Source organism: Homarus americanus, unplaced genomic scaffold, assembly GCF_018991925.1.
Source record: "Homarus americanus isolate GMGI-L3 unplaced genomic scaffold, GMGI_Hamer_2.0 scaffold11022, whole genome shotgun sequence".
NCBI classification, from domain to species: Eukaryota; Metazoa; Arthropoda; class Malacostraca; order Decapoda; family Nephropidae; genus Homarus; species Homarus americanus.
This window is the reverse complement of record NW_024737068.1, coordinates 4,564,355-4,625,302: the sequence shown is the minus strand read 5'-3', so window position 1 is coordinate 4,625,302 and position 60,948 is coordinate 4,564,355. Positions and strand designations below refer to the sequence as shown.

Sequence of the window (60,948 nt, the reverse complement as noted above, 5' to 3'; positions counted from 1 at the left end):
TTCTACCCAATGCATATGCACACATTATCATGGCAATCGTAAGACCTGTTAATTTGTGCACTATTAATAAATTTGCATAGATCAGTCATGCCGCCCTCAGCAATACAAACAAAAACATGAAAAGACAGTCGACCTAACTCAGCAATGACCTGGGTCGACAGGATTCAGAATATAACGAGATTGTGGTGGCAGTTGCCAATCAGTTAGAATTATAAAAATATATAAAAAGTTATTTGAACGGGCCTTTCATATAATTCTACGAACGCTGACTGTTAACACCAGAATTCAGAAGTTGATGCCTACAATGCCACCTCATTAATTCAAGGCACTCAAGAAAAATGGGAGAAATAAGGTAAAATGTTGATGAGGAATTCAATAAGTAGTTCACAAAGGCCCAATCCATCAGTCAGAAGATAGCTAACACTGATATTAACTGCCCAAGAAATGCACAAAGACAGCAGCAAAGACCTAATGTCCCAGCATCCTCTTTTGAAGACTATTACCAAGTTAGTTCTGCTCTTCCTATCCCAGATGAGCTTTTGAATGAACTTCAGGAAAGATTTCAAGATTGTCAGCATTCCGCTACAAGAGAAAACCTAAGATTTTGCCCAAACTACTACTGATCATTTTGAGTATTATTGTATCAGTTTCAGAGCATCTTTAACCCAAGAACCTCTAAGAATCTTGCCATCTCATTAGGCAGTCTGGTGTAGAGTGGGAGCAAAGAGAGCTTGATTAGTTTTATCAAAGGGACTGAATATAGTACAGTACTGTATAAGATATTTAAAAGAATTTATGAAACATCATTTTATTGACAAGCTCTGATATACAAGATTTCCAAAAATTATTATACAGTAAACTGGGAACATCAAATAAAATAAAACATTAAGGAATCATCTCAGGAGTTCAATTTTAGTATAATATTGTTTTAAAGCTTAATTTAGGTTAGTATTTTCCCAAGTGACCAGAAAAACAAATCCTGCAATATACTAAAATAAATGCTACATTTGGCACATTGATAAATTCTCTTTCAATTAAAAAAATCTGAACACAATATACAGTATATACCATAAAAAAATTAAATACCATAAACAAATACAAAAGTAGAAAAATATATTTGTTAAAACTTATAACAAATGTAACATAAATGAACTGTAGACTATTGGAAACAAACACAAACTATAATTCTTTCTCTAATGGTAACATGGTAAAGTACTACAGTACAGTATATACTTTATTATCTTTTTTCAGGTAAAACACCCATTTATACTGACTCTGATTCTTTCTATAAGCAGCTAAGTTCTGTATACTAGTACTCAATTAATGTAAATCCTCCCTATTAAATACTCATTATTTATAAATACATGTGAAATTCCTTTGCTACACACCACTGTACTGCATAATGATTACACTGATAGTCTCATTCTTATGTCTAAGTCTCTTCCTGGGTGTTGTAAGTTTCTCTACATACTGCATCACTGCTCATAGACTCTGTTGGTCATCAAACACACTTTAAATCTCAATTTAACATGTTCCTCATCTAGTTTTTATTTTTATACTGAGTATTTTTCTTTCTATAATAACATATTGCAGCTTAGCATGGTTTCCAAAACAGCAAGACGTTTATATTCAGAAGAGCATCCAAAGGGAAAATCTGACTGCAAGAAATAATTGTGCTGCACATTACCTGCACTTAATAAGCAAAATAACGCACAAAGACTACAATTGTGTAGTAGTATATGCTCACACATGAAAGGTTTAACTCCTTCCTTATCACATGACCAAGCCGGGATATATATGTATAGCAGCTACTGTATTGGCACAGGTAAAAATAATTACAATAATAATCTTCAATGGAGTTACTATATCTGGGAGTAATGATGAAGTTAACATACAATATGTGACATCAAGTAACCACTGCAATAATAATGTACAAAGGGACTGACAACACTGGGAATAATATGGCTTACAAGAAACTGGAAAATACGTGTCCCAAATGAATCAGCAACATAATAAAAAACACTGATACAGGTATATTCGTTGACTTTAAGCGGATTTCTTCCGTAACACAAGAGAAACGAAAGCTAAAGAAATCCAGATAAACATCAAACAAAGTAATTTATGTAACCTATATACAGTAATCAACAAAACATGTGGTGAAACATTTAAGTGTTTATAATGACCTACATATAAGAAACATTACAATTTGACACTGAGCATTGTACAAGAACACAAACCTGTTTAAAGGTGAGTAAAAGAAAAACAAACATACAGTTTTTATGAGAGCACTCAAAGGGATACAACAAATGACACTACATTTAATACTATGAAAGGGTTGCCACTTAATGTATTACACTTTTCAGTACCTATACACAGAATGAAAAATAAGTTAAGAAATGGTGAAATGATTTACCTGTGGCCACTCTGTATCGATTTCTTTCAGCAAAGCAATGGAGAGTGGCCAGCTGGGTCCTAATTCTGAGAGACCTCAACCTACCCTATTCTAATTGTATAAGTATAAATCTGAGCCCAGTCAAAATGGGGCCAAGCCATAAAGGTTAAGTTAGGTTAGAATGGGGCTTCTTAAGGTTGGGGCCCCTTTGTTGGATGTAATTTTTAAGAAATAAATTGTATTATGTCACAGCATAATCTTGGATCCCTGTACTTTACATAGCATTTACGTTGTTCATTTACTTTTTATATCACTAATAATGTGTCAGATATACAGTAAATGCTACACCCTATACAGTATATAATTATCTCAAAATATTTTATTAATTCTTAATAGGACAGGTAGTTATTACCATTAGCAGTCAGGCATTATTTTGGAATGTTATACATTTTTCTCATGCATAGTCATGAAGTATTACTTAAACACTACAAAATGAGGCCCAAAACCTTACATTTTATAAAAATTTGCGTGAATTATGGACAAGAATAGAAAAAAACCATTTCATCAAGTTTTTCTTGAAACTATTGTTTCGCCCGGTCATCCTTCTTATAGGCAATACTTCATATATTCAGTACAGATAATTCAAATAATATTTACTGTAATGTAATGGAAAATAATCAATTCATGGTTCAATGAATGACATGAAGGAAGGTGTTATACTGCAATGAACACATGAACATCTCAATTCCTTGTTATAGCTACATCAACCTCAATCTCTGGCTTGATGTACTCACAGGAAGCCACAGTGCCTTCATACAGCAGCCCCAGGTCAAGGTCTGTCAAGTTAGCTGGAAAAAAATTAAATAAAATCAGAAGTAAAGAACATGATAAATTAGTGAATATTCAGGTGACTGTAGGTGGTATGTTCTGTAGCCTAAGTGTGCTACAGAACCACTATGAAAAGGTAATGTCCTTTTATAACCTGTTCTTTGGTCAAAACTTCTTTGATATTTGTTTCTATCTATATTGGATCAAATCAAGATCAGTACCCCCAGCTTATTTTACCTGATTATTAAACAACTGAATATGCTCACCTTACTTAACTTAACCTACTCTAACCTAACCTGACCACCCCCCCAGAGGTAGCATTAGGATGGTTAATCTTCTAAGTGAAATAAGCCAAGGGTGTTTCAACTTGAAGTGATTCCAGTACAGTAGTTATTTCATTTACTTACAAATGACATTAAACACACTAAAAATTACTCACCCTTGGCAGTCAACAAATCCAAAAATGTGTCAAAGGGAGAGAGTCGGTCAGTTGTTGGAAAAGCAGTTAATCCTGTGAAAAAGACAAGTTGTACAATATAAGCAATCAAAGTAATAATTAATTGCCAATCTACTTATCATAAGTTTATCATGGTACACTGCAATAAATACTTTCTGATACTGTACCATTATCACTGAAAGTATTGCTAAAATAATTCACAATATGTACATTGTAATGAATAAAATCAACAATATTCTGGTTCCCTTTATTCCTCCTTGAGTTCCCCAACCTACAAATGGAAGTAATAGTATGCAGACACACAAGATAGCAAAGAGGATAAAGCAAGGCAAAGATTCCCCCTGTGGCAGATAACTAAACCAATAAATACTAAAGATCAAGTCATTCATAATTATAACACATCAGCTTTACCTTTATTCTGAAGGTGTTGAGCGTTAATCCTGGCAGACTGTGTTGGTGTCCGAGGTTGACCTGGTCCCTCCCCGGCCAGGATGGAGCCGGCGTGTAGCCTTGACCGCAGGATCAGGGACATCGGGTGTTGCCAGAACTGCAGAGCTCGGAGGCTCCTGACGACAGGCACCGACGATATTATCTCTAACTTTCTCTCCACGTTCTTAGGAGTGTCATCCAGGTCTGACAGGAGAGGAATGATGAGGTAGGAGGGAATTAATGACTCAAGTATTAATTTTTTTTCTATAAAAATACTCGAATACAAAAAAGTTAAAAAACATAGATGTATCTTGGAATTCTAAAACTTCAATAATACGAAAGTAATAATCTATTTTCAAATTCTGTACAATGCATTTTAACAATCAATAATTTTCCTCTAAGAAAGTCATCCTTTATCTATATTAAAAGGAACATACACTATAGGTAGTATCCAAAAATTTATATTATCATGACACTTGATCTGATCTATCCTTGCATTTTTTAACTGTAAAAAAAAAAATAAAATAAAAATGCTTTAATATAGCTATCTTCTTACCATATATAATTTCTCTTAAAACATCCACATTCAGTTGCAGAACCCCACGCCGTACATATTGCATAAATATAATGTGCGGCAGACAGCGATGTGCCAAGTAAGCAAAGAAAGAATTATATCCTTGAGGAAGTGGGTATGCCACAGCTTCTGTTGCTGAATGGTATCGCTCCAATAATGTAAAAAGACGAGTAGCAACAGCATCGTCCAACTGCTCTCTGTAATGATGATTCAGATATAAATATTGAGCATGACTGCATAATCTTTCATAAAATTTCATTGTAACAACTTAAAAAACAAAACAATAGTAGCAGTAGTGACAACATTGCCCAAACAATAGTAAGGGATAAATATGAAGGTTTCATAAATCCTTGAGGGATTTGTGGGGGCAAGTGAGAGAAAACTAAACAGTCTCTGGATGTGACCAGTGGTAGTGTGTGATCAATCATAAATCCATCACACAGCCTAGGCTGGTAAACACTCCCAAGTATCTATTTACATTTGACCTATAACTTGTCCTCAATCATTATGTCTCCTGATTATCTTCAAACATTCAATCTAAAATCAAGGGTATAACCTGATTTTCATTGTTGCTCATCCCAAGTTACCATACATATGTTAGCCAGGTTACACATACACACATGTATGCAAGCATGCATGCACACACACACACACACACATATGCACAGTTTCAAAAACAGTATCCTGTCAACAATGAACCCTTCATGTGACCCATTATCTTGTGTGAAAGCTTCAACAATACATCAGCTTCTGGGTCTCATTATTAGCCAAGCTGCCAAACCTGGTACAGTACACTGTTAAGTATAATAGTATTTCCTGTGTATTATAAACCAAATAACACAATTTGGATGACACAATATACTTTCCAGGTGTACTCCGAAGATCATCTCGGTGCTGGACAAGGAGCATTGTGAGGTACATTAACTAATAATATACTTTATTTTGTATTGAGAGTTCACCTGATTTTAAAAAGCCAATACATAACATCAATTACCTACAAAAACTAATTATTCTCAGGAGTTCTGTTTCCAACCTTGACACACAATTGAGAATCAACTGAATATTATCTCAAACTAACACCACATATTTCCCTTACCCCAAAAATGACTAATGTTTAAGGAAGATAAATCCTAGTTTCTTATGAGCTACTCACACGAACGTAAATCCCTTTTCACTCTTCTCTGATGGAACAAGAGTCTGAGAGGAACACAAGATGGAGCACAAGCGACGAGACACCTGGAATACAAAATAAAACATCTTCTTGGTTAGGCTTCAATCACTTGCAGGTATTAGCGCTTATATTATTATCTGGAAGGAGCAGCTTTAAGGGTACATCATTGTCCAGTAGAGATGCTGTTGAGACCAAGACTAAATGCATTCATAATTTTAACCTTTTTGTATCACCTGCAGATTACCCCCATAAGTGCTAACTTAAAGAGTCACCCCCAGCTTAGCCAACCTGAAGTTTTACCACCCCAAAACTAGTGTAACTAGGGGCTAATCTTTAGATGACCCATAAAGGCTAAAATTGCAAATGGTCTCAATCTCAGTCTTCACTATATCACTGCTATCTAGTATTCAAAACAATGCTAAAACAGCCAGAAGACTCACAAGAACATCCATATTCAATACTGGAGAGAAAAGATTTATCAAAAGTTCACAGCCATATTTGTAGTTTCAATTCATAATGACTTTTATTCTTACATACATTCCCTATCTTTTACATACTCTGCTGCTTCCTGGACATCCACCTCCCTCATTTCTAGTACTTCTTTCATCCTTTCCTCTCAACTTCTTGGTCTTCCATCTCTTTCTTACCATCGACCTCTTAACTTGCACACCCAAGAAGCCTCTGGTCCACACCTTACCTGACTCTCAGTCCCACAACTCCTTGTCTTGTATTTTTTAATCTCAACATCCTCTTCAATTAACATATTACCTGTACTTTCAAAGAGATAATTTCTCTTGGCTGTAATATGCTTCTTTCTCTTTTGCATTTAGAGTCTGCATTAACCCTTTCACTGTGTTGGCCAATTTCGGCGGTATTCCCCAAGTGCCAAAAGTCACTAAAAAATGTAAATCATTACATTAACGTTTTAACTATTTTTTTAATGAAAAAAGCATGAAGAATTCATATTTAACAACTAAAAAGTCATTTAGTAATAATATCTAGGGTAAATTTACGATTCTGTGGGGAAAACACTTTTTTTTTTACTTTTTTTTGTGTTCATAATAATGGGCAATATCATAAGTAGATATATCAGACAGTGTAAACTGCAATGATAAATAGTTTATTTTCCATTAAAGTCACATAATTTTATATTTGTGACCATTATTCATATACTGTACACAGCTACTCCTCGACTTACGTCCTACTTGACTTACGACCACCCGGACATATGACCGCCTCAGTCGTACCAAAATATTGTCAAATTACATACAGATTTTCGAGTCCCGACGTCAGTGATTGCACTGTGTACTGACAAAATTTTTGTTTGTAATTCACTTTAAAATGGCTGGCAAGCTTAAAAGTGAGAGTTTTGTGGTGCTGAGAAGAAAAAGAGACACCCATTTTAGATTTTCTATGTATTATTCATTATTCAAGCATTTTTTTACTTACGACCAATTCGACTTACGACCTGGATTTGGGTCCCTAACTCCGTGATAAGTCGAGGAGCAGCTGCATATTGAAACCCTATATCTTAGGGGCAAATGCGAAAATCACTTGTGCACAGACGAGAATGTTAGTGGGTAAATGAAATAAAAGATTGGAATAGACTAGTTATTCTATTGCACTTGTTATTTATTGGACTAGAACACAATATAAATTAAGATTACAAAGATGAAGTTGATTGTAAGACAAGGAAGTAAACCACCTTTGGGAATATACTGTATATAGGTAAAGAATAAATTCATATATATCCATAAAAACTTGATTTTCCTTTCACATTTTACACGCCTTACTCACTCACGCATTCCAGACATTTCTGAAAGGAAAAGAAAAACATGAAGTATCGGAAAACCCGTCTCAAAATGCCATGTTTGGCTCTCTGGTTATCTGTTTCGCTCTATTTCCTCTTATACTGAATTAAGTTTCCTTTCTCCTCTATTCATTATGCATTACCGCTTTCTAGTACATATTTCATAGAGCACATTTTTAAACTTTTAAAATATCACTATATACCATTATTCTCTCTCTCAAAAAAAAACATGAATAAACAATGTCACATAATTCCATCATAGCATATGCAAGAAATAATTTCACTTCCTAAATTACCTCGTTCATTTCCCTTCTAATTTAATGATTATCAACTCGAAGTGCTAGTATTGAATCTATAGAATAAATACTAACATTATATATATAATATAAACAGTTATTAGTCATAAAAATGGGGAAACTGGACAAAACACAGAGCAGCAATGTTGACTCCTAGTGTTTTGATGGCGGGAACTTCAGCTTGCCCCAGTCGCCGCTAGGTGGCAGCGCTCTACTGGGCCGGAGCATAATTCAAACCCTGAAGGACTGTAGTCGAGTTACTCGTTAAAAGAATTTTTTTTTTACGAATGTGGACTAAAGTCGATTTACGCGGTGGAAGACAAAATAAAAATGCGAATAAAGTCGAGCCACGCGGTGAAAGGGTTAACTAACACAATTACCTCTTATTACATAATTAAGCGTGAACCATTTCCTACATAAAGTATCATATATAAAGAGTCTCTGGTCACTATACATCACGCTAGTTAGTGTTCATATAGATATAAGACTAAGTGTTGTTAGCAATGACTAAATCTTACCTGCAGCTGTGTGCACACATACTTGCTGGCAACTGCGTGTACCCTCATCGGAGACTCATGGGGAAAGTGTTTTAGGCAGTACATACTTAACTCCCGCAGGTTCTGTAATAATTAGACAAATGTGAACTACAGTATTAGTACTCCATCTTTGTCAAGGGCTTATATTCATTCAGGTTCTATAATAAATTGTAACATCAGACTTTAAATATTGCACAACTACAGTACAGTATTAAGATTTTACTTTTTACATTTGTATTAACTTATATAAACTTGTAGTGATATCTCTGTTAGCTGGGACTGAGAGATTTATGGGTAATGGGATGACTTTTTCATCCCAGAATTTTCCGGGTACTGGGAAAAATTTTCTCAAGTCTAAACTAAGCATCTTGCATGAACAGACACTATCGCACATTCCCGGAATGTTTATAGGTGCTTACAGTAATCAAGGAAAGTTTTCCAAGCCTAATAGAGTCTAAATTTTGCATCTCATCTCGCTCGGACAAACATTCTCCCATTAGACTTAGGCCGCAGGCACGAGCAAAAATATTTTTGGCTAGCAAAAAAGTGTTTAACCTTTATTCATGGCATGTTCTAATTGCATCAAAGAAATAAATTTGGTTCCATAATGATGCTGAGTAAATTCTCTACAGGACTGTTTCAATAAATAATGATTAAACAAATTATTTCAACACGATATAATGATGAGGTTTCAATTTTTTTATGAAAATTTTTTGTACATACATAAAAGTCATAAGCTGATGTAATCCCAAGAATTCATAAAAGAAAATATACATAAATGTATTGTTATATACTTACAACAGAGAGAAGATGTTCCAACTTAGATGATGTGGTGTTCTCAGCCTCATTAAAGGGGAGTGGGTCAAACATGAGGTGTGCAAGTGTGAGCCCTAAGGATGTGATGGTCAAACCCCCAACCAGTGGACTGGCAGGAGACACTGGGGTGCTGCCTTGTGACAATGCTTCAGGCTGACAAAACAATTTTCAATAGATTAATATTTGGTGTAATATATATATATATATACACACAGTCAACCCTCGCTTTACGCGGTCCCACTTTACGCGTTTCCACGTTTACGCGGTACCCTGCCGAACACGGAATGCTCACTTCCGCGGTGTGTGTACCCTTTTACGCGGAGAGCGGCGCGAGCAGGGTGCGCACAAGGTCAAAAAGTCATCAAAACATTACCGAGTTCTTCACCCGCCACCCGCCACAGCCGGCCCAAGTCAGTGATAGTGATAATGATAGTGTGGATATGGGCTTTATATGGACTTTGAGGGGATTGACAAAGAGACCCTGCAAGCCTCTGTGGTGGATAGTGATACAATTGATACAAGTGATACAGGTGAGGGCCAATAATCTGCCCTCTGCCTCGGAACCAACCCCCCATCCCCGTGTGCCCAGCCATCTTTTCTACAAATATGTGTTAAAAAACCTAATATTATTGATATTTCTCTTAATTATTATTTGTGTGTGCATGCCATCATAAAATTAAGAAGATATTTTTACTACAATGTAGGTATTGTGTTTGAAATGGAGTTTGGGGGTCGGCCCGGTCTCTATTTCAATTAATCCCATATGTTATGTTGTTCACTTTACGCGGGCCGCGTGGGTTCAATTGACCGCGTAAAGTGAGGGTTCACTGTATACTAAATGGACATTACTGTTCTGATTAATTTACACAAAACACATCTTAGGCCTGCTTAACTTAACTACACATTAAACAGATATCTCGGATCTGCTTAACTTTACTACACTAAACAATTATCTTAGATCTAAATACTTAACACAAAACAAATATCGAGAGATGATTATCACGGTAATTTGAGAATTCACTTCCGAACCTTGTATGTATCAAGTGAGACCATAAGCTTGTCTACTACATCTGTGAGGCTGAAGCGCTGGTGGTGCCTCTTGCTGGTGTGTTCCCACAACTTTGTCCACGTGTCTGACAAGGAGCGCACCACACGCTCCCGCGGGGACAACAACATTATGCACGCATTTTCCAGCAGACAGTAGGAGATGCGTACATTTTCTTCAGCGGGGGATTCCTTATGACATAAGGGATGCAAAACTGTATTATCTTTTAATGCAAAACAGCATACTGTAATAACATGGAAGTGGTTATTAAAGCAAATAATTCGGTTAAAAATTCATAAATTCAAAAGAAAAGATGAAGGTTAAGAATATACAGTAATAGGTTTTGATGAAGCTTGAGGTACCATATTAGAATTGGTGAATAGTAAGATGTTCAGTGTAATGTGAAAGAAGCAAGTGACGAGTCTAGTTTAAGTTTACTTTCTATGGATGTGAACTATGTTTTTCAAGGAAAATATAATTCAAAACCAATACCCAAATATTTTAATAACCTCTGCTGCATTACAAGATTCATTGAGAATTTGTGGATGTGTGGAAAGACACATGAATGAATGCATACTGAGATGGTTGCACATGAAAAATGTATTGAAAGTATGGTAAGCTGAGGGAAATACATATTAGTGCATGTCTATACAATATAGCTAACTAAAAATGTTGTAGATTTTAGTTTGGTTCATACTGTACAGATTAGAAGCTTCATTAATTTTGTTTAGAGATTAGGAAAACTATACATTTTTGGTAACTTTAGGATGTCCTGGACAAAAAAAATAAAAAATAAATAAATAAATAAATAAAAAATACAGGGAATGTTTAACGATCGTTCACTCAGCAATTTTTCAGTTTCGCGATTTTAAATTCTTAACACCCTTTCCCATTTAATGATTGTAAATTTTTGGTTAGTGATCTTCAACTAACTGGAAAAAATTGGGAGGGAATTCAGAAAACTGGGGATTCTGTTCTCCAAGTGTGCATCAATACAATACTCTATTGTGGCTTAGGAATAATGAAAATCTAATACAAGTATAAAACTATAAAATAAGAAAAATGGAGAGTATGTGTGGGAAGTGAACATATGTATTGAGGCAGTGAGCTGTAACTGAAAATACATATTGAACTGGACTATTAATACAAATCACTGTACAGTACTTCCAAATAGGTTAACACATTGTAATAAAGAAATATCTCACAATGTATTCAGTATCAGTAGTGAAGGGAGCAGTGGTGATAGGCAGGAGGGAGAGGAGGTGTCCAGCATCAGAGTCAATATGCTTGTGGACAGCAGCATATGTTTCCCCCACCAGGTACTCCTGAAGCAGTGCTGGAGTGTCCAGGTTGTATGGGTCTTCACACACACTCCACATCAGCTGTAAAGAAATGCTCTGTCAGAATGTTTATACATTGTGTGTTTGTGTGTACAGTATCCCTATACTGTACACCCACCCAAAAATTATTTGGCACCCGTGTCATATTGTATCACGCCGATGGGTGCCGAATAATTTTTTATTGGGTGTACATTGTTTGTATAGCTGTACTATGTACATTGTATACCTGCACTGTCTATGTACATCCAATAAAAAATTATTCAGCACCCTTACGGCGTGATACAATATGACACGGGTGCCAAATAATTTTTTAGTGGGTGTACATATAAGCACCTACCTTCCATATACCTCTATGTTTATTCTGTATAAAGACATTAGTGTACTTGTATAAGTATACCATTCTTACACAATTAATATTAGTCTACCACCATTAATCCAAGATTCTAATCACTAAAATAAGTGAACTGTAGAGTAGTTGGTAAAAAAAAGTTCACATCATATAAAGACAGTTAGTCACTAACCCATGCATATTTAGTTCCACATCAGTAGAAGGTTTGCAGATAACTTACAATATCTAAATGGAAGAATACAGAAATATACATAATGATAATATATAAACTAAAATGTTTAAAGGCAAAAAGAGAACATTTAAATAAAGTGAGGGTAAATAAACTAGGATGAACTCAAATTGTTGTGAAAGTGAGATGTGACTGTAACACTACAGAAGATACAAAATACAGTACAATACAAGAGGTAATGAACGAAATTAAAAAATGTGTAGTGATGTGTTACCCTTGTTCTTATATTACAACTGTACTTCAACAACAAAGGTCTTTAAGCACATAACTAGGATATTGGTAGAAATTTCACTACTCAACCAATAATTAAAGATTATGTGATATAAAACTTTCTGTATTGTTTACCCTTGGATGATGGGGAGAGCAGGAACACAAGGTTAGACAGTACAGGAATTCTAGCAAAGGGAATGATGTGTTACTCTGAGTTAGAAAATAAAGAACAAGAGGTTATGTGAGATAATCAAAGACGTCTTATCCATATCTGACGAAGAAAGTTGAAAAGATAAACCTAAGAGATGAGTGACTGTGGAGGAAGTTATCATGGGTGTATATGAGGTATTGATAATGATGTATAAAAACACCAAAAACTAGGATGTCTGAGAGTATTCACTGAAGCTGGATGACTGAAAGTAAGAATGTGAATACTGTAGATACTTGGGGTCTGGTTAGGGAAGAGATTAAGCAATGTGAATGAATGACAGTAAACGAAGAGAGAGTCTGGATGTGTGTTTATTCATGATTCAGGTGCAGTAGTCTTCATTACAACCAGAAACAGCTTATACAAAAAATATGTACCATCAATTTATCTATTTATCTTTCTCTCACTATACTTAATTCACCACTGAACAGGGTGGTGCAGGTGCAATAAGATCTATAATAAAATTTAACATAAAGTGAATTACAAAAATACACAAATCAAATTAATCCATTCATTCTTAACCTACAGTGAATCAACACTTCCTCAATGTTTCAATCTTTCACATCAATTCACTTTATATATTTACTACATTGGTTTATGAGTAGTACTTAGTTCTGCATTAACTCATCTGCTCTCAAATAACCCATTTCCCATTGTACAGTCTGTTACATCATTCGCCTAACATATTCCAACATATCAAATATATCCCATAAAGGTGTTTGTGTGTCCTTTATTACAATATTGTAGGCTTGAATAAAATATTCCCATTATAACCTCACATATTATCCTCTGAGGTAAAAAAGTACTGTACATTGTTCCATAAACACATGTTACACCAGTCTCTCCTTTTTTCCTATCTACATGATCTTAACTTATGAGGCATTATATCTCTCAGTACCCTGCCACTGACTCTACCCTTATCAGACCTTATACAACATATCCTCATCAGTACACAGTTCAACAAACACACTACCCATCTCTAATGCAGCAAATTCAACCTATCTGCACAATACCACACAAAGGCCGGGTTCAACACAACCCATCTGTCCCTCTGTCCTCTTACTGTGAGAAGTCCACGTGAACCATAATCTGCAATTTTCCTTTTTAACAGTCTTTAGTTTCTTTTCATGATAAATTATTAAGGAAATTAATAAGTGATTATCTAAATGAAAAAGCCAAGTTTCACAGCATAAAGTCATGATTTTAATTATCCTACAATCTATGAGTCCTTATCTTTGTTAAAAATGATTTTCTTCCCCTATAACAGTGACAGTGTATGTTGTTATAGATCACACAATATTATCGCAAAAGTATGTACAGAATTCTATTACTAACATGGCACCTTATATGTTGAGATCAGAGTGAACTATGTAAACTCTTTTCAAAAATTTTAACACTTTGGAGGGAAAACTATCCCTTAGATATTTTATTCTTGCTAATGCCAGACGATTTTAATAAGCTAAGGGAAGCCCTTGCCCGCTAAAGGGGTTAAGGTTTATATTGGTCAAAGCAGAATCTTCTCATGACATTCCAACTTTCAACATCTGATCATAATAACCAACTTACACATCCTCTCACCCCACAACAACTACTTTATAATACTGTACAGCATCATCTAATTTTGTGGTCACTAATACAACCTCTCATCCAGGACCAACTACTGTATACTCTATTTCATCTGATTCTGTGATCACTTATGCCATCACAGTAGAGAGGGATGTGCTACACTACACACTTCTACATCCCACCAGATATTCCTGAAGTAACACAGGAGAGTCCAGTCTCTCGGGGCCACCAAAAACACTCCACACCAACTGATGATGCCACAACATGCAGAGAAACACAAAATAAAAGCATTAAGGTTTTACTGTATAGATATCCTGTAGTTTAGAGAGCCATGAATGTTATAAATAAGGCAATCATCAACTTTAAGACATTAAAATATTTTTCCACGTAAATAATAAATTACAACATGCAGGACCAAACTACTATGTTAATTATTCACAGGAATTAAATAATATTATTATGAGAAATTAGAAAATTAAAAACCTTCTCTGCTAATGACTGATTAATTTAATCCTAATTAAAAGGATTCCTAATGTCACAGGCACATACAGGCAGTCACTGATTTACGGAGGTTAGGTTTACCAATATCTATACTTATTTCACTAACTTACTTCCTTATTCTCTAACACTCACAATATTATTAAGTCTACAAATAAGCTTTCAATGTATCATCATTCTCCTACAATCACCAAATAACTTATTCCTCAAACTCACTGATGACAAGTAGACTTGCATCTACTAAACAGTCACTCAGCCTGTTGTCCAATCTCTCATGTAATATGTGGCAAAATTAAATACAGTACAGGTATAAGAGAATTATTCTGTATTCTTAAATCTCATAAGCTAATTATGTACTGTACAATAAAGGAGTAGATTTAAAGGAGAAAGTGTGGAATTTGAAAGTGAACAAAAGTTTGAAGGTGTGGATATTACCAGCAGCGCATGAGTGTAGTACCAGCTGACTAATGGCAACCTTCAAGTCATGTAAACAAAACAGCGAGAATTTAGGATGATGCAATAACTAATCAGAGGTCGAGCATTTTATATGTTTCTTATTGGCTTATAATCACTGTGTACACCAAGATTTTTTTATTAAAAACTTGTTTGTGGCATCTTAAGACATTTTGGGAATATTTTTTGTCAGAATGTAAATCAGTTTTTATAAAGGGGCTCTGGGGGAAATATGATCCAATTTCCCCAAAATCAATTTACTTTTAACCTCTTTCCACTGATCGGCTTGTTAGCCACTTGGGTGGTTGGTCAACATCTCTGTTACGCACTGTTGGCATGAATGTTTTTTCAGGATTGGTAGCCTTTTGTAAATCAGGGAATGACTGTACTGTACATAGTTGAAAACAAAGAGGGAAAATAAGTATTAATATTTATTTAAATCTGCATGCTTATATAGTCAAAGGTATAATAATAATAAAAAAAAATTGTTTTATGTAACGAGAAAAATGCATGTTGTTGCTGGCACCAAATACGTGTCGCAACTAAACGTACACCATACAAACACAACATAGCACATGCTGGGGGTGGGGGTACATTAAAGCCTAGATGCTGAATCCCCTTCCAAAACTTAAATACCCTGTAGTAAAAAAAATATTAATAATCCTGTACATGTTTTAGTTTTAAATAACTTTAAAAATCTTAAGACTGGTTAAAGAGAACTACATACTAAGCAAAATATAATCAGCTTTGAGAAAAGTAGAGAACTTTGTTAATATTGACTGCAGCTACATAAAACACCCCCTGAGGTCTACCTTTCGTGACAGATCATGGTCTTTATCATGGATGGCTGCCAGGTGTAGGATGGCCAGGCGTGTGCTCAGGGTGGAGGAACTCTTGAACAGTGAGAACAAAGATTCCTTGGTCACACGAACTTCTACCGTCATCTGGTTTATTCCGTCCACGAATGTTATGCAGCGACCTGAGATGACTTTGCCTCCACATATCTGTAAAAATGAAGAATCACCCAATTATTAGACACCCCAGCTTATATCACCTGAAGATTAACCACCCTTGTGCTACCTGGAAGGGTTAGGTTAGGTTTAAGTATGGTGGGTCACCTGAGAATATATACTGTATAGGCAAATACAGTACATTACAGTATAGTACAGTATATGTTTTATTGTTTATATCTAAAGCATTTTCTTTCATAATTTTATCAATCACAATTGCAGCAGAATAATTCATGAATACCTGTTATTCTGTTTTTAAAATACTTTGGGTTTAGAAATACAAAATCACTCGCGCATATAACAAGTGGTTACACATACTTTTTAATCCTCTGGTTAGAGTTAAAAATCTATACAGTCACTCTCTGTGTTTGGTGAGCAGCTCAACAAGTCTGTTTATCTGTTTTTGAGGATGGTGAATGTAGCGCTCCATTGTTCTATTGTGTGGTTATGTTCTGTTTTCATTTTCTCATGGGAATAACTCTAACTTCTGGTACCTGTGGCCTTGTTTCCTCTCATTCCTTTTGGAGAGGTCAACAGATACAGAAACCTCAAGGAAGGGAGGAAATGGTGGAGGGACAGTGGTGAAAGACAAACACAGAGTGACAAGAAAGGCCTACAACATCTAATGGAAATACTACACATAAGCTTCCTCACATTCTTGTCAATAAATAATTGAAATAAGTAAGTACAGTAAAGTGTTATAAAAGATCAATTGCTGTCCATAGTTCTGATGTGTAAAGTTCAGCTGACCCATGAAGACTAAAATTGCGAATGATCTTGTTCATGGTACAGATTTTCCTGCAGGAGGATCCTCTATACTCTATGCTGCTACTGTCAGTTTGTGTGTGTGTTTTGCATTCTGTACATAGGAACCAACGGACTGAAAAGTATTAAATGCTAAAATTAAGAACATAAATTGTTATCTCCTTGTACTGCATCACCCCAACTCCCTGAGCCTATGTATACTTGTACCTACAAAAACTTTAGTACAATTTAGGAACCCTTTGGAATAAATCAATCAGAATCAATGAAATGTTTCTCAAGTGATAAAAGTCTATTATCATAAATAACTTCTAATTCATAACATGTTCATTATTGTATGACAAAATATCTGAATTGCTGGTAATAGGGTAAACACTTAAAACAAAAATATTTCAATTGGTGGTAAAAGTATATGACCAAAAATATATGAAATGGTGTTGCAAAATACATGACAAAAATATGTAAACAAGTGGTGACAAAAAATCTAACCTGGAAGAGCTGAGCATTAGGCAGCAGCTGTGGTGGAGGAGTGGTGACAATATGGTTGTTGGGCATGTGGCTCAGTCCAATGTCCAACATGTGCATACATACTCCTGGCACAATGACCAACAGGTAGTGCTCTGGAACAGGAAATGGCTCACTTTAACACAAAGAATATATGAACTAGTCTGTTCGCACAAAACTTGCAACTGTGGTCTAGGGTCAGTTTGTGGCAAGGCAGCTAATTGGTTGGTGAACAGACATCCAAAATATCCTGACAGAACAGTTCTTCAATATTTAATCTATTGTATTTATATTGATATTTTAAAGGATAATAAATATCCTGTGTTGACCTCTGATAATTTCCATAATTGGTAAAACTAAAATTAACACATGAAACACTGTTAATAAAAATATCATAAAGAGAACACAAACAAGATGAACAAAATTCCGGGATGTAAACTTTGCCATGTGATGTCACTCAGCATAGTGGAAGATGTTGCTGAAATTTTGTACTTTTTTCTTGTTCTCTTCAAGATATTTATGTTACCAGAACATTTCATGTGCTAGTATTTGCTTCCCAAGTATAGAAATTATCAGAGATCAACACAGGATAGTTATTAGCCATTAAAATATCAGAATACAGATACGATAGACTAAATATTGAAGCACTGTCGTGATTCCTTGGGTGACTGTCCACCAACTAATCAGGTGCCTTGCTACAAACTGACTCTAGGCCTCAGTTGAAGAGTCGAGTGAAAAGACAAGTGGTCATGTTGATGTTTATGTATAATACCTACCTGCACTACTGTACACGGTATACCACTGTTGTAGTCGAGACCATTCACAATTTACCCTCTATAGATCACTTGAAGATTACCACACTAAGTGATCACTTGAAATTTTACCCCTTAGCTTAACCCTTAAAGCCCGGGTAACGTTCCTCTACGTCCACCATAGTGACCCCGGATGATGTTCCTCTACATTTTTAATTTTCGCGGCATACCGGTAGTTCGAGTGTCCAGGCAGGACGAAGTACTTTGTATAGGATATTTATTTACTTGACAACTCAACTCGCACATAATCTTTGTGTCAAGTCTAGTGGTCCAGTATTATGATGGATGCACGCCCTTCGACGTCTAGTGACCCACCTCACTCTTCCACACCCTCGACAGTAATGCTATTCGTCAAGAGTTGCTTGATATAAGTGGCTTGATAGAATATTGGGTGACAAAGACAGTGATGCAGACAATGGTTCTCACTCCCCTCCTCACCCCACCAGCCACCCCCTCAGCGAGGTTGTGGGCACCATGGTGGCTGTGGACATAGGGGACCACGTGCACATCAGCCACAACAGTATGCTTGGAGTGATTGCATTAACTGTATGCCTGAAATACCAGTTGTTGACTGTGGATTTGGAAAAAAAAATGCTGGCATGGGGTCTAGCAGGTCTTACACTGCCCAGGGCACAAGGGTTAACCAGCCTAATGTTAAATTACCCTGAAACTATCTGAGGGCCATTCTTCAGGTGATGGTCTCAATTGTGGTATTGACTACATCACTGCTATATACCTACTATATAAGAGGAAACACAGAAAGAACACCTGCAATATACTCATTATATAAGAGGAAACACAGAAAAAACACACACTTACCACCAAAGAGAGAGTAAGTGGGAAGGGCTGAGTGTGCATGTCCCCAAGGAACACCTGGGACAACAGAATGAAGAACACACCCATGATGGAGAAGTGTTACTGAGTACGCCAGATACACGGCACAGCTCTCAGGGTCAGCTGGGGTCTCTGCCAGCCTTGACTGTAAATAGTTATTAACACTTATGACAAATATCCCATTAACAGAAGTATTAAAATGTGCTAAAGATTTTAACTTTGAAAAAAATAAAAATAAAATAGTTCATGGTTTTGTATGCATTTCACCTGCAGTTATACAATACAAATTCCAATTACTGTTCTTCAGTGAAAATTTCCATTTTGTTTTCCTTTAGGAAAACTCCTAAGGTATTTATCTTCTTACTAACATATATCATAGTTTCAGTTTTTAGTTCTGTATACCGATATACAATTAAACATTCAATACATATGGATTGTTATAGGTACAGTACTCTACATTTTGTTATTGTAAGAGTGTACCATCGTACGATATGTTTTCCCATGTTGAGTGGGGGGGCTTGTCCTTGGCAGCGCCTGATGGCCAGTGCCCAGCTGACGCTGTTATAATAAGGTCTATAGAAAACATGGTCTATGACTCCAACCTCTCACATGGCGCACAGTGAGTAGGATATGTCGGGGCCCGACACGCCATTACAGCCCTGACAAGAACGCTGACATGGCCCCTACACGTCCACGATTCTCGACGCCCTCAAGGGGACGCCAGGGCTTCTCTACACCGGCCGGGAACACCACGCGCGCCCAGCAGCAGGCCATGAGTGCATTGATGGCTCAGATGGCGTCTCTAGGTGCTGGCGGTGGTCATGCTTCTATGCCGGTCATGAAGCCCTCAGCAGCTGTCGCTCCAGAGAAGTGTGAGGCAGAAATGCCAGCAGCTGCGTTTAGGACATGGAGGCGGTCCATGGAGTCATGGGTGCTGCTGAACGGGTGGCCACAGCTGGTGGCCACACTCCACATTCGCCTGAACTGCGTCCCCGCACTCCAAAGAGTGATTGACTCGAGATACCCCAGCGGTCAGTGGGAGCAGCTCTCGCCCAAAGAAGCCCTGGACGCCATCAGTGGAATGGTTCTTCAATCTTCAAACCAAGCTGTGAAATGGAACGAGTTTTTCAACAGCAAACAAGGTGAAGAGGAGCCCATGAAAAGGTATTTTCAACGATGCTTCTCAGAAGCAGTGGAGTGTGAATTTAAATGTCCCACCTGTGATAACGACCTCTCTGAGTACATGCTATTACGTAAAGTTATGGTGGGCCTGAGTAACCCAGTGTTGAAAAGGGAAATTTTCCAGGGGTACTCTAGTTATAATAGTGTTGAAGTGCTTAGAAACAAATGCATGTTATTTGAGGCAGCAGTGAGAGATGCTGGTGTATTGTGTCGTACGTCTGGCCAGGCAGTGGTGGGAACAGTTGCGGAGGCAGTGGCGGGTGGTGATGACGTCACCGGTGAGCCTGAGGTAGCTGCCGCCCGACCTCCACACCCAAGTCGAGGACACTGTGGTAATTGCGGCGTGTCACATGCCCCTGGTAAAAGTAACTGCCCTGCAAGTGGGGCTACATGTCGCAATTGCGGTAAGGTTGGTCACTTCAAAAGGTGTTGTAGGAGTAAGTCAACCCTAAGTGCTCCTGTGGATGTGTCAGGCGCTGTTACAGTGGCAACAGCCCAGCTATCCCGCCACCCCAGGTTACAAGTGTTCGTGTCCCAGGCCGGGGGCAATTCCCCCGCCACCCCTGTGCTGGCTGTAGCCGACACGGGTGCTATGGTGTGTGTGGCAGGCGCATCCCTGCTCCGGGACATCGGTTTGTGTCCGGGGCAACTTCGGGCCCGTAATGGCTTAAGGGACGTGGCGAACAAACAGCTCAAGTGTCTGGGGTCCGCCCCCTGCCGCCTCGGTGTGGACGAGGGGTCCACCGTCCAGGAGGTCTACTTCGTGCAGACAGCCAAGGCCCTCTATCTGTCATTGGAGGCCTGCAAGTGCCTCAACTTGGTGCCTGTCGACTTCCCGCTCCATAGACGTGCTGTGGCTGCCGTGGGCGATGGAGGGGAGCGGCACACTGCCGACGATCTACCTCCGAACCGTTTACCTGAGAGCAGCCGTTTCCCGCCGAGGCCAGTTGAGATACCCTTGCCTCCTTTGGAGGAGAATGTGGCCAGGCTGGAGGCATGGCTACTCACGCACTTTTCGTCTACCGCATTCAACACCAGCAGGTCCCCACTGCCAGTCATGACTGGTCCCCCTCACCGTATCCACCTGACGCCCGGCACGACCCCCTATGCCTGTCACACACCCGCTCCCGTTCCGAAACACTGGGAAGCGGAGGTGAAGGCCCAGTTGGAGGAGGACGTCAGGAGAGGCGTCATCCAGCCAGTGCCTGCTGGTGAGGCTACGGAGTGGTGCGCCAGGATGGTCGTGGTGGCCAAGAAAAACGGTCAGCCCAGGCGCACTGTGGACTTCCAACGCCTCAATGCAAGCTGTCTGAGGGAGACGCACCACACACCTGCACCATTCGACATGGTGTCTGGGGTGCCAGTGCACTCGTTCAAAACCGTCGCCGACGCCTTTTGGGGATTTCATCAAGTGGAGTTGGAGGAGGAGAGTAGACGCCTGACCACATTCATCACGCCGTGGGGACGTTTTCGATACTGCAGGACGCCCATGGGACATTGCTCAGCGTCAGATGCTTACACCAAGAGGTTTGACGACGCTATTCAGGATGTGCCCCGCAAGTACAAGTGCGTGGATGACACTCTCCTCTATGACTCCAGTGTGAAGGGGGCGTTCTGGCACACTTACGATTTTCTGGAGACCTGCGCTCGCACAGGTATCACGCTGAAACCAGAAAAGTTCTTGTTCTGCAGGAGAGAAGCTGAGTTTGTGGGTTTCCTCCTGGGGTGGGACCTGTACCAGCCCACTGCCCAACGTCTGTCAGCCATCAAGGACTTCCCCATGCCGGATCAGCCATCAATCACTGACATCAGGTCCTGGCATGGCCTGGTTAATCAGTTGGCTCCCTTCCTTGCCACTGCACCTGTGATGGAGCCCTTCCGTGAGCTCCTCAAGAAGCCAGTGGGCAAGCAGGTGTATTGGGACGACCAGCTGCGGCTCAAGTTTCGCCAGGCCCAGGACACCATCTGTCAGTTGGCCAGAGACGGCTTGGTGTACTACGACAAATCCAGGCCTACGGCAGCTGTCACTGATTGGAGCAGGGAGGGCATCGGCTTCGTCGTCCTGCAACAATACTGTGCCTGTGCCTCTCCAGAGACGCCCTTCTGCTGCAGAGGAGGGTGGCGGTTGGCTCTGTGTGGTAGCCGACATCTGAGCACGGCCGAGGCCGGTTATGCTGCAGTAGAAGGGGAGGCCCTGGCTGTGGTGTGGTGCCTGCGCAAGGCCAGGCTGTTCCTCCTTGGCTGCCCGAACCTCATTCTGGTGACGGACCACCGCCCCTTAGTTGGCTTGCTAGGGGACAGAGCCTTCACGGATGTGGCGAATCCGCGCCTGTTCAGGCTCAAGGAGAAGACCCTGCAGTACCGATTCACGGTCAAATACTTGCCAGGGAAGCGGAACTGTGCAGCTGACGCCCTATCCCGCTTCCCCTCCCTCAGGGCGGCGCCTGATGCGGAGGACATGGACCAAGAGGAGGACCTGTGCGCTGCAGTGTGTGCAGTCACAATCGCAGCACTGGATCAGGATGGGTGCATCACTATGGACGAAGACACAGTGTGCAAAGCGGCTGCGGACGACCCAGTGTACCAGATTCTAGTGTCGAGGGTGCTGGCGGGCGACTGGCACCCCCACAAGTCACAGGAGGTGGCCTGTCTGCGCCCGTACTTCTCGGTGAGGGACAGGTTGGCTGTGGTCAGGGGTTTGGTCACCTACACCTTTGACCAGGGCTGCGTGCGCCTTGTCATCCCCGACTCCCTCCGCCACCGGGTCGCCGTTAACCTGCATGTGGGGCACCAGGGCCTCGACTCAATGCTCAGGCGGGCCCGGCAGTCTGTCTATTGGCCTGGCATGGAGGGTGACCTGCAGTATCATCGGTCCCGGTGTGCTGCTTGCGAGACCCACGCCCCTTCCCAGCCTCCGGAGTCGTTGGTTCTGACCCCAGCGCCAGACTATCCCTTTCAACAAGTGGTGGCCGATTTGTTCCACCTGCAGGGCCGCACGTACCTAGCATATGCTGACCGACTGACAGGTTGGCTGGAGATCGCCCACTTCCCCAACGAGGCCACCTCTGGAAAAATCATCGCCAGTCTGCGGGCCTACTTCACGAGGTGGGGGGTACCTGAGCAGATCTCCACAGATGGAGGTACCAACCTTGCCAGCCTTGAGATGACAGATTTCCTCAAGTCATGGGGGGTCGAGGTGCGCCTCTCGTCGGCCCACTTCCCCCAGTCCAATGGCAGGGCAGAGGCTGGGGTCAAGGCTGCCAAGAGGCTCCTCAGGGATAATACTGGGCCCGGGGGTAGCCTGGACTGCGATAGGACATCCCAGGCCCTCCTCCAGTACCTGAACACGCCTCTGCGGGGGGTGAACAAGTCGCCCGCCCAACTTGCCACCGGCCGCCAGCTCCGTGACGGCGTTCCCGTGGCCAGACAGCACTATAAGGTGGACCAGCACTGGCGGCGGGCACTTCGTATGAGGGAGGTGCGCTTGGCCGAAACACAGGATGGGGTCCTGTCGCGGAGGGAGGTATCCCGCCAGCTGGCTCCCCTAGTCGTGGGCACGCAGGTGCGTGTGCAGGACGCAGCTACCAAGCTCTGGGACAGGACAGGCATAGTGGTGGAAGCCCGCCCTCACAGGCAGTATGCCGTCAGGTTGGGTGGCAGTGGCAGGGTGTCCATCCGAAACAGACGCCACTTGCGAAACGGCTCCACACCTGTGCCTACTACTCCGGTGGTGCACCAAGCTGTGCCTCCTGGGCCCCCTTCTGCTGTGCCCTCCATACCCGCGCCCTCCTCCGCACCCACGGCCCCTCCCCAGTCGAGCGCGGCCAGGCCCAGGAGAGGCCGTAGGCCTCCGGGCTGGTTGACGGACTACGTGGTGTAGTGTATGTGATGTAAAATCAGTTTAGAGGTTTTTTTTGTTTTTGTTTTGTTTTTGTTTTTTTTTCCTTTGTTTGACTCGTTTTTCCTGCATTATTGTTGTTTTTATGAATGCATTGTTTTCCTTTTGTTAGTTCAAAGGTGCATTGTCATTTCCTTTTAACTTGGGGGGGAGATGTAAGAGTGTACCATCGTACGATATGTTTTCCCATGTTGAGTGGGGGGGCTTGTCCTTGGCAGCGCCTGATGGCCAGTGCCCAGCTGACGCTGTTATAATAAAGTCTATAGAAAACATGGTCTATGACTCCAACCTCTCACAGTTATGATTTAAGGTAGTGCATATACATTCTTAATATCTTATCATTAAATCTCAATTTCAGTGATACAAAGTTCAAGACTTTAGAAAAAACTTTGCATGTTATATAATAATAAATATTGCTATTAGCAGAGAAGATAATTTCAAATTTAAATTTTATTTTAATTTATCCTCTTTGCTACTGGTCAGCTCTCTAATTGATTGGTCATTTCTCTGTTACACACTGTTAGCATGCACTGGGCATGTTTGAGCTCTTGAATATACCAGAACATAAGCCAGTGTTGGTCAAGTCTGGTCTTAAATAAGCTAACACTTGGTGTTGTCATCACACTCTCTTGCAGGTTATTCCAAGCATTCACAACTCTCATTCCAAAAAATTTGGCTCTAAAAATTTTTTGTATATGTGGCTTCTTTAACTTAAGTCTGTGACCTTTAATGTAGCAGCCTTCTGCTAAGTCATGATATGTAGACTTGACAGTAATGTCATTTGAGGTGTTTCTAAATTACAAAATTGTCCATTGTTCATATTAGCTACATAATGCAAACTAATCTTCATCTCACAAACTTCAGGTGCTCTATATGAGGCTGGATAACAGGGCTTAACCTTATATATGTAATGGTGACAGATGCAGACAGCACCCGAGGAGGAGGTCACAACACGTAGGTCGAGCCAGGCATCTCCTGCTGTGTGGAGTAACCCTTGGTCCCGGTAGTCACCACTGAGGTCCAGCGGGGAGTGTTCAAGCCCAGACAGCTCCAGTGGAACATTTAGCTGAACAAGGGTGAAAATTCAGCTGGACAAGAGAGTGAACAATTAACAATAAAAGAGTGAATGTTTAGCTGAACAAGAATGAAAATTTTGCTGTACTAGCGTGAATGTTTAACTGAACAAAAGAATATTTAGCTGAAAAAAGTGAGTGAACATTTAGCAAAACAAGAGTAAAGAGTGAACATTAAGCCAAATAAAAGTAAACATTAAGTTGAACAAGAGTGAAGAGTGAACAGTAAGCTTAACGAGAGTGAACATTAAGCTTAATAACAGAGTGAACATTAAGTTGAACAAGAGTGAGGAGTAAACATTAAGCAAAACAAGAGAGTGAACAATTAGTTGAACAAAGTGAACATTTAGCAGAACAAAAGTGTGAACATTCAGTTGAAGAATAAACATTTTGCAGAACAAGAGTGAACATTTAGCTGAACAAGTGTTTTTTTGTCATATTAAGACATAAGATAGAGAGAACAGTAATTTATTAACCAAGTATCAGTGTCTCAAACTACTGTACACTAAATATGTAAAACACTTAACCTATAACAGACTTTAACTACTCAATCACTAATCAATCATTAATTAATAACTACTAAACTGTTTTAATAGATCAGTGACGTACCCAGAAAAATGCCCGGGGAGGGGGGTTGAACTAAACCTACCAAGGTATTGTTCAAATAAGAGATAATTAAAATAATTTTATGTACGGTCAAGATGAGTTTACTGTTTAATTAATGATGTTATTTTTTTTAATTGTCGTTATTATTTGTTCTTTTCTTTTTATTAAAAACAGTTTAGTTGGAATTGATGTAATAGATGTAGGTAAGGTTCTAGAAGCTTTCAGAGCCACAGAGAAGATTTTTTAAGGTTCCCGACTCCCGACGTACGTGTATGTGGCATGGATGACCTTGTGCAGTATGAGATAAAGTGGATGATGTGCATGTGTACAGTATATAATATATACTTTAGAACAATATGAATTGTTTATGATCAAATTTTTATGCAAAAAGTAAGGGATCGAACTTAGTATTTTTAAGGGGTTAAACTTAATAAACTTTTTGTGGGCTGTTTACTGTGAACAACAGCTACTCGGGACATGCTCACTATAAGCTAACCTTACTGAGCTATGAGGTGTTATGTTTATTTTCAACTTGTAATTTTGGGTAGAAGTATGTAACTTTTTTTTTAATCAATTACATGCACACACAATCCTACATACATATTGTGAAAATAAAGTAAATGAAATAGCTATCATAAGGGCAAACACATATAGGATAAAAACATTTCTTTGTGTATGAGTTACGAGGCTGAGCTGGGGGAGCGAGAAGGAGCAGGGTGTGTGTGGGGTGGGGGCATTGCTATGGTGACTGGCGAGTGTTGAGGCAGCCAAGTAGCCAGTGTCTATGCATGGTGGTTGTATTAAACTTTCATTGAGCTTTTTCTTAATGGCTTAGCAGGAATTTTCATCTAGATTGTATAAAAAACAAATTAAATAGCTCAACTGTTAATAATATAAGGTAGGTAGGTAAGGTAGGTGTATGGTTTTGAATGCTGGAAGAGGAGATACAGGGAGTGTGAGTTTGCTTTAGCCTTAATTTGACTTACCATGTAGGCCGTTACTTTACACTTGTGAGAATATTCCTTACTGTATATTGTTTTTGTTTTTGCTTGTTTATCAGCATTTTATATTAATTTTGTATTTATAATAGTAACACCAGTAAGTATTCACAAGATATTACTGAAACATTAGTGAAACAGGACCAGTAAGTATCACCTACCACAGTTTCATGAGGTTTGTTAGGATGAAACTGTAAAGCTGACAACATTGCTCGTGGTCTCAGAGCATCTTCCTCTGATTCACCTGATAAATGATAAAAACTAATATTAGACAAATGAATACTGAACGAGTTGGTGAAAAACCATAATATAAATTCTAAATAAAACATATAAGTGATAGAAATTACTTTAGTACTACTAAAGGGAGCTAAATGTAAAACAAAAATAAAAAAAGTGAAAATTCAGCAAAAACTGGACCAAGAATATGTCAGCACGCACTAATGCACAATATGGCTGTACAGTATGCCAGACAGCCAAGCATATGACCTGTCTCACCTGATACTCTACTTGCTCTCTCCTGTGATTGCTGGCAATATCCACACCCCAAAATTTTTGTTCACAATCAAATTCCACATTTACTATACATAATTCATTAGCATATGAAGTATAAGAAGACAAATAATTTTGTTTTATTTAATTTTCTACATACTGTATCACAAGAAAGTTTCTGAGGAAAAATTGGACAATCAAGTGACTGTGTGGTGGAGATGAGTCTAAGATACAGTACAGTACTGCACATGTCTTTAGTGAGTTTGAAGACTAAGTTATATGGAGATTATAAGACAATACCATAGTAACACAATGAAAGCTTATTTGTGGACTTAATAATAGTATGAGTGTTAGAGAATAATATACCTGTAATAAGTTATTGGAAAAATGCATTATTTTAGCATACTGTAATGTTTTTTCATTATTGTTGATTTTCTTGTCTTTTTTCATTTAGTGATTTTGTTGTAAATCAAAGCATTGGATGTTTTTCCATAACTTATCTAACAGCCTCACCTAATCTTACAACCTAACATAATGTAACCAAACTGAATGTAATCTAACAAAACATAAGAACATAAGAAAATAAGGAGTCTGCAATAGGCCGGTTGGCCTGTGCATGGCAGCTCCTGTCGAGAGTTACTGCCACTCCCTATCATCCATGAATCTATCTAGTCTCCTTTTGAAACTTTCCAGTGTTCCAGCACTTACTACAAAGTTGCTAAGCTTGTTCCACTCGTCCACCACCCTATTTGTGAACCAGTTCCTTCCTATCTCCCTCCTAAACCTAAACTTATCCAACTTAAATCCGTTGCTTCGAGTCCTATCCTGCTCGGATATTATAGGAACTACCGGTATATTTATATCCCCTTTATTGATTCCTTTCACCCACTTAAATACTTCTATCATATCTCCCCGCACTCTTCGTCTTTCTAGGGAATGCAAGTTTAGTTTCTTTAACCTATCCTGATTTGGAAGGTTTCTAAGTCCCGGAATCATTTTCGTCATTCTTCACTGCACCGACTCTAGTGAATTGATATCCATTCTATAATAAGGGCACCAGAACTGAACCGCATAATCGAGGTGCGGCCTGACTAGCGCAAGATATAGTTGCAATAAGACCTCTGCACTCTTATTACTTACACTTCTAGATATAAAGCCCAATACTCTGTTTGCCTTATTTCAAACATTAACGCACTGTTTTCTAGGCCGTAGGTCCGGGCTTACAAGTACCCCTAGGTCTCTTTCACAAGTCGACTTCTCTACGTTGATGTTGTTATGGCTGTATACATTGTCAGTATTTGTTCTTCCAATATTAAGTATGCTGCACTTGCTGATGTTGAATTTCATTTGCCATTTTTCAGACCACCCCTGCAGTTTATTTAGATCCTCTTGTAATGCATTTGCACCCTGCCCTGAATTAATCTGCCGCCCTATTTTGGTGTCATCCGCAAACTTGCTTATGTCACTGCTGATCCCAGTATCTAGATCGTTTATGTAGATTATGAACAAGAGTGGGCCTAGTACTGACCCCTGGGGAACCCCACTGGTTACACGGCCCCATTCAGATTTAACACCATCTACGCTGACCCTCTGTGTTCTATCGGTGAGCCATGATTTTATCCAATTTAAACTTTCCCCTCGATACCATGAGCCTTAATTTTTCTCAGAAGCCTCTGATGCGGTACTCTGTCAAATGCTTTGCTAAAGTCTAAGTAAATAACATAGTAATTTTCGTCATTATCTACTACCTCGAAGACTTTCCTAAAAAACGTCAGCAGATTTGTTAGACAAGATTTTCCCAACTTTGTCCTTGACCTTTGTTCTGTATACCTGGAAAAATCCCTTGGGATTTGCCTTGGATTCTCTTGTTATTTTGATTTCATAGTCTCTCTTTGTAATCTAACCTAACCTAATCTAACCAAACCTAACATTCACTAACCTCACATAAGATAACCTAACATACTGTAATATAACTTAACCAAACCTAACCTAATATAATATAAATATAACCTTACCTAACCAAACCGAACATAATGGCATAACCTAACTTAATATACTCTAACCTCACCTAACCCCTCAAGTAGCATTAGGGTGTTTAATTGTCAGGTGAAATATGCCGGGGGTGAGTCTTCAGGTGATCGGGATAAGCCATAAAAACATTAAAAATCCGAGACAAAGGAGACAAGACTTACTTGACCCAAGGGTTAGACCAGCTTCAGGGGGAGGGCGGTAGTGTAGGTAATAGAGGTGGTTGTGTCGAGGTTCCCACTGAGCCCACACAAATGACCGCACAACTGACTCTGTGAGGGGCTGGTCATCAACAACCCACGATGGTCCGTCTTTCAGGCTCAGAGGAAATGAATAGATGGCGATGGCTGCAACACAGTCATTAAATATATCAGAATACGTAAAACACATAACACTGGCTCTAGCAGTTTCTTCAGTCCCCTACTTAATAGAAATTGACATAGTCTGCACAGAATATGATGTTTTAGAACACAGATAGATTATGTACCCAGTTTATTTCACCTGATGATTAAAACAATCTTTTAAACTAACTGGGGGTTCAGATTAGGCTAGGTTAGATTAGGTGTGGTTCCGTTAGGTTAGCATTAGAGTGTTTAATCATCAGGTGAATTAACATGGGGTGACTAATCTTCACATAATTCTATATTTCAGTACACAGTAGTATCTAATGGAATGCCAAAATTTAGTGGAAAAAATTGAAAATAAAAACAAGTGAATGAAAATATTGGTAAGTAATGAAGTACATGTACAACAACAGGAAATGAATATGAAGTGTTTAAGATACCTGCGAAGTGTCAGCATATGAAACATTGAGACAAAGTAATAAATGCACTGATAAAAATATAAGGAGAAAATCATACCCAAAGGAAACAAAGAATGTACAGGGGAATCACTGAGCCAACATCATTATATGGGTGTGTGGAACATGGACTCTGGGTGAAAAGGGAAGAAGCCAATTAGGGGAAAAAATGTATATAGTTGAGAACAATATGTGGTGTGAAGAGGAACTACAGAGACAAGGAGATGTGAGAACAATATGTGGTGTGAACAGGGAACTACACAAAGAAGATGTGGATGTGGGACGTATGCTGGACAAGGAGTGGATCAGGGTATATCTAGATGTGAACAGACAGAGAAAGTGGGAAGAGAGAGACTGGTAAATAAAGGATGTGATAATTAGAGGCTGATGGAAGGAAGAGGAAAAAAAAGAATAAGATGCAAGGATGGAGTGAAGGATGGAATGAACGTAAAGGAAGGAATGATGGGGCAAAGGATGAAAGGTTGAGGTGAAGGATGGAATGAGATTGAAGGATGGGGTAAAGGATGGAATGAGATGGAGGGATGGGGGTGAAGGATGGATGGGGTACATGACTGAGCAGAGAGCATGATGTAGAGTGAGTGTTGAGGATGAAGTGCAGCTGATGGCTGATATGAAGCAACAGTGAAACACCAAATGAAATTATTTTGCCCTAAGGTTGATAAATGTTTAATAAAGGACCCTAGCGTAAATAAGTTTATAGTGACTTTCGTGGTCTGTCAACTTACCTTCTTACCCGTTTTTGCCGGCACTGTCTCTGTACAATATCTACTTGCACCGTCTATACATGCTAAATCAATGTGAACTTGTTTTACGATTTTATAGAATACACAGCTACAGGTACACTTGCACCAAAAAGTATCGGTGCAGGGTGAGATCGACGACTTCCGAAACGATACGTATACACTGTGATATGTCGGGAAGGTTGGTAAGTGTATCCTCATAATCCCCCCCCTCCACTAGGTGTTGCCACATGGCTGACAATCAGTGAGTTTGTTTCCTCTTTTCGGATTGTTGCTTTGTGTCGACTGAATGATGAGCGAGGGTTTGGTCTCGGTGAACGTGGGTATAAAACGGAGGCAATATGAAGCAGTAGAGATCTACACATGCCAGACGACATGGAAACATCAGAGGGAACACGAGGAGCTATTATTGCCCTTCATAACTAAGGGTTCGGCGTCACAGATATTAGCCGGCGGGTTGGTGTCCACAAGAACACCTCTGCACTATGGATTAGGCGGTACCTCGAAACTGGTGCTACAGACGACAGGTCTCGGAGCGGCCGTCCACGCTGCACCACCCCTCAGGACGACCAGGTTGAGTGGTTTATTTGGTAGCATAAATTAATGTGGCAATATTCACAAGTATCACAAATAATTTTGTTAACAGGGAGCTCCTCATATTTCATACTGTCTATTTATCACTTCCCGACCTTATTTATAACGGTTTGTTTCACTTGATCAGGCCATAGTATCTGCTTGTGATGCAGCTCAGCAGGATTACAGGGCTGCCAACATACGGCTGGAACACCTCACCTTTCCCAAAACCTATCGTCACTGGTCTCAAATTGTTCACACTACAGTATGCACCGATACTTTTTGTTGCGAGTGTACCTACTTATCTGTATATTTGACCCAATTTTTTTAAGTTGAGAATTTACAGAGATGAATGCATGAGAAGCTTTAGCACAGGACTTCTGGATTACTACTACTGTGCCTCCAGCATGATACTTTGTTAAGTTACAGGAGACATTATCTAAAGTTTTTTTATTACCAGTCCAGTTGTGACGAACAGTCTCGTAATATGGATTCCTTCTCCCAAAATCTTTTCACCTCTTCCCCGTCCCTCTATAAGGCAAGGTGGCATTAATCACTAGCATGCACACGCACACACACACATGTATTTTCCCTTCACTTGTTGTTTTTTTATTCTTTCATAGTGTTGAAATAGTTTTTGAAGTACGGTATACTAACAAAATATTTTACTTTGTTTAACACTATGAAAAAATTTGTTTGAGTCATGTGAACTCGCTACTGACATCTTGTTCCTTTTGAGTTGGGTTCAGGGCTTCATTTGGTTTGTGGTGGTTTACTTGGGCTAACTGGTCAGGTGTGTGGTCAGTCTATTCACAGGCATCTTCCAGGTGAGGACTCCTCTTCCTAATTTTGTAAGTGGATTTTGGTGTAGGGTGTTACTTATTTTGAAGTTATGTATTATCCATTGAATGAGATTATTGTTGGCAGGCTGACAGATGATTGTGCCACTTTTAAAATTTAATTTGGCTAATGCCAGACCATTTTATTCAGCCCAGAAAGGAACCAGTACACAAGGGGTTAAGTACTCTACTTTAATCAAGGGCTGGGCAGACTGCAGAGAGGCATCCTAAGGTCAGATGAGTGACTCATGCTGGCTGACTCAAGCCCCACCACTGTCTCTACCTACCCCTCAAGTGTTGAGAAATTCACTGCTACTGCTATCTACTCATGATGGTCAAGTTTGTCTTCACTGTTACCCTCATATACCTCTCCCAGGCTAAAGTGAACCTCACTGTTACCATCATCCACCCCTCCAAGCCAAGTGGACTTCACCTACTTAATTTAAATGTTGACTGTTAGTCTGGGCAGCTTATTATCAGGTTGGTAACTCAGTGTTGTGGGGCACCTTTGTGGCATTTCAGTGTTTCAGTATTTGCATTGGTTGTTATTTTGTTCCTGTTGGATTTTGCTTTCTTTTATTATGTTTATGTTTCAATAAAAAAAAATCATGAAAACCTGTAATTGTTTCAAGCCCTCAGTAACTTGACAACATCCTTAACACAAAGAACTTGATATTCACATTGTACAGATAACAATAAAGTAGTTTCCAAAGTAAGCACCTGTAACTAGTCGGTGCTGGTATACTGTACAACATTAATAAACAGTAAAGCAATTTGACCAAGGAAAGCCAACAGAGCCATCAGATGCTTATTTCCAGTACAGTATCTTCATCACCTGTATATAGTATTGTACTCACATTCTCTGTGCACAAAGACAAGAAGTTTGGCAATCCAGCTGTCTTGTGGCTTTCCACTTTCTTCTGTGTGGAGGAATTCAAGCTGAAAAAAATTAACAATAAAACTAATGTTTCCTCGCCTTATTCAGAACATGAAATACTACCTATACATACTGTATATAGAGTAAAAATTAAAGATTATTTTTTGTGTGAAATTTAGTTAGTCAATGTATAAGGCAGATTATGTATCTAATGCATAACTAGGCATTGCATAAATTAAACCCCCTTACACCTTGTCAAGAATTCATGTGTTTCTGATAACATCAAGAATTTATGTGTCCGATTATGTCAATAATTTCTGAGTCCAATCACATCTAGAATTCATATGTGTGCAATCACTTTGACAACTTATATGTCCAATCATGTTGAGGATTTATGTGTATTTGATCATGTCAATAATTTATGAGCCCAATTATGTTGAGAACTGTTGACACTTGAGGATATGTAGCTTAAAATTATGTATACTGTATTACTTTTAAGAAATTTATTCTTCTCCGAGGCACAAAGACTGTACATCAGAAAGTTGGAATACATTATTAACTATATGGTGAAAGTCCTGAACAAATATAATAAAAAACATTACAAAAATTAAACAAAGAAATATAAAAAATAACAAAAAGAGAAAACTTAAATAAATGTAAGATTATGAATACTACAGGCATTCCTTGACTTACCAATGGATTATGTTCCTGGACCCTGTTCGAAAGTGGATTTTTTCATAAGTCAGAACATTGTTAATTCCATAGCTTAGCTTAGGTTAAAGCACAACCCTATCCATACAAACAAACAATAATACCCCATACCTAACAAATAAAGTAAACACTGAAAACAAAGTGATATTAAACAATATAGAGTAATGAGAAAATGGGATTGTAATTTAGAGATTTTGTGATGAATGTATTGGGATCCCATTCATGAAGTGCAGGTGTTCTTAAGTTGGGGACTGCCTATATCTAGGGAGAGGTACAGGAGGAATGAAACAGTGAACTGTGGTGTATTGAGGCTAGAAACGAGACCATTCGAAATTTTTGCTTTCATGAATCACATGAAGATCAGCCCACCAGAGCTCACCTGACGCCACCCCCCCTCCCCCAGCATAACCAGCCTGAAACTACTGTATCTGGGGGAGGGGGGTAATCTTTAGGTATCAACAAAGACTAAAATTATGAGTGGTCTCATTTGCTGTCTGGTAGGAAATTTTTATGAACTAAAAGGTTACTTACGAGTATCTGTCTGGAACAATCAATGTTCAGTGAAAAAACGCCTCCCTGGGGTGAAATTTCTGCCACGTAAGCTGCATATTTATTACCCTCGTTCACACTGCGACGAGTCACAAAACCTGCAACATTGTGAGGTGATACCAACACTACTTACAAATACTTATGAACTACCGGTATGCATTACTTTATATGGAATTAAATAAAACTTGTATATCTATCAAGATGTTAAAAATTCGTAATGGAGAAGCAATACAATGATACACCTTGTATCAATAATATATACAAATATACAATGCTATACAGTAAAGCACAAAAAAAGGACACACAACTTATCTGTAACTAATTACTTATCAACTTGACACCTCTTTCATGTCTGTATGCTGTGGAGCAGGGGGTACAGACACAACAAAGAAGGAAAGATAAATGATAGAGGGAAACTAATGCAAAAACAAGTAATGAAAGCAACAGAAACAGGTTAAGACACAAACACCTACACATACTTGCTCATATCCTCAACTTTTGTAAGAGGAAGTCTTAGTAATGACACTCAATGGTACAATTCAATGAGGAAATTTTTTTGATACACTGTTACTGATGTCATAAAACATTCTAAAAAAATAAGACCAAGAAAGATAAAAAGATTTCAAGGCAAAAAGTAAACACACAAGCAAACAAAAGACGTAAAAGTGACCATAGCACAACACAGCAAGACTACCTTAGGCGCACTTACCTACACTCTGAACACAAAAAATATAATACAATATAGATCTAGGTAGTAGGCAGCTACCAAACAGGGAGGTACTACCACCTGGGAAGATATTGGAAGCATAATGTGTTGTCTAATGGTAGACCCTGCTGCCATATGGCATCACAAAAAATTGTGACCAAGTCCCAGGTTGCTGATCTGACTTTCTGCCTCATTTACACACAATTGCAGGGTCTAAATTGTTTCTCTTACTTTGACAACACAACATACAGTACATACCCCCTGTACTGTATATTGTTTCTCACTTTTGATCTTTTTTAGATTTTTGTATTTATTTATTATTATTATTATTATTACAATGTTATTATGATTACAGTATTATTATCATTATTAATTTAGTATTTTATTTTAAAATTTATTTATTATGAATAAATATTATTATTATTAATATAATTATATTATTATTACTATTACATTTTCGCCCCCCAGGCCCCGATGTGGGTCGGTGACCTGTGCCCGGGTGGGCTAATCCCCAAAAAAAAAATTAAATACTTCTCCTTACATAAAGTAAATACTGTATACTGTAATGTATAATTCATCTTCAGATCTTGAAAATGTTAAAAAAAACCTTGACTTTTATATACAGAAACACTTCCAATTTGGCCATTTATAAAAAATTATTTCCCCACTTTAGCTTGACAGAAAATAAGTAGATTTCAATGACCTTTTCTCAAATTGTTTCATTTATTCTAATTTCATCAATATGAAGAAAGACAAGTACATGTACTTCTTTCATAATACCATATCTAAATGCCAAAAAAAAAAAAAAATTATATGTATGTAAATTAAGAAACCCAATTGCTTGATTGAGGTGGTGAGCAAGAGAAGTATTAGACATACCACTCCCTACCTTCTCACAGACAGAACCTGCTGTTACCCATAAGATGTACTACTGTACAGTACTGTATAATGTTTGTCAGTGGGACACTAAATCTTGACCCAATCCAGAGTTTATTCAGAGGAAAGATTGAGCTCTGAATCATCACCGAGTAACTGATTCTTCATCCTCCAATCTGATTGCCTAAGTCAAGCACAATCAGATTGTGCCCAGCAAATAATAGAACAAATACTGTATACAGGTACTTTATGTAAATGTGAAAGTCGGCAAAGAATCCAATCCTTTTTTTGTAAAATTCAGCACATCAACAATTGTCAACTTTCAGAAATGGATTTGACACTGAACACATCATTTAATAGACAAAAGACATGTGGGTTAAAATTTAAAACAATAGCAACACACTAGAGTACGTTGTTCTGGGTAGTCTGAGAAGGTTCAGGCAAATTAATATTACTTACTGTTTCTGATCTGCTTAGCCCAACTGGAAGAGGGAGAGGTTGTAAGAACTAGACAACAGAGACCACAAGAAACCATGCAGCATTGAAAGCTGTCATCACGTAACCATGCCTAACCCGCTCAAGTGTGGAAAATGGTTGTTACATGATGATGTACAAATTTGTTGGGTGGGAAGGCAATAATGCATTCACCCCTTATAACCATTCTGTCCACTAAGAAAGTGTCCCAACTGTTAAGCATTGTACACCTTAAAAGCAATTGCACATTCTACCTATGAGATACAATACAGAAATACCCGTTATCACAATGTGAATAATGAATTTGCAAATACTATTGGGGCAATGTGTTCCCAGCTGACAACTTTCACAACATATATTTTTTTTATATAATGTACTGTACACTCCTCATTATCCGAGACTATTAGGGACCAGGGTCACGAGTATATACATACTAACTGTACTGTACTGTACTGTAGTACTGTACCAGTGAATATGACGAGTAAATAAAAATTATACTGTACGTACTAATGAACAAAAGAAAAGAAAAAATGTGCTCCATGCGAACAGACCCATTGAACTAAATTAATTTCTAAGCCATGTGGATCCATATGCACTAAATAAAAATAATGCTCATGTGAAGTGGGCCTTACATCGGAATATGAGAGGTGCGGCCAGCTTGCCCAGTTTGAAATATTACTGTAGGGTATCATAATTTTTCATTTGCGAGTAAGTGGGGTATGCTTGCCAAATATCAAATAGGGATGTTAAAATATCAATTGCGGATAAGCGAGATTACAAATACAGTATCGGGGTTGTGAATAGCAAGGTGTTCCTGTACTTGGCAATAGTACATCTCACAGGTTTCTTGCAAAACTCACTTGGCCTTTGAAAAATTTATTTTTTACAAGTTGATTATTTTATTCAGCTAAGTCAATATTCCTGTTGCAGTCATTACACATTTACACTCAAATGAAAAGCAGCACACTAGAGAAAACAAAACAGCAACAAACAGCTACAAGGGAAGGGTTACCAAATACCAAGATTTACCTAGCAGAGTCCTGGAAGCATTGACTGTGGCTTGGACCACAGGTACAACCTTATCAAATGTGTATAAGACCTGTTATGGAGAAAAGAGTTGCATGCTGTTTTAATTTAGAGGAACTACTGAAGCCACTGTTGGTAGTCTGGAAAACCTGAATCCCACTACAGTGCATATCATACAAGGTTAATAGATTATATTCTAATTTACCTATCTGTACCAAACACAACACTTGTAGTTTTGAAAGCAGTGTGTAATATGGAAAATCTTCATAAAATCTTTGGGGAAATTATTATTTCTTTATGTCCCAGTATGAGAAACATATCAGCTATTCCCAAACATTAGGTGCCTAAATTATAAATTAGTTCATGTCACAACAGTTCAGTCATTAATAACTACTGTACTTTCAAGTATTCAATACGGTACTTAAAATAAAATAATATTGATCATGTTGTTCTGTTATTGGCACCTACAGTACTATAAACACTGACTATTTATATGAAATGGATAATTCTCATCTTACATTAGTAGTATTTGTCATCCAGTAAACTGCTACAATTTTGGGCTCCAGTATTTCAGAATCTGGCTCTCATCAGACAAGAGCTACTGACAGAACAAATCCTTATGATTTTGGAAAAAGTCTGATATATATACAGAAGACCCTTGCCATTCGCGGGTTTGCGATTCGCAATTTGGATGATTCGCTGTAAGTAGATGATGGCTAGCTTGTGAGCCTTTTCCTGCAGCACAACTAGTCACCCCATGCAGCACCCCGTGTTGTACTCTCAAAACTTTAGTGTTTCTGTGTGAAATGGCCCTTAAAGGGCTGCTTAGCTTCAGTGCTAGTGGAGTGAAATGTAAAAGGCAGAAGTCAGTGATGACCCTGACAAAGAAAGTTTTATTATTAGATAAGTTAAAGGAGGGGATGAGTGCTGCTGTGGCTGGTCAGTTGTTTGGTATAGGTATACAGTAGTGCACTAAGGTAGTACAGTGGGGTATGCTATAATGAATCTAATTGGTTCTAGAACCTTGTTCGTTATAGCATTCGTTCGTTATAGGATTAATCCGTTCCAGGCCACCAAATACAACCACTTAACACTGAAAAATGTAATATCAAATTGTAAAAATTGTAAAAAAGTGCATAAATATGCATCTAAACCCCTGAAATAAAGAATATCATTAATATTTGTAATAAAAAAACAATAAATTAGTAAAAAAAAAAAAAAAAAAAAATTTTTTTTTTTAAATAATGTTCGTTGTAGGAGTTTCGTTCGTTATAGCAGTCTCAATTTTATAGGTAAAACCGTTCGTTATAGGAATATTCGTAGTAGGATCCGTTCGTTATAGCATACCCCACTGTATAAGTTGCTATTCACGGTTTTGCCAATTCACGCCATTTCTTTGAACCTAACCCCTGCAAACAACAAGGGTTTACTGTATACTGTATTATTTAGATTAATTTGGTGTCGCTAATAAAACATTATTGTAAAGTAACATAAAAAAAATATCCACACTCAACCCCAGATGAGTTATTGTGTGATACAGTATTAAATTCCTGGTTCTTTGTTGACACAGAGTGGTCACAGCCAGCCTGGCGCCACAATGTCTCCATGTTGGTGTATTGGCATAACCCGCATGAAATTATGAGAAGGAAAGCAGTTTTTTTTTGTAATACAGAACTACTTTTTGTACAATTTCTACCAGTATGTGTGACTGTATTTTTTATGCATTATGCATGATGTTTAGTAAAACAGTTTTGGAACAGCTTATGCGTACGTCCTTCTTTACCTCTCGAATCAAACTAATTATTTCCATTTAAATCAATTAATCTGCAATTTGCGATTTCATAATAATTTGTGATGTTATGTACCAGAACCTGTGAATTGTCAAAACTCCACTGTACCACATGAATAAAGAGAACTACGGTACTGTACACTCTCTAAACAAATTACTCTGCACCCTTGGCTCTGAAACCATCCACAATGATCACTGCGACAGAAGCCGTGATGAGTGTTATCAGATTTCTTGGTCCGGTGTGTCATTTTGTATAACCCAATAAAGGTGCAGAATAATCTTTTCATGAGTGTACATATTCTATATGAATAATAATATTAACAATAAGAAAACTATATTTAGAATATAAAATTTGGGTTAACCTGGGCAGAGTGGAGGTCTGGAGTAGATATGGCAATCTGTGTAGCAAAGGCAAGGGAGCTTGTTGCCCCCTCAGGCCCTCCATCTCCAGCTGAGCCATCTACAGGACCCCGCACCAGCACCTCCTCCTCCCAGCGACACAGTAGTGACCCATCTTCACTCTCACCAATCCACTCAAAGTTGGAATCTGGAAATAATTATTTTTTTTTTCATTTTCATCACTTATCAGCTTACTGCCCAATTGGGCGATTGTTTTATCCAGTGTTAGTACAGAAGGAAACCGGAGTCCGGGAAACCTGCGATGTTTGGTAAGGTCACACTGGATAACAACCTTTTCATGTGTGTCTGGGCCAAGCGAGACTCAAACCCTTGACATACTGGTGAGAGACACAAGAATTACTGCTGTACCACCAACACAGTACAGTACAGGGCATATGCAAAATCCTAAAATATGCAAAAATATACTGACACCATTACTTGTAAAGAGTGAGTGAATGAGTACAGTACAGTACTGTAATATAAAATGAAGATGTCAAATATATTAAATTTAGAAGGTAAAACAGCTTGTTTTCAAGAGAGTAAAACAACCAGACAAGAAATAAAGATGGAAAAGGGAAACAGCACCTTATTGCTAATTCATAGGAACAAGTAATACCCATGCATATAGAAAGTGGATATTATTGGTGTGAACCAGCACAGTACAGTACTCTTGTAATCACAATCTAACATGACAGTGGTTTCTTACAAAGTGGACAGAGCTTTGAAGATGAAGGAAAATGTGGGGTTAAACACTAATTAAACACCAATCAAACCTTTGAGAACCTGACCTACCAGGTAACCTCTCCTGACCTAAAATACACATTTTTACCAAATCTTACCTTATTTAACCGATAGAGGAGCATAAAGTGATTGTGTGTGAACAGTTTTATGGAGATACAATAGTGATTTGAAGAAAGTGTTTACTTCTTCTGTAGGTACATGATATAGAGAGGATCAGGTTACAACAACACTAATGGATATTAAGTTTACCAAAGGCATATTCGCTGGATATTATATTCAATTCTCATTCATGTGAGCTTATCATGATCACCTTTGACTAATCAGAGGATAGTACTTTTACTCTTGAGAGAATTTCATCTAGACCTATATTGTACATTCACGTTATGGCTTCCTTGTGATGAAAACACTGAAAACACACACAAAAAAGAAGAGAATCACTTAATGTTACTACATCGGTTAAATAAGGCAAGTTTTTTTTGTGACATTAGGACTTATTATAGGTGAAATCAGGTTCTCAAAGGTTTGACTGGAGACTTTTTCACGTTTTAACCCCAAATTTCCCCTCATCCTCAAAGCCCCACCCACTTTCTGCAAATCACTGTTGCATCTCCATAAAATTACATCAGTGATGAAAGTAAAGGTTATACTTTAAAATCACCATGAAAAACAAAAGAAAAACCTATTTTGGTTATTAATTTTCTATTATGGTCACTAACAAATCTTTACCATAGATATTAACAGTATCTGTTACTTCATGAATGTTAGCAGTTGCCAGGAGTGGCCAAGAGGGATTATCAATAATTTATGGGTCCGACTAATTACCCAAATGTACCCAAATGTAGCCGCAATGAAGTCAAATAATGGTCCTACATGAATAAATCGGACTGCCAATCACTTCTCGACTGGTATTTGGTGTCACGAAGTCACAAAAAATTGGTAAACTTAATTTAATCTGAGTTAATATATCGAGTGCATGTACCTAACCTAACACAACACAACTCAGATTAAATTAAGTTTACCAATTTTTTGTGACTTTATGACACCAAATAATAATCGAGAAGTGATTCACAGCCCGATTTACGCTTGTAGGACCATCATTTGACTTCATTGCGGCTACATTTGGGTACATTTGGGTACATTTGAGTAATTACTCGCTCCCTCGGTACATGCACGCGATCTATTAACTCAGATTAAAGTAAGATTTCCAATTTTTTGTGACTTTGTGACACCAAATACTAGTCGAGAAGTGATTAGCAGTCCGATTTATTCATGTAGGACCATTATTTGACTTCCTTGCGGCTACATTTTGCTACATTTGGGTAATTAGTCGGACCGATAATTTATAGCGCATAAGATGAATCAAACTAACTACAGAACCTAATCTATGAAACCCAACCAAGCCTTAACTACTAGTTAAATTGTATCGTTTTCCTGTATTCTAAAAAAAAAATATATGAAAAGAACCATTGCCAAGATTTATAACAAACTTGGTGGCCATGGCTGGTAAATTTTGGAGACCTCTCCGCAGATGAGACGTAAAAGTGTAAAAATTATTACACAAAACGTATTGCTCATGCATTTTGTCAATTACATGAGGTAAGAAAGCATTTATCCCTTGTGGTGAAATGTTGTACGGTAGGTAATTAAAGAGTGCAATTAGTCTTAACTATTACAGAAGTTAGGTTTGGTTGGTTTTATACAAACTTCATGGTAAAAGAGCAGATGTGTAATGGTAGTCTGTTTACTACACAGTATCCAGTACCTAAGCTCACATGGATGATTTTCTTCTCTCCTCGTGAACTTACATTGTATAAATGAAAATATTCTCATAATAGTCCAAAAAAAAATATCAGTGGCATCCATCTGTCACCCTCATCCATCATTCCCTCATTAGTGCAAAAATTTCACCACAAAGAAGATGTTTGTGTAAGTTGTTTGTTAAGAGATTAGGTTAAGATTCGTTTAATGCACTTGCCTCCTAGGACACACTATCTATTTACAATCCTCAACTAACCTCCAACCCTCCTGGAAAATTATTATTTTGATGAAAATCGCATAAATTTTTTTGGGGAGGGAAAAAAAATATGCCATGTGCCACACGCCTTTCACAGCTGAGTAAGCTCTGTTCCCCTCGCAGACAGCTTTCTGCCAAATTTGACCTTTGTCTCCATGGAAAACTAGTAGTTTTGGGGGAATTTCAAAACTGTAATTTTCTTCAAAACTACTAGTTTCCCAAGGAAATGAAGGTAGTTTTTGAAGAAAGCACAAAAAAACATCAGAAAAATATGTTTTTCATTAAAAATAGCGTTGGTGCATAAACGAATCTTTACCAAAGATTATACTGTATCAAACGATCTTCATATTAAGCTATAAAATGCTGATGCAAGTGAAGCCAAGCTTGTTTTGTTGGTAATCCGGGAGATGGTTAACACCAGGAGTTGTTCATTTACATTAAATTTTTTCACAGATGTTCTCATCAATAAAGTAAGTATTTTAAAAGAGACAACACAGTATTTACTAGAACCTAATACAACCTGACCTAACCAACCAAAGAAACCTATACCTCATCTGACTTAACTTCCTAGCCAGGAGGGGCAGATCCCCCATCATATTAAACAGAAAATACTTAATTTGATACCTGGTACCAATGAAAACAAAGTTGTTGAAATGTCATGGTGTAATTTTACGTTTCTTGTGGATTGAGCGGGTCAGTTGTAAACAAACTGAGCAGACGGCAACATGCACTGACTTTGCAGATTTTTCGGAGGAGTATTTACAGTAAATAATTAATTTCTTGGTATTATTGCTTAAGTCACCCAGTACAGGGTTCAGGAAATTTGGTATGTGCATTCAATAGTTCAGACAATTCTGAGGCACTGGTAATTATTCGGATAATTACCATCCGCTGTTTTTCATTGAAAATGGGATTAAAAATACCCAGGTTTCACTGATTTTATAAGGGTATAGTGTATTGTGCCAGAATTTTTTAAAAAATGGCTGAAATCCTGTGCTAACCTAACCAAACCTAACCTATATCTTAACCAACTCTGTACTGGGTGACTTATGCAATAATACCAAGAAATTAATTATTTACTGTAAATACTCCTCCGAAAAATCTGCAAAGTCAGTGCATGTTGCCGTCTGCTCAGTCTGTTTACAACTGACCAGCTCAATCCACAAGAAACGTAAAATTACACCATGACATTTTGTAGGTACTGTAGTAGGTAGATAAGCAGCTTCCAAACAGGGAGGTACTACTGCCTGGGAAGATATTGGAAACATAATGTGTTGTCTAATGGTAGACCCTGCTGCCAAAAGGCATTCCGAAAATTGTGACCAAGTCCCAGGTTGCTGATCTGACTTTCTGCCTCATTTACACACAATTGCAGGGTCTCAATTGTATCCCTTAACATTGACAATACAACATACATATATTGTTTCTCACTCTTGATCTTTTTTTATTTTATTTCTTTATGGTTCTTTATTATTATTATTATTGCAGTGTAATTATTATTATTAGTTATCATTATTATTCTATTATTTTTATTTTTGTATTTTTTTTTAAATTTTACTCATCTGAATTATTATTTTTATTATAATTATTATTATTATTACTATTATTACATTTTCGCCCCCCAGGACCCGATGTGGGTCAGTGACCAGTGCCCAGGTGGGTTAATCCCCCGTAAAAAAATAAAATTATACAATAAAATGAATAGAACAAAGTAATCAGCATACAAAACTGTGTCTAAGAACACCCTCATAATTACCGAATGGCTGACGGCCACGTCCCACATATTTACCAAAACACTGATGGCCACGGTACATTTTTACATTGGCCACATCACTGCAGATGACGACTGTAAGATGCTAAGATGCAATCTCAATTCGCCTATATCTCGAAAACTGCATTTGCTCCAGAAAATGAATAGAATGAAAGTAATCAGCCTACAAAACTGTAAAAAAAAAAAAATAATTACTGAACCGCTGACGGTCACCAGTTGTATTAGCCCACTTTTCTTCTACGACGTTTCCCTCACAAATGACATTTAAGTCATGTACCTGGGGATCCAAGGGGCCAGAGCCCTCTGGTTAGGTTAGGTAAGTTTAGGTCATTTGTGAAACTTCATTGTCTAAATTATCAGAAAAACATACTTTTTTCTTAAAAACACATACAGGGTGACGAATGGAAATTTACCAATGTCTTCAAGTATAAGGCATGTAGAGACCTCATTTTAGTATAATATGATCAACTTTTTACCATGCTTTACCCCGTTTACCTAGCAACTTCCCTCTACTTCATGCCCTGCCCACTAAGGGTAATTTATGATCGTAGATAAGAAAAACTAAAAAAAAAAAAAATTATAATTAAAAGAAAAACTGTCGCCTCTTTTAAAATACTCAACATAATGATAAGAACATATGGAAAAAAAAACGAAATCGAACAACTTCTGGTGTTAGCCTTCTCCCTATATAAGACTCAATATATAAGGTGTTGGCAACTTCTAAATATTTACCCCTTTTTGTCTTAAAGAATATGTAAAATTGAAAGACCTAAACGAAAATTTGCTGCAAATATTATTACAATAATGGATGCTTGTTTACGTCTGTAAGTCTGTCACCAAATCACAACATAACGCACAGAACACCTAAATAACGAACATCACTCTTCTTAAAACACTACCACATAAACACACATTAACTTTATCCAATAACTACAATAATTAACAATCATAAGATACAATATGTAAGTCATACATTGATTTTCCTCGAGGAACAAGATGGGCTTGGCAATGACAGCCGCCATCTCTGAGTCGTCTGTTTGTTGTTTACCTTCGCCAGCTGACACACGCAGCGGGGTGCGCCTCTCACACTGTAGGTGCGCGTGATCTACTGTAGGTATATGCTGATAACCTCAAGGAAAGAAGAAAACACCTGTACTCACCCCTCAAGATGTGAATTACACGAAAGCGCTTGGGAACTCCATGTTTTCTTCTTTCCTTGTAGTTATCAGCATATACCTAGATCACGCGCACCTACAGTGATTTACTTGCATATATATATATATATATATATATATATATATATATATATATATATATATATATATATATATATATATATATATATATATATATATATATATATATATATATATATCATGTAGATCCACAATGGAAAAGTGGACAGGATAAATCTAGATAAAATCACACAGGAAAAGGGAAACACTGGAGCACCTTAGCTTTCGTCTTTATTCAAGACCCCTTCAGAGGCATGCACTGGCTCCTGAATGTATTTGAGTTGGTTAAATTTGGTCTTGAAAGAGCTTGTAGTGGATTCCTCCCCTACAAACGCTTGTCGCTGAGTAGCCGACCCCGCGAATTCCCCAGTGTATGCCTCATGGTCTAGGTCAACCAGCGCCGCCTTACATGACAAAGGTCAACTATTAAGCCACGCCTACCTCCGCTATATAAGACCTGACCTCGTGGTGACCTACGAATACTTGCTAAGAATATTGTGTAACTATTTAGATGATAGGAGAGTACAAATTCAAATTGGAAACTTTATGGGAACTATGTTTAATCTTGAGAGTGGAGTACCTCAAGGAGGATGCCTTTCTCCAACACTATATACAATTTATACTTCAGACACACCTCAACCTACCCCCTTTAGCGAATATGTAATGTTTGCTGATGATATTACTCAAATAGTATCATACCCAGGAAAATCAACTCAATTTATGGCACTCTACACGGTAAGAGCGATAAAAAACATAAATGATTTTGAGAAAAAATGGAAAATCAGGACAAATAAGAACAAATTCAAGATAATACCAATAGCCAAGATTAAAACAAGTCCAGTAATAGTCGACCAGGAACTATACCCATACGACACTGAAGGTAGGATGCTTGGATTAAAACTAACAAAAAGAGGATATATAACATACTTAAAAGATAAAGAACGACAGGCAAGAATAAGATTATCAAAAATAAAACGCTTTAAGAACCTTAGCATTAATAACAAAAGAAAGATTTATATTGCCCTTGTCAAATCAATTATGGACTACCCACCCATCCCATTGAACACCCTTAGTAAAACGTGCATTAAAAGGTTACAAACAGTACAAAATATAGCCCTCAGATTTATATATAACATAAAATATACAGACCACATCAATAATGAACAGCTACACAAGAGAGCAAACCTCTTAGCAATCAATGTAGAATATACACAACAAAGCTGTAAATATTTGGAAAAAAGTGACTGAACTTAACACAGAAACATATCAAAACTGGATAAATAATATAGACAACGAAGAATTCCAAGAACACAGTTGGTTTAAATCAGCCAGGAAGAAAGTAATTGAACCATCTCCTGCCCCAATATACATATAAAACATTAATAGAGAGAATAAAAGATGAGAGTGACCTACCAGCTCCACAAGAACCTGGCAGGCCTCTCCATACAGTGTACCTTTAGACTAACATAACTAACATTTAACATTTAACATTTAACATTGAACTAACATCTTAGAAAAAAAAAAAAAAAAAAAAAAAAAAAAAAAAAAAAAAAAAAAAAAAAAAAAAAAAAAATAATAATAATAATAATAATAATAATAATAATGTGATTACCCTCCCAGCTATATCAGCCAGGAAGAAGTAATTGAACCACCTCCTGCCTCAATATACACATTTCTACATAAAACATTACTAGAGGAATAAAGATGAGAGTGACCAACCAGCTCCACTAAGAACCTGGCAGGCCTCTCCATACAGTGTAAGAACATAAGAACATAAGAATGGAGGAAACTGCAGCGGGCCTATTGGCCCATACTGGGCAGTCCCGTTTACACCCAACCCCTATTGCTCATATGAGCATCCAACCTATGTTTGAAGCAATTCAGCGTATTCGAGTTAATGATGATATTTGGTAACTTGTTCCATTCATCCACTACTCTGTTTCCAAACCAGTGTTTACCTATTTCACGCCTAAATCTAAATTTGTCTAATTTAAAACCATTGCTACGAGTTCGCTCCTGGTTGGATAATTTGAGTACCTTTGTAATGTCCCCTTTGTTTAGCCCTGTCTTCCACTTATACACCTCTATCAGGTCGCCCCTCGCTCTACGTCTCTCGAGGGAGTGCAAATTAAGATGCTTTAACCTGTCTCTATACTCAAGATTCCTAAGATTCCTAATACCTTTAGACTAACACAACTAACACTTAACTAACACCTCAAAAAAAAAAAAAAAAAATGTGACTACCCTCCCAGTTACACAAGGACCTGGGCGGGCTCACTAACTCCAACAATAATAAAAATAATAATAATAAGCAGCATTATATAAATAAACCAATATTAATACAAAGGTCTGACGACCCAAGGGAGCAGAACAAAGACAAAACACCAATAAGAAAGATGAAGCGATCTGGTTGAGCCCAGATTCTTTCTACTCCTACTGTATTTCAGTTTCACCACTTTTCCTTCAACCCCTAATAATCTTCTTTCACCTCTTAACTAAAGACTTCGTATCGTATCGACCTACCTCTTCTTCTAGGTACAGCCGCAGTAAGCAACACCTCCTCCTCCACTCCTGCCTGGCGGCCCTTGCTCTCGCCAGCGAGCATGGCGACCCACAAGCTGGTCCCCCTCTGAGCACCCTCACCAACCAGCTCTCTCCACATCACGCTTGTAACCACGCTGCCACTTCCCAGCACCAAGCTGCATTGTACATCCAATGCAACATGTATGCAGAGAGCACATTGAGAGTTTCCTTTCTCCATCCCATCCTGAGTGTGAACCAACATCACGTACCCCACAATTGGTGACCCCGGAGATTCGCACTCACACAGGATAGAGGAGAAACCGATCACTCTCCCAGTCTTCAAGCAACATGGAAGACTGGCTTATCCACACAGAGGCAGCTCTCATCGGCTCTACAGCTACTGTCTCTACACCGCAGGTTAGACACCCTAGAGCAGCTCTGCTACTCTAAGTAGACAGCCGCTCCTCTTCCTGCCCCAAGCACCACGTCCTACCGACCCCAACATACCCGTCCTGCCTCAGACGCCGCCCCCGGCCCAGCAGTACCCCCTGCCACTGTCCTGGACCCTCCTCCTGATGCGGACCCTCCTCCGCTCCTGCCTGGCAGCCCCTGCTCCCGACGCGGCCCATGCGCCTGAGTGCGGCCCCACACACCCTTTTTTTTTTCCCTCAGGTACCCCCTGCTACTGTCCTGCACCCTGCTGCTGTCGTGGACCCTGCTGCTGTCATGCACCCTGCTGCTGTCATGGACCTTCTTCCTGCTGACACAGCCCCTGCTCCTGACCCAGGCCCACACACCCCAGCAGGTGCATCTGAGGACTCTGTACCTGTCGCGAGGGAAGCACAACATTCATCTCCTCCACAACCCTCCTTCTCCCTCTTTTCTCCCACAGATCTCGTGTATCTAGGCAGAGTTGCCCTCCCCCCTAGCGGCCGGCTCATCCACGCCCTCGCCGTTATGTCCTACATGTGGCATGCACCGCCCGTTCTGCCTCACATGTGCCATGCAACCCTGCAGACAACAAGTCTCCTACACCGCCTGGAGGGAAGGGGGAGTATTGTAGTGGATTCCTCCCCTACAAAACGCTTGTCGCTGAGTAGCCGACCCCACGAATTCCCCAGTGTATGCCTCGTGGTCTAGGTCAACCAGCGCCGCCTTACATGACGGAGGTCAACTATTAAGCCACGCCTACCTCCGCTATTTAAGACCTGATGATGCCATATATATGCCATGCATATTTCTTTCCTTTCCCACGGAAGCCAGACACAACGTCACAGCGAGTGAAAGCATGACAGTATAGGAAAGCATAGTATCCCACTAGCTTTCCAAGGCCCTATCGCAGAAACTACATCATGAACTGGAATCCACCGATGACTGGCTCCTTGGAGTGTCTGTGGATTTGTGTTCCTACCTTGTAATTGGCAAAGCAGTTGTGCTGTAAGAGCTGTGACATAGCAAGGTCAGACTTCGATGCGCCATGCTGGAGTTGGGATTTGATATCTGCACCATGTTCGATCATGCATACAAATTGAAGCAGTAACGGTGGAACAGCCTGTTCAATGCATCCTTCATGATGTGTACTGCTGAAGTGTGACTTGTGCTGAAGCATGTCCCGTCGTATCATCCCAGCAGCCTTGGCCAGATGGTTCGCGTCACCGTATTTGCTTGCTTGTGCCAGGATTGAGCCAACATCCTTCTCAAAGGCCAGTAGGATATCTCTTCCTTGGTGATGAGCTTCCAGCTGGGGGATGTGAAAAAGCAGCTGGTCCTTCAGTCGAGTAGCATGAACATCGGGCGATCCAACACCCAGCTGCTCAAGTCTCTGTCTGTAGAGTGTGACCAGGTCAGCAAGTCTGAAAATGGGTGGTTCAGTACCTTCACTAGAAGCTTTCATCTGAGTGATGTAAGTGACCAGTTCAGAGAAAGCAGTTGGGTATGCGTCCTTGTTCGGCTGAAGCTCTTGTGCTCATGAGTCATGAGCATTTCGGTGTGTTCTTTCTCGGTCGTACAGGTCTGCCAGGCAGCGAGGGTTCTTGTGCCACAACATCTCCTGCACTTAGTTTGGCAAGGAGTGTTCCATCGCTAAGTGTCTTCGCACAATCATTCAGTCTTTTATTAAGTTTCATTGTCATTGCATGTCTTATGTCATCTCCCGGAGCTTCTTCCTCACATAGAAAGCATTCTGTTGCTTTGGGGTCTCTGACCATTCGTGGTATCTTGCTACTGCTGCTCTCCTCTGTAACAACTGCAGTGGTTCGCCTTTTCTGAGCTCTATTTAACTTTGTGTTGTTGAACAGAAGTCTGCAACTCTCATGATACTGTGCCTTGTTTCTCCTCAGGGTCTCCTCTATACCATCATCTTCAACAAGTCTTGCAGGGTCAAGCTTGATTGGCAGTGCATTGATTGAATGAAATAGAGGAATATTCCTTGCCAAGCTCTTGTAACTGTCATCACCTTTTTTGGCAGGATTTGCGTGTGGAGATTTAAGATCTTCCGTCTTATCCTGTTGACAAAGACAACACTTTGCCCAGTCAGTGAGGAATGATTTGTTGGTAGATTTTGTGTCCATAACTATTTTTGATCTTCAGGGCCGAGGGTTTATCCTTTTACCGCCCTGATGAGCACTTTCTTGTATGGGATACAACTAGGTTCATGCCTTTTGCCCTACACCTAGTCCGATCGTTCATTCAGTGGCATTAGTCCCGTGCGATCTGTACACCATCCAGATAACTAAAACCCTGTTATCCTTGGTTCGGCTCTTCTGTGCTGGCACATCCTGTCAATTCAGGTGCGGCTGCTTAACTGATTTGGGGTTGGTTAAGCAGCATTTGGGACACTAAGATGTTGCAGTATGACATGCTTTTTCTTAGCTGACACTGAACCCCATGCTGGGTTGCACAGCATTGATGTCACCAGTGTGACCTGGTAGTGCCCGACAATCACTCCCTCACATGCAGAGACCCTCTGCATGCTACCCTCACCTAGTTGGAAAAAATATAAAACCAGTACATAAAACCAGTCATAAATAAGACAAATATATATCTGAGAGTATCAGAAATAGAAAAAATCATCTGAGCATGCTTGAAAACATACATATCGACACTAAGATCATTTAGATTGACCAACTACTTAAATTTCTATAAATAAAATCATCTTTCTGAGGTCAATTTGGCAGCCATCTTGAAAAATGGCCGCCATCTTGGAGTTCCAAATGGCCAATCAGGCAGATTTGACAAGTAGCCCCTTGGGTGTGATCATGCCAAATTTCATGCTTGTATCACCATTTGCACGATTTTTCCATTATCCGCTCTACTATTTGGCCAACCGGCCGCCATGTTGTCACTCAGCAGGTGGGAAGTCTTCTCAGGCTGTCTGCCACATAGTTTATAAATATGATTACCCAATTGTAAACTTGTATGACAATTTTACTGAATTAACATTATCATCTCCCTCCTCCTCTAATACGAGCACAAACTTCTTCATCAAATGAGCAACAACATGGCGCCTGCATGTCACCATGTTGACTTTTTTTTACAGGATTAGCCCACCTGGGCACAGGTCACTGACCCACATCGGGGCCTGGGGGGCAAAAATGTAATAATAATAATAATAATAATAATAATAATAATAATAATAATAATAATAATAATTAGTTCAAAGTATATAAAATTTATAATAAAAAAAATAAATAAATAATAATAATAATAATAATAATGATAATAATAATAATAATAATAATAATAATAATAATAATGAAGACCCATAAAGAAAAACAAAAATGAAAAAAAGATCAATAGTGAGAAACAATATATGTATGTTGTGTGGTCAAAGTGAGAGAATCAATTAAGACCCTGCAATTGCGTGTAAATGTGGCAGAAGCCAGAAAGTCAGATCAGCAACCTGGGACTTGGTCACAATTTTTTTATGCCATATGGCAGCAGGGTCTACCATTAGACAACACATTAGACTTAACTCCATCTACGGCTGTGCAGTGAACGCATTAGCTCTTAGGAGTGGGCGGCCCACTGTGGGCCATCCTTCTCTAGCATTTAGAATCCTTGCCGAAACTCACCCAGCCGAACCGAACCGAACTTAACCTAACCTGACCTAACCTAAATATTCTTCAATAAATGTTCTTTATCAAACGATCAAAAATTTTCTTCAAAACATTTTTCAAGAATGTTCTTCAAAAAATGTTCCTCAAAAAGTCTTAAAAATATATTTTCAAAAAGTTTTCTTAAAAAAAATGCTATTCAAAGTATGTCCTTCAAAAATAGTCTTAAAAAGGTTCAACACCTGTTCTTCAAAAAATGCTCTTAATTTTTTAAATGTTCTTCAAAATGTTCCCTAAATAAGTTTTTAAAAATGTTCCTCAAAACATTTCTTCAAAAATATTCTTGAAAAGAAAATGTTCATCAAATGTTCTTCAAAATTTTTCATAAAATAAATCTTACAAAATGTTTCCAAATATGTTCTTCAAGAAATTCTTCAAAAAAATGTTTTTCAACGATATTCAAACAATATTCTTAAAAAAATCCTCAATGCTCTTCAATAAATGTTCTACAAAAATAGTCTCCAGGAATTTTCTATAAATGTTCTTTTAACCTAACCTAACCACACCTCAAACCAAACCTAACCTAAATATTGTTAAAATTTGTCTTTTAAAATGCTCAAAAATGCTCAGCAAGATGTTCTTCAAAAACGTTATCTAAAATGGTCTTCAATATATGCTATTCAAAATGTTCTTCAAATTATTCTTTAAAGATGTTCTTAAAATATATTCCTGAAAAATGTTCCTCACAGAAATTTCTTAAAAGTTTTTATTAAAAATTATCATAAAAAAACTCTTCATACCAAATGTTCCATTAAAATATTATTCGAAAATGTCCAAAAAATTTCTTAGAAAATATTCTTTAAAAATCTTTCTTCAAAAATGTTCTTCAAACTTGTTTAAAACATGTTTTTCAAAAATTACTCAAAACGTTCTTCAAAACTCTCTTTCAATAAATGTCTATTTTTTTTTACCTTTTTAACGTCATTGTTTAGCTCAAGTGAACAATGTCGTTTGTTGATTCCAAACTGGACAGCTGCCAACTCAACCATTTTGTTCACGCCAAGTTTGTATTACAATGAACATGTGGTGGTCACTTCCTGATTGTTTTGATTGCTAATTAACCCCTTCAGTACGATGTCTTCTTATCTATTTTAATCTGACTATCGTTAGATGATTTTATTTAGCTAAGGAAGTTCCATCTCGTAGCCAAATGGTTAAACAAAACTTCGCTGCATGCTTCTACACGATATAGATTCATACATATCCATAATTCATTTGCTCATAAATGCTCCCTTTTGCAAAGTAACACCTTATTTACAACAAGAATTCATACATCTCTCATCCTATTGCAATCAGTATTTTCATATGGTTAGGCAAATCCTAGACTAGACGATTACACTCAACTGGGAAACCCCGTTGGTATTGCCAAAGCGTTACCCTGCATTGTGATCTCTCCAAACTGATTTACACTTTCCCTCCTCACCCCCGCAGTATTCCATTTCCTCCCACAGAGAGACCACCTATACCCAGTACTCCAAGCTTTGTCAATAAATTTTTTAAACTTAAAAAATACCCTGACACACCCCACCTCTCTCCCTCCCGCTCACTAGTAGATTTCAGGGTTCGCGTCTCAGAGAGAGAGAGGATTGGCAACTCTAGGTGGTAAAAACATGAGTGGAGGCAACTGTACACTACCCACATATATCATGCACCAACCTACCACCCGTATACATTACCCACCAACCCACGTACAATCCCCTTCATTTGTGCGTTTACAGGGGCTCCTCATATAAACATTCCACAAATCATTATCTTTGAGGTATTTGTTTTAATATTATTTAAATTTGATTCCATTCTATATTTACTATTGCTAGTTTCCTTCTGTCGAATGTAAACAAACACATGTCTACCACACTGCACAAAACCTGACGAGCCCCTGTAAATGCACTAGTGAAGGGGAATGTATCACCCACTTACCCACATACGTACATTACCCACCTAGCCACATACGCATCATTCTTCAACCCATGAAACATCACCCCCAAAACAGCGATACATTATCCACCTACCCATGAACATCACTCACATACTTATTTACATTCAATCAATCACTGATTGCCCCAGGCATAGGGCCACCCAGGCATGAATTTGTTTAAGGTGTAGAAGCTGTCGCCAACACAACAACCACACTCTAAGTTAACGAGTTGCATGACCCAGTGTCAAGGAATGGTCCGAGAAGACCGGACAACTCGCCAATTGCACTGGCTAACCATTACCCCGGAACATGTTCCGCAAATCGATTAATATCCAGGTTCCCAATTACTGCTGGGTCCGCTCGCTTGTGAGATGAGCATGCTGACTATTACACCACCAACAGATGCACATCACCCATCAATGTACGTACATCACCAATCTATCCACGTACGTTATCCAACAAACCACTTACGTCACCCAAGATCTCTCGTACATCGCCCACCAAGGCACGTACATCACCCATCAACCTACGTACATCACCCAGCATCAACCTACGCACATCACTCACCAACCGACGCACATCCATCACCATCCCGGGTACACATCATTCATCAACGTACATATATCACCTACTTAACCACATACAACACCCACTAACCCATATATATATATATATATATATATATATATATATATATATATATATATATATATATATATATATATATATATAATTATATTTTATTTTATTATTACTATTATTCATTTTTATTATTTAAAATTTTTACTAGATTTTGTTATTATTATTATTATTATTATTATTATTATTATTATTATTATTATTATTATTTTTATTATTATTATTATTATTATTATTATTATATTATTATTACTATTATTATTATTATTATTATCATTATATTTTCGCTCCCCAGGCCCTGATGTGGGTCATTGACCCGTGCCCGGTGGGCTAATCCCCGTAAAAAAATATATATATATATATATATATATATATATATATCGCTTATCAACCTGCTTACATCACCCACGTATAATGTACGTGGGTAGGAGGGTGATGTACAGTACAGTATACATCACCCTCCAACTTTTTTTTTTACAGGATTAGCCCACCCGGGCACAGGTAACTGACCCACATCGAGACCTGGGGGGCGAAAATGTAATAATAATAATAATAATAATAATAATAATAATAATAATAATAATAATAATATAAGAACCATAAAGAAATACAAAATGAAAAAAAAAGATCAAGAGTGAGAAACAATAAATGTATGTTGTCTTGTCAAAGTGAGAGAAACAATTGAGACCCTGCAATTGTGTGTAAATGAGGCAGAAAGTCAGATGAGCAACCTGTGACTTGGTTACAATTTTCGTGATGCCATATGGCAGCAGGGCCTACCATTAGACAATACATTATGTTTCCAATATCTTCCTAGGCAGTAGTATCTCCCTGTTTGATAGCTGCCTATACTACCTACTTATACGTACACCACCCTCCAACTTACGTATATCACTCTCCTACCCACGTACATACTTTACCCACCATCCCACATACATGACTCACCATCTTATATCACCTACCAACGTACGGACTTCTACGTGCATCACCTACCAACCCCCACGTACACTTTTCACGTACATCAGCCGCCGTTATAAATTATCAGATCTATTTCTACACTCGACTTTTTTTTTAATAATCAATTGTTTTTACCCACTGTCACATCTGAAGTAAAAATAAATAAATAACAATAAAGCATATATACTTGTGTGATGAATAGCTTGGAAAAAGTCTTATGATTTTTGTCGTATTGCGTCCGGTAGAAGATAATCGTAGGCAGGTGATAGATAGAAGGTCCAGAATCCTTGGTAGTGTGTACGAGTGAGGGATATTAGTGTAAAGAAGAACCAAGTACAATAATGTCAGCCAAGATGCCGCTGAACAACAACTTCTGGTCGCAGCGCATCTTTCCCCTTGACTGAACCTGTAATATGGAACCCCCAAGAAAATCAAACAACGCTCTCATTGGGCGGAGTCTCTCAACGGCCCTCTCTCCTATTGGTTGATACCTCCCGCACTCGTCTGGGATTGGCTGGTGGTTCAGTGGGCTCATGGGTTAGGGAGGGACCCGACATCGTACTAATCTGTGCAGAAAAATTACAGCTTAATTTATACCTTATCCACCGGAAGGCAAGAGCGGACAGTCTGAACGTGGCAATTCCATATCGTGACATATATTTACCTACTACTGACGGAGGTGTAGAGTGTGTACCATCGCTGACCTACGCCAGAATCCTGGAACAAAGCAGACCGCCATTTGGGTGAGGCTAACTTGGAGTGTGTCCTCTCGCGGCCATCACCAGCGGCCAGGTAGGTGAGTCTGGGCACCGGGCAACCTCCCTCCCTCCATTAACTGTCATTACCTTCACTTAGCAACCACAGCACCACCACCACCACCATCAGGGCTACACCACACAAAGGCCATCCACATACAAATACGTAGTGGAGGAGGTGTGTGGTGGTCTGTTTAAGGCCTCATCCTGGCACCGCCGCCTGACACCCTCACACACTATAACCTCACATCTTTTGTCTTCGGTGACTGTGTTGCTTCCGTTATACTGTACTCGCATACTCCGCCACCTGCCTCTCCTTAATATAAACACAACATTTTATAAGTATTATTATTACGGAATTCTTTATATAAGCTTTATTTACATTAATATTTACCCTCATGACCGAGCGCAATTTTCTGTTATATATATATATATATATATATATATATATATATATATATATATATATATATATATATATATATATATATATATATATATATATAACCCGTAAATCAGTTATATATTAGTTCGCTACTTATATTACCATAACAAATTCACTTTTTGTTAAAAGTAATTTAGTACATAATTATAGTCGTAATATTACACAAGTAACAGATCTAACCTACTAACTACACCTATACTCGTTGAAACAGTTAATAACTCACATATAAGCAGAAACCTTTTCTAACACCGAGCGGCCAACGCATTATACGAGTATAAGTATTATAGTCTCATCAGGTTATAGAAGACCAGTCATTGTTTAATCAAGTATTCCTATTATATTTAATGATGAATTTGTTTATTTTTGAAGATATATTGTATGAGTTAAGGCCTTTCAGCGTATATTTTATTCATTAAATACAAGTATTTACGATAATTAAAAGTTAAGAAGTTCAACCCTTAAATATTGATGGTACAAAATCTTACGACGCTTCAATGACTTAAATTCTTTAGTACGGACTTCAAGTCAGAATATATACAATAGTCATCAACAATGAATGAATTAGTTGAGATACTTCCCATGTAATACACTTAATATATTCATCTGTATTTATTTAAAACCATTAATCTATTTATTTGCGGCATCAGCAGACCTAACTCACAGAGGCCTATTAGAAGAAATATTATTGTGTAGTTAATAACGTAATAATTAAATTTTCATACGAATTATTTATCATATGTATTGTAATTTATTCGATATATTAAATGGCAAATTATAGCCTATACCTGATGTAACGTAAACCTAACTTTAAACCTACTTTAGCCAAATTAAACCCAATTCAACCCAGCCCGACTTAATCAAATGAAACCTAATTTAAGGTAATCTAACCAATGAAACCAAAGGTAACCCAGTCCAATTTAACCTAACCAAATTTAACTTAACCTAAACAACCATCCCTAATCAAATTCAACTCCGCTTAACGTAACCAAATTTAACTCAGATAATTTAATCCAACTTAATTTAAGCCAGCTTAACTTAGACAAATTCAACACAGATTAACAATCTAGCGAAACCTAACATAACTCACCTTAGTTCACACGATTTTCTCTAACCTAACTTCACTCTTCTTAATCCTATCTAACCTACCCTGAATCACACTAACCTAACCAAACTCAACACAACCTTCCCTACCTAACCTAACCTAAGCTAACCGGGCACTAGGATTTAATGAAACGAACTGGTGTGATTTTGACCACGTATTATTTTGCAGATGGACGCGAAGGATTTTACTACAGTGGGATTTTCCTATGGTGTTATTTTGTCCAAATAAAAATCGAACATAATGTTGAGGAAAAAATAAATATTGTTCACTATATATTATTTGCCCGATATTAAATAAATCATCTGAACTTTATATACATCTGGTGAATTTTATATTATTCTAGCGAACTTTGTACAGATATGAACTTTATATACTGTACTTCTGATGAAGCGAACTTTATATAAATCCGAACTTTATATACTTATGATGAAATTTAAAGAAATATGGTGAATTCTATATAAAACTGGTGAACTTTATGTAAATCTGGTGACGTCTATATGAATTATGATTTGTGTAAATCTGGTGAATTTTATATAAATCTGGTGAACTTTAAATAAATCAGGCGAACTTTATATAAATTTGGCAAACTTTAAATAAATTTGGTGAACTTTATATAATTGCTGAATATTATACAAATCGGGTGAACTTATTACCGGGATGAGATACTAGAGTACTAGACTATCTCCGATACCACACGTGGCTCTACTCCAGCGATATATTTCCGATTTCTCTTCGTTATATAAAGTGGATCCCAGCGATGCATTATGTGGGCCCCAGCGACAATTTCCAAGACCATAGCGATATATTTGCTATATCCCAGAGATGTTATGTCGACCCAAGCGATAAACTATATCTCCGATAGCCCAGCAATATAGTGTAGACCAAAGCTATAACTTCCCTATCCCAGTGATATATTTCCTTTATCATAGCGATATGTTGTGTTGATCCCTGCTGTATATTCTGTGAACCTCAGCGATATATTTCCGATATCCCATAATATATAGCTGGGATATATTTCCTCTATTCCTCAACGATATATAATGTTCATTCCAGTGATACAATACCGATATCCCAGCGAAATATTATTGAATTACGATATATTTACGATACCCCTGCGATAGATTATGTTGAACACAGCCTAACGATATACAGTATATTGTATACTGGCGGAGTGAACAACGGGCCTTGCTAACTCTCCCGAGCTGGCGCTGTCTTTTAATGGTAAATTTCGTTACCTCGATAATCTGTTCTTTAGCTTAATGTTATTTTGGTTTCTGTTTTCATTCATGGGTTCCTATGTCACTTATGTTTTCTGCTTTATAAATTTTTTCTGGGTTTCTTTGCCTTTTATCAAATTATAAATTTTTATTACGCATTATTTTCGTTTTTTCCTCTTCTCGTTTAGTGTTTTTATCAAGCATTTTTAAATTGTATTTCATCAAGTCAGTCTGTTTATTACCATCTATTAATTTTCTTATCCTATTATTTACTGTTTATCACGCTTAAAGATTGTTGAATTGTCGTCAAAACTTTATAACGTCAACGAACGCCAAGGGCATGTTGACGTTATAATGTTATTTACTGCATCTGTATCTTTAAAATTTTAATTATTTATATATTGTTGCTGAATGCTTGAATATTAATTTAATATACTGTTTATTTCATAGTTAATTAAGTGGAATTATTGAAGCCGGGAAGTCGTACAGCAGGGATAGGGGAAAACAGTGGTCCCAGACCAAATTTGAATTCAGTGACTTATAGGTGGACCTGTTAACGATTTTTGCAAACATTGGTTCGATGTTTTTCTCTTTTTTTCATTATGTATATTTACCCTGAGTGTATATGTACGAAGTTTCAGCTCGGTTGAGAAATAAATTACGTAAAGAAAATCGATTATAGAAAGCCATATACTTGCTGCTTCATTTGCAGTGTCGTGCCCAGCTCAACATATAGTTTGAGTCCCATCGCCGCGGAAGTGCACTGAGATGATGTTCCAGGGTAGCGGCCATACTATTGTATCTGCTAGGACAGGGGGTTCTCAACCAGGGGGGAAGTCCCCCCAGGGGGGGAATTCAGGTTTTCAGGGGGGGGGGGGAAACTGATTCGGGAGCAAGAGATATGTTCGATGAGAAATCAATCACAGAATTTTGGCCCTTGATGTGCGATTCCTACCCAAAAGTGGCAGAAAGAGCTATCCGTGCATTGTTTCCGTTTGTGTCGACATATCTTTGTGAGTCAGGCTTTTCAACTCTGTTGCAAATTAAAACGAAGCAACGTAGTAGATTAGAGGTAGAAAATGACCTGCGTTGTGCCCTTTCAAGCACTCCTCCGCGTATCCCAGAATTGACGAAGAAAAAACAATCACAGGTTTCTCATTGACTGTAATCTTCATCTGAATAAAATTAATTACAAATTTACAATATCCTGGTATTCTATTGAACTTTTTGTTTATTGCATTATGCTTCAGTTTGGTCTGTTAAGGAATTCATTATAAATAAAAAAAAAACTATTTTACTTTTATTCAAGTTTTATAAATCCATCAACATTTTCAATTGGCATTTAATTTGTAAAACTCACACTATAAAAATAATCCATGTCAAATTGTAAATGTATATGTACTAATATGGAAAAAATAAAGGATTTTCAGTATTATATGCATATTATTTGGAATGCACTTTTTGAGGCAGACAATCTTGGGAAGGAGGGGGGAATGACATTCTGACAGATGGTGAAAGGGGTGCATGGGGCAAACAAGGTTGAGAACCACTGTGCTAGGATTATTATTAGCTTTGAAAATAAAAGGTGGCCAGCTATGAGCCCCCATGAATATGATGTGTTCCCTGATCTCAAAAGTTTCCCGCCCCTGCTTGTACAGTATTAATCTTGAGAGTTTAGTAAGTACAAGTAATATATAGTTACAGTATTTATCATTGTATTACAAATTGTGATATTAA

The 60,948-nt window shown here is 38.4% G+C and overlaps 1 protein-coding gene across 1 annotated transcript; it reads right to left on the bottom strand.

The window, feature by feature from the left end:
* Positions 1–792: 792 nt before the first annotated feature.
* LOC121872919 (protein pigeon-like) lies at positions 793–45,412 on the bottom strand. The gene is made up of 20 exons (XM_042376034.1): positions 45,282–45,412; positions 39,746–39,930; positions 37,598–37,667; positions 34,495–34,610; positions 33,233–33,314; positions 29,568–29,750; positions 27,048–27,130; positions 25,108–25,275; positions 19,115–19,274; positions 17,469–17,599; positions 16,020–16,211; positions 11,560–11,736; positions 10,339–10,545; positions 9,292–9,462; positions 8,476–8,577; positions 5,834–5,916; positions 4,663–4,877; positions 4,089–4,310; positions 3,660–3,731; positions 793–3,240 (listed from the first exon to the last, which is right to left on the bottom strand). The coding sequence occupies exons 1-20, from the start codon at positions 45,328–45,330 to the stop codon at positions 3,134–3,136; spliced, it is 2,775 nt and encodes a 924-aa protein (XP_042231968.1). The 5' UTR covers positions 45,331–45,412; the 3' UTR covers positions 793–3,133.
* Positions 45,413–60,948: the final 15,536 nt, after the last annotated feature.

Excerpts from the sequence above, each read along its gene's own strand:
- LOC121872919 (XM_042376034.1), bottom strand. The coding sequence starts at position 45,330 with ATGGCGGCTGTCATTGCCAAGCCCATCTTGTTCCTCGAGGAAAATCAA. Across the intron at positions 10,546-11,559 it reads CTACTGATACTGAATACATT|GAATCCCCCGCTGAAGAAAA; the intron begins GTGAGATATTTC and ends TTATGTCATAAG. Across the intron at positions 9,463-10,338 it reads TCTCACTTGATACATACAAG|CCTGAAGCATTGTCACAAGG; the intron begins GTTCGGAAGTGA and ends TTGTTTTGTCAG.